This window comes from Marmota marmota, unplaced genomic scaffold (assembly GCF_001458135.2).
Source record: "Marmota marmota marmota unplaced genomic scaffold, marMar, whole genome shotgun sequence".
NCBI classification, from domain to species: domain Eukaryota; kingdom Metazoa; phylum Chordata; class Mammalia; order Rodentia; family Sciuridae; genus Marmota; species Marmota marmota.
The window spans coordinates 10,362,645-10,434,733 of record NW_025999977.1 but is presented as its reverse complement, the minus strand read 5'-3'; the positions used below and the strand labels follow the sequence as shown (position 1 = coordinate 10,434,733).

At 37.4% G+C, this 72,089-nt stretch overlaps 3 protein-coding genes across 10 annotated transcripts in view; 1 reads left to right on the top strand and 2 right to left on the bottom strand.

Moving 5' to 3' along the window:
• Positions 1 to 23,324: 23,324 nt before the first annotated feature.
• Positions 23,325 to 36,789, bottom strand: Fam161a (FAM161 centrosomal protein A). Of its 4 annotated transcripts, none has more exons than XM_048804255.1 (6): positions 36,509 to 36,789; positions 33,451 to 34,581; positions 32,928 to 33,095; positions 30,948 to 31,047; positions 24,586 to 24,740; positions 23,325 to 23,906 (listed from the first exon to the last, which is right to left on the bottom strand). In XM_048804255.1, exons 1-6 carry the CDS (start codon positions 36,772 to 36,774, stop codon positions 23,762 to 23,764), a joined length of 1,965 nt encoding a protein of 654 aa, XP_048660212.1. In that variant the 5' UTR covers positions 36,775 to 36,789; the 3' UTR covers positions 23,325 to 23,761. The 4 variants fall into 4 exon arrangements, 2 of the variants coding, with proteins under 2 accessions (XP_048660212.1, XP_048660213.1); XR_007348058.1 differs by having other exon boundaries at positions 23,813 to 23,906; positions 30,931 to 31,047; positions 36,509 to 36,775; XM_048804256.1 differs by lacking the exon at positions 32,928 to 33,095.
• An 11,917-nt stretch (positions 36,790 to 48,706) lies between these two features.
• Cct4 (chaperonin containing TCP1 subunit 4) lies at positions 48,707 to 65,650 on the bottom strand. The gene is made up of 14 exons (XM_015479627.2): positions 65,378 to 65,650; positions 61,569 to 61,621; positions 60,541 to 60,630; positions 58,971 to 59,079; positions 57,983 to 58,125; positions 56,864 to 56,985; positions 56,417 to 56,549; positions 54,416 to 54,555; positions 52,141 to 52,237; positions 51,948 to 52,058; positions 51,710 to 51,840; positions 51,007 to 51,241; positions 49,306 to 49,419; positions 48,707 to 48,922 (listed from the first exon to the last, which is right to left on the bottom strand). Exons 1-14 carry the CDS (start codon positions 65,502 to 65,504, stop codon positions 48,908 to 48,910), a joined length of 1,620 nt encoding a protein of 539 aa, XP_015335113.1. The 5' UTR covers positions 65,505 to 65,650; the 3' UTR covers positions 48,707 to 48,907.
• Positions 65,651 to 71,359: 5,709 nt separating this feature from the next.
• The window catches only part of Commd1 (copper metabolism domain containing 1), a 162,641-nt gene continuing 161,911 nt past the window's right edge, over positions 71,360 to 72,089 (top strand). For 2 of the 5 annotated variants that reach the window (XM_048804251.1, XM_048804253.1), the window contains exon 1: positions 71,360 to 71,566. In XM_048804251.1, coding sequence (XP_048660208.1) covers positions 71,390 to 71,566 — 177 coding nt within the window. In that variant the 5' untranslated portion in view covers positions 71,360 to 71,389. The remainder of the gene's footprint in view (positions 71,567 to 72,089) is intronic. The other 3 variants (XM_048804252.1, XM_048804254.1, XM_015479626.2) reach the window with 2 other exon arrangements.

Genomic DNA, 72,089 nt, shown 5'->3' with positions numbered 1-72,089 from the left:
ACATACAAACAAAGATATTGTGTCCAACTACAACAACAAAAATAAATAAAAAAATAAAAGATTAAAGATGCATATTCTTAAAAAAAAAAAAGACATTTCACTGAGAAACAGACTATGGCTTTCTTTACCTTCTTGCAATCAGAATACTGTCTCATTCTATATATTGTTGGTCTCCAGAGAAATTACAGTGGTTGAGACCATGGAAGACAGAAGGAGCACTCACTATCTGGAAAGACCTTGAAGCCTGTTATGTTTGTTGGGCAATGGCTCTCAGGCAAATTCATGGCATCAAAGATAAAGGACTGGGAATGTGGTTGTGGCTCAGTAGTAGAGTACTTGCCTAGTATGTGTGAGGCACTGGTTTGAACCTTGGCACCACATAAAAATGAATAAATAAAATAAAAGTATAAAAAAGTGTTGTATCTGTTTAAAAAAAATAGATATGAACTGACTTTGTTGTAAGACTTACAATCCATAAGTCTGCAAGAAAAGGCCTCTGTTGGACATGTCACAAATGAACATTCCAGCTCAAGGGCATCCCCTCCCCTTTTGTTAGAGAACAAAGGCCTCAAGGTGGAATGTTGAACATCCTTGTCAGCTGGGTCCACACACTGACTTGGTATCAGGTTGTCTGGTTTTAGATGATAGCTGTCAGGAGTTATCTGAAAAAGCCAGCTGCCTGTGTGTGGACTCCTTGCATGTCCATGGGAAGTTGCAGCCCCCGCTTTGCTGGGATGGAGGAAGCCACCTGTGCCATGGGAAGCCATATTTGAGAGAAATAAGAAGGCCCTTGGTTACAGCTGGTTGATTTTCCTGGCAGCTCAGAGTTATCTCCTAGGACCGTATGCATACTATCCTTTTTGTTTCACCACTAGCCCTTGTCAGAGGCATCACCTTCTAATATATGCCATTAAATTGAGGATTCTATTTTTTGAACATTTTAAGATTCCCTAATTCTGTCATAATAGTTTGCAATTCCTACGGTCTTGTGTAGGCCTTACATCTTACGCCAGTTTAAACAAAATTTAAATATTTTAAGGTTGGCATTTAATTAATAATGCTCAATATTCGTGCCCTTCTGATCTTGGATCTGAATAGCTCTCTGACGTTTTGGTAAACACTCATCGCCACCTGCTGGAGGAGAAAAGAAAAATACCGCTGAACGCTTGCATGGTATCAAACCTGTTACGCCTTCTGCACACCGGCATTGATGCCACACGGAAATGATGCCATTCCCTCAAAGGCGGCGCCCGTACTGCCCAAGGTGAAGGCGGAGGAATGGTGTGTTGTGTGGATGGGGGGAGAAGAGATTCTCGATCTTTCCATGTCTATGACGCGTTGTGTGACCAGCTTCTCTCCCTTTACGCGGGGGCGGGGGACGAGGGACCTGGGAACTGGGTGAGGTGGAGTCACAGCACGCGAATCCTCCAGGTGACTAGCCCGAGGAGAGAGCTTCTGCTTCTGCTGCTTGCTTCTGCTTCTATACCTACGCCCTTGGGATCAGCAGCTTTGACATGTTTTCATACTGTGTGGAAGGCTAGATTTGCTTATTTAGGATAATGTCATATAACCTTAGGAATAAAAATTAGAGACAGCTATTTTCAAGCCTGTTCTTGGAAGCATAAAATTAGGCTTCTAGGCAGGCAATTTGAAAACTCGTTCATCACTGACCATTAACATTTGTCATGGCTCCAGAAAAGCATATCAGTATATTGTTTGTTTCAAGAATATTACTTGGGGAAATTTATTTTTCAAATTTATCAATTTCTTTTCTGTTCCCCCACCACCTCAGCTCTAGTTCAGATAAGCATGGTTCCCCTTCCCCCATCCTGACAGGTCTCTACTTCAGTCTTGCTGCTACTAAAATGATCATTATAAAAAGTATGTTATTGCTCTGCTTGAAAAATCCTTCAATGGCCTTTTGGAGTCCATATTTCCATAAGTATATGGGGCCACACAGGAGCTGACCCAATACTCTTCTTTTAACTCTTTCTGTCAATATATATATATATATTTTTTGGATATTGGGGATTGAACTCAGGGGAACTGACCACTGGCCACTGAACCACATCCCCAGCCCTATTTTGTATTTTATTTAGAGACAAGGTCTCTCTGAGTTGCTTAGACCTCGCTTTTGCTGAGGCTGGCTTTAAACTTGTGATTCTCCTGACTTAGCCTCCTGAGCTTCTGGGATTACAGGTGTGTGCCACCAGACCCGGTCCCTGTCATTTCTTACAGTAAATATGTTTGTTCTGTTATAGGGCTTCCATTTCTCTCCCTTCTGGGCCATCATACACATGCACCCTGTGGTCTCTGTTGGAGCAACTAGCTGAGTTTTACTCATTCTTCAGGCTTTAACATCCTTTCAGAAGAGTTCCCTGACCTCCCTCAGGCTGGTGAGGCTCTGCTCCACCTTTACAACACCCTACCAGCCCCATCAGGGCATCAGCCACATTATCCCTGCGAACCTCCATCCCCTTCACACGACAGACTCATTCAGGGTGGGAGCTGGGGCTTGTTCCCTTTTGCACCCTCAATGCCTAGCATGCCTAGAACATATCAGTAATTCTTCAAAGAATAAAGTAGCATATTTGAAGCACTTTTAATTGCCAAAAAAATATGTATGCAGCCGATTTTATGGACTAAATAGGACTCATAGTCTTTCTTCAACTTAGGTTTTCTGGGGCTGGGGATGTAGTTGGGTGGTAGGTGTGTCCCTGGTTCTACTCTCAGCACTGCAAAAACAACAAAAATACCACTAGGTGTTTTGTTTTGTTTCCTTCCTTCTTGTGGTACTAGGAATCAAACCCAGGGTCTTGCACACATCCAGCAAATGAACTGCCACTGAGCTACATATCCAGTCCCAATCTAGGTTTTCTAAACCTCATTTAGAAAAGGAGAAATTCGCAATTTACTTTCACAATTTGATTTTTTAAATTATTAATGTCAGAAATAAAATTAAAATGTTCCCCCAAGTCTATTATAAATGAAATAAAATTCATAAGAATTATTCAACTCTTTTTTTTAGACCTGACTTTCTCAATAGAAATATATTACTTAAGAATGAGATTTTTTAAATTTTGGTGTAGTTGGACACACAATATCTTTATTTTTTAATCATCTTAAGGATTTTTTTTTCAATACCTTTATTTTATTTATTCTTATGTGGTGCTGAGGATCGGACCCAGGGCCTTTCACGTGCTAGGTGAGCGCTCTACCACTGAGCCACAACCCCAGCCCAAGAATAAGATTTTTTTTTTAACAAGACTAGAATACAACTATAAAAAAATAAGTGTAACTTTACACTGATTAAATGTGGTCATATTTAAATAATCCATAACATTCTTTCCCACTAAAGAAGTTGTCAAAATACTTTATTTGAATAAAGTTGTAGAATGCTTTTTTGTCTTTTTAAGGAAGCAAAAAGCAGAATAAGTTTAAAACTCTGGGCCTTCAAACCAAGTTTAAGAAGAGATTAATAGTACCAAAAATGACCTTATTGTTAATAATGTATTTGTCCCTTTATCTTAGGAGCTCTCAAACATGTCAAAGTCTGCCAGGAGTCCCTGTGTCCCCATGAAGCCACATGCCTATGGCGTTCATTGGCATTTGGCAAAGACCCTGGTCACAGCTTGATTTTGTGATTTGGTGATAATGACTAAGTGTTGAATGCTAATACTTTTATATTCTGTCTGCAAATCATGATAGAATCTAGTGGTATAAGATATAAAACAATTTATTCTCTAGTACAACTTTGCCACCTCCACTCCTCATTAACTTAATTTTGTAGGAGTTTCTTGATGGAAGACAATCTAACATTTTTATGAATGAGTCATAAATACTATTTCACTGATTCTTTGGAAAACATAATTCTTTTTGTTATATAACAAAATAGTCATTGCCTGAAATAGACAGAGTATTTGCATCCCCCCCATCAAGTCAAATGTTGAAATCTTAACCTTCAAGGTGATTGTATGAGGAAGCAGGGACTTTGGAAGGTCATTAGGACATGAGGGTGAGCCTTCATGAATGGTATTAGTGTCCTTGTAAAAGGGGCCCCCAAAACCTCACCCTCTTCTGCCATGTGGGGATACAGTAAGAAAATGACTATGTATAAACCAGAAAGTGGGCCCTCAGACACCAAATCTGCAGGCACTTTGAAATCTTATTCTCTCCAATCTTCAGAAATTGTGAGAAATAAATTTGTTGTTTAAGTCATCTAGTCTATGGTACTTTGGTTATAACAGTCCAAACAGACTAAAATATCACCTTAGTTTTCCAGAAGTAAACATGTTTTCTGAGGATGGGAAAGGAAAAAAGCAGAAAGCAAAAGATGCTTCTGTTAGTCTTCTAAAGGGAACTTTCCTTTGGTTACAGAACATCAGTGGTGTAAGCTGAATGATACCCCCAAAGATAATCAGCTCCAATCCCTTCAACTTGTAAATTTTACTGTATGTGGAAAAAGGGTCTTTGAAGATGTGGCTTTTTTCTGATTTCTCTTCAGATAGGAAAAATTTCCTGGATCATCCAGGTGACTTCTAAATACCATCACATATATCTTAGTAAGAGAGCAACAGGAAGATTTGAAACAGGCATAGGAGTGATTGATGCTGCCACAAGCCAAGGAATGCTGGCAGCCACCAGAAGCTGGGAGCAAAGAAGGTTCTTCCCTAGAGTCTTCAGAGGGAGCACAGTTCTGCCAACACCTTGATTTGGGGCTTATGGCCTCCAGAACTGTTAGAGAATAATTTCCTCTTATTTTAAGTCATCTAGTTTGTGGTAATTTGTTAATTAGCCCTAGGAAATTAATGTAACTATAGTCTCATTAACATTACAATGAGCTTATGGGGTATAATGTTTTAATGGATTTTGGTTATAAGGCTGAAAATTTATTCAATAAATATTTGTCAACACCTACTATGTGCCACCAGAATAGAAGCTCCATTGGGCAGAGACTTTTGTTTTGTTCCCTTCTTCTGTAAACCTAGTGCTTAAAACAGTTTTGAATGATATGTGTTAGCCATTGTTCTAAGTCCTAGGACACCAGAGTGATCAAACCAGAGGAAATCTCTTCACTTGTGGAACTTATTTTCTACCAGGCGATAGACAACAAATAAGCAAATTAATGTATAATTCCTAGTAATGATAAATGCTACCTAGGAAAAACAGAATAAGTAGGTAGAGATGGGAAATTTAAAGTGATGTCATTTTAGAAAAAAGGGTTTAGGGAAAGGCTTCTCTCAGGAAATAACATTTGAACATAGATCTGATTGAGGTGGAAGAGAGGATCTGGTGACTATCTGGGAAAGGAGTATCCCAGACAGAGGAAAAGGCATGTCAAAGACCATGAGGTGGGAAAGTGTGTGGAGTATTGGATGAAGAAGAGGAACAGCAAAAAAAGCCAGTGTGGCTTTGGGGTGGAATATGTGGTGGTGGAATTATGGAAATTAGAGGGTTGGGCAGGAGCTAAATCACAAGGGACCTTTTTGGTTAGGACTTGGCCAAAATAGGGGGAAGAGTTATGTCTAGTTCTCTATACAGAATTTAGAAGGAATTGCTAATTTTCTGAACTCTAGTTAAAAGATAAAGGGAAGTTTCACACATCTACCTCTCTTCTCACCCCTTTCTTCTGGACTCTAATTTTTGAGTGTGTTATTTGGTTCTATGGATGGAATGTGTTTTAGGTTGTCTTTTTGTAGGAGTGGAGGTTGACTTAGAAATCTGTTGTTGGCATTGCCTTTAGCTGAGCAGTTGGTTGCTCATCATGATACATTTAAGGTTCATGAAAGGTTGCTCAATTGGCAGTGTGGCCACTTGGTTTAGAGACTGTTAAGTAGACAGGAACTAGACAATGCTTGCCCTGTGAGATTTGTTTCCAGAATTCACTGGTAATTAGAAGATATGGGTACTTGCAAATGAAAATTACCTCCTTTATGTAAAGAATACTATGATGCATAAGATTGTCCTCTGTGACTAGGCCATTTATGACATAGTATTATTTTCATTACTCAGTGCACTTTTCAGAGGTCAAATAAGATGATTATTTGACCTATACAGGCTATTAATAGAAGTCCTGGCAAGGATTAACATCTATTTCTAAGGATCAGAGATTTCTGCTGCACTGGATAAATGCATTCCTTTTTTTAAAAAATTGAATTTTGCAAAGTCATGCTAAAAATCAACTTAGGTCTGGAGCAAACTGATGAAATTTTATGCAATGTTGTAAGCAGAGCACTAACACAAATAATAATTCTGATAAAAATATTAGCACTTAAAAGCTGGGCACTGTGGTGCACATCTGTAATCTAATACCAAATACTTGGGAAACTGAGGCAGGCAGATTGCAAGTTCAAGAACAGCCTGGGCAACTTGGCAAGACCCTGTACTAAAATTTAAAATGAAAAGTAGGAATGAAGCTCATTGATAGAGTTGCCCCAGGTTCGGTCGCCAGTACTGCAAAAACAAACAAACAAAAACCCCATTCATACATTGCTTCAAAACATTAATGTGCTGCTGAGCATCGTGGTGCACATCTGTAATCCCAGTGGCTGGGGAAGCTGAGACAGGAGGATCACAAGTTCAAAGACAGCCTCAGCAACTTAGCAAAGACGAAAAAATAAAAAGGGGTGGGGATGTGGTTCAGTGTTAAGCATCTCTGGGTTCAATTCCTGATACTAAAAAATGTATGAATAATAATAGTAATAATAAGTGAAAATAGCATACAAACCAATGCAATTTCCATGTTATGCTTCCTCATTCTCTTACTAATCAATTGCATGTGAGCTATTGTTACAGAAATGTGTCATAGAAGAATGAACTGTGTCCAGTATGTTAGGAAAGGAGCTTTCCTTGCTGTGACCAAAATATCTGACAAGAACAACTTCGAGAAGAAAAAATTTATTTGGCTCACCATTTCAGAGGATTCAATCCATGGTCAGCTGGCTCCAAGGCACAAATATCATGGCAGAAGGTTGTGGCGATGGGGTGGGAGGGGAAAAGGCCAGAGAATAGATAAACCCTTCTAGAGCATGCCCAGTGATCTGCTTCTTCCAACTAAGTTCTTTCTCCCACTAGTTTATTCAGCTATCAATGGATTAATCCAATTGTTGGATTAATGAGATCAGGGCCCTAAACATCACCTAAAAGCCCCACCTCTAAATCTTTCTGCATTGGGGATCATGCTTTTCAATGCAAGAAATTTAGGGGAGACATTCCAGATCCAAACCATAACAGTCCTGTACCTCAATTTTCTTAACAGAGCTTTAAGAAATACATAAAAATGGAAATATCAAATATATCAGTTAGCATTGTATCTGGATGCATGTAAACAGAAACCCAACTACACAATGTCTTTATCAAATACAGATTTTTTTTGTTCACATGGTAAGGATTCAAAGGTGGGTAATCCAGGCAGGCTGCTGAAGCTGTTCAAAGGAGCCAGGTTCCTCTGAACTCTCTCTCTTATCCTTAGGTTGTTGCTCTCATCTTCAGGGTGGCAAGATGGCTCCTCCACTGTCTAGCATTATGTTCATTAGTCAGACAGGAAAAAGAAAGGGACAATGGACATGTTCCCGAAAGCTTCAGCAAGCCACTGTTTATAGAATTGAGAATTGGCCAGAATAATGTTATAGGGTGCACTCAACCACAAGAGAGGCTGGGAATCTTTTTTTTGTTTTGTTTTTTAAATAAAGGGTCTCTCTGTGTTGCCCAGGCTAGCTTCAAACTTCCTGGGCTCAAGAACTCTACCTGATTCAGTCTCGACCTGCCCAACTTTAAGATTTTAACTGGACACACTGTGCCCTGGACAAAATTGGATTCTGTGAATAAAGACAATGGGGAAATTGGCTATTGGACAACAACTTGCAATGTCTGCTACACCAGCATAATATGATGCATGTTATAAATCCAATATTTATTGAACTCTGGAATTTCTTAGGAAGATTTAGGACAGAAGTTCACAAGGAACTAAAGTTCAGTCCAATTTCTCTCCCCCACTGTGAAGTCCCATCAGAGTAGTCCCTATATGACAGTTCTGAATAAAGTCTTCCCTAATTTCATTAAAAAGAAGGAGGAGGAGGAGGAGGAGGGGAAGAAGAAATTCTCCTATGTATGAAAATTTCAAAGAAATTTGAAAATTCTCCTCAAAAATTCCTGGAATAAATTCCATAGATTTTCTTAAATAATGTTAATGGACTTAGAATAATGCTAACAAAAGAACTCCCAGAATAATATAATACAACTTCAAGTTTAAAAACAAAACAATGAACAAACAAAAATCTATAATTTGCATTTACCTACAACTCTTTGTGAAATATATCAAACTAGATCAAAACACATAAGGTGCTGGATCTGGAGGTGCATGCCTATAATTCCAGTGGCTGGAGAGACTAAGGCAATAGGATACTAGTTCTAGGCCAGCCTGGGAAACGTAGCAAGACTCTCTTTCAAAATAAAGTAATAATAGAAAAGTACATAAATAAAATTTAACTTTTCAACCCAAATAAAACTGATGACCTGGGTAAAATTGATTAATTCCTGAAAGCTTAATTTAAAAGGAACTGTTAATTATAGCATGTTCCCTTGAAACCAAAGCTCTGTATTTAATATCAGGAAGGCTAGATTTGAATGTTATTCTTCCAGTTATTATGTGACTTTAGGAGACATAGCATTTACCCAGGATCTACTCCCACCTTCTTCCTTCCCTGTAGCTCCCCAGGTATCCACCTTGCCTATTATAACTTCAGCACTTTTGGTGAAGCTGACTCCACCCCATGCCATGGGTGTTCCCCTGGCCCTTCCCAGTGATTTGGTCAGGAACGGGCATTAGCCATTTTATGCAAGGATTCTAACTCAACACTAATGTTGAAAACATTACATAACTGACCTGCACCTTTGTTTTCATGTATAAAACTCCACTGTAAAATGCCTTTTTATTTTGCAAAGGGATTATATTCAGAAGATGGTATTATATCCAAAGGAAAGAAAAAGTTCGGTAGCTGGGACATTTCCTATAAACCATCAGATCATTGTTGTATTTGCAAATTATGGAAACTATTTTCTTTTAAAAACTATTTTAAGATCTGAGGCTGTAGCTCAGTGGCAGAGCGCTTGCCTAGCATGTGTGCAGCACTGGGTTTGATCCTTAGCACCATATATAAACAAACAAAATAAAGGCATGCTGTTCATCTACAACTACAGAAAAATTACACACAAAAATATATTTCAAATGTGTGCATTAGAAAGAGTGTCAGTTACTTTGTACTATTGCACTGTGAATTTATGCATTCATTCATTGGGACTGTGCATCATTGTGCAGCAGGTGCCAGTGGAACAGCAATTGTCACATTTGTCACAGACCCTGCCCTCATGGAGCTAAAGCCTTAGGCTGCCAGTGAAGCTGTGGCGTCCCCAAAACACTTTGGGCATTTATGGACTCATCTCAGAAGCACTTTCTGAGTAACGCAAGAACTCCAGAATCATTATTTTACTGCTAAGATTTTTTTCCTTCTAAATTGATACCTCTAGTTGATTATGCATCTTCTTTGCTAGATTTGTTATCACATTCTTTTCAGTTTTTAAAAATTAACCTGTTCTCAAATAAGCAGTATTTGGCACTATTGAGTTCAAAGGAATATACCCCAGAGTCAGAAGTCAATTTCAATCAGAAGGATGGTGTTAAATCCTTCCTCAGTGGCTCACAACATTTGGAACCACTTTTCTGAGGGAGCCAGCAGTATCTTAATCAATGCAGATTAAAACTCAATTTAAAAACTCACATTATTTGTTTAGCCCCAGCTTAAAAATCTAGCATTACTTTACAATGAACAGTCTTCAGATGTAGCAGAGGTTGCAGTTGCCCCCTATTATAGTGTCACTGTCATTGTGAAATTTTCATTTTAAACACCAAGAGAAGGGGAAAATTAATAGTAGCTTAAAATCAGATGAAGGATTTATGGTTTTGAAGTTTTAATACTAATTTTCAGGTTTTGATTGTCATGCAGATTAACATTTCTTATTTAGAAGTAAATGTAGAGAAAGGATTTTAGAGTAATTGATATTAAAAAGTTTAATCATATGGGTGCTCTCATTTTTTTCACATGAAAGCAATTGTTGCTTTCCACGCCTTTTTATTTGAAGAATTGAATCTTACATTTGTTGGATGAAATTACTGTCTAAATTATCTAAGATGATTTTTCACATTCTTTTGTGGAAATCAAATTTTGCAAGGTTGTAGAATTAATTTAGATGTGACAGCGGTGTGTTCTTTCTTCCAGGAGAGCTTGCTAATTGAAGTTGAAGCATTCCATGTCCTCCTGAAAACACTCAAACTAATGAGGTAACAAAGGCCCAGAGGACAAAAATTAAGCAAATCAAAGTCTACTCTTGAAAATGAAACTCTTGAAATCTCAACTTCAGAAAATAAGCAAGCAACTAAGAACAGAGCAGGGAGGAAGAGCAGGAAGAAAAGATTAACATTAAACAGATACATGAGGTGGGATGGAAAGGGAGAGAAAAGGGAAATTGCATGGTAATGGAGGGAGACCCTCATTGTTATACAAAATTACATATAAGAGGTTGTGAGGGGAATGGGAAAATAAACAAGGAGAAATATGAATTACAGTGGATGGGGTGGAGAGAGAAGATGGGAGGGGAGGGAGGGGGGATGGTAGAGGATAGGAAAGGTAGCAGAATACAACAGTTACTAATAGGGCATTATGTAAAAATGTGGATGTGTAACCGATGTGATTCTGCAATCTGTATTTGGGGTAAAATTGGGAGTTCATAACCAACTTGAATCTAATGTATGAAATATGATATGTCAAGAGCTTTATAATGTTTTGAACAACCAATAAAAAAAATAAAATAAAATAAAAAAAATAAAAAGGTAAAATAAAAAAAAATTAAAAAAAAAAAAAAGAAAAGTCAAAAGCTTAAAAAAGAAAAAAATTGCCAAATAAAAGGTGGTTATGAAAGGAAAGTTTTTTTGTTGTTGTTTTAGTTATTGGTATTGCATAAGCTGCACCCTAGTTTTAAAGCTATGAAATATGCCTGTTCTTTGTCTCTTCTCTCACTGCTTGAAAATGTAAAAAAGTAAGAATTCACCTTACCTTTATCTTACATGTGCAGAATTGAAAACTCATGCTGTGCAAAGCAGACGCTTGCATGTGCCCATGAAAGGGCCAATTGCCTCTGGGATCCAGTTCTTTTTGCCATGCAAAATGTGGGCCCAGTGCTGCTACACTTTGGGGTATTCTGAAGAACAATGTTTTGATTTGGATTTCCCCAAAGGCTGACCCTGAGATAAGACTTGGGTGCAGTTATTTATTTGGGAAGTTATCCTAGGGATCTTGGTGGAAGAGTAAGGACTGTGATAGGACTACCTGCCATCTGCCAATGCCTGAGAGCAGGGGAAAGAGGAAATTGTCTTATCTTTTCAAAAGAAATATTTTTAGGTTCCAGTGATTAACAGTAAACATATTTAAAGCTTCTTAGTAATTGTTTACAGACAATGGGGAATGTTTTCAAGTCATGAGCTGAACCAAAATTTTTAAGGTCACCTCTTATTCTTTTAGGCACAGAATGTACTATTCAGGAAATGATAGCATTATTGTTTTGGAATGCATGACAAGAATAAGTTCAGGAAGTCTTGGAGGGGAAAAGATAAAAAAATTCTTACTCATGGGGGAAGGGAGGGGACCAAACCTCTGGGTAAAATAAAATGAGGCACCATCTAGAGTGGAATGGGAGTAGATGATACTAATCAAAAGCTAATTGCAAACAACACAGTAATGTTGATTTCCTTTTAAATATGACTTTAGGGTGGAGGGAAGAATAGAAGTTCATTGGATTAGACAAAGGGGAATGAAGGGAAGGGAGGGGGATGTGAACAAGATGTTCATATATGAATACACCACCAGTGAAACTCCACATCATGTTCAACTAGAAGAATGGAATCCTAATTAGAATAAGTTATACTCTTTTTATGTATGTCAAAAATACACTCTACTGCCATGTATACCTAAAACTAACCAAAAAAAATATGCCTTTTAAAAAGGCCTAACCCTCCTAGATCATTGGGAAGGTCCATGGTAATTCCAGCATCTGGATCTAAACTGTATAAAATTATGAAAACTTCATAGGGCTGCATGGACTAATTACAATTGTTACTGTGCTAAATCTCAGGGCTATTTCTTTCCTAGCTTCCTTCTCAATTCCTTTAGTTTACAGATCTTCCCAAAGATAAATGATTTATATACCTCTGCCTTTGAATTATAAAATAATTTAAAATGAATGAGAAAATAATGATTATCAAAATGAAACAACCCACAGGAAAAATAACCTCATGTCTCTTCCCATGGAAAGTATATGGAGTACTCTTCTGTCACATATATTAGTTTTGGGAAACACTCATCCACTGTCATCCTAGGACCTTTCTAGCTGCTCCTTCTCAGTGTCCCTTCCTGGCCCCCTCTATTTCCTTGACTTCTCAACACTGATGTGGCTCAGGGCCCAGTCTTTTGACTTCTTATTTTACTATGCAGTCTCCTTATACGTTTTAATCTAGATCCATTGCTTTAAATACTTATATACATTTCAGTAACTCCCCAACTGAGTATCTCTAGCCCAGACCCCCATTCTGAATTCCATACTCATATGCAGATATTGAACTGCCAATTTTATCTCCATTTGGATTTCTCCAATAAACATTTCAAACTTAGCATGTCCATACCAGAGTTTTCATTCCCATTCACCTCCAAAGGAGAACAATGGCCATTTGGAAGCACAGGATGGGGGAGATAGATTCTTTGCATAGATGTCCTCAACATTCTTCCCTTCCTGTATGCCTACTCCTTTGCAATGTGACTTTGACCTCCATTTCATCAAGAAGGGGGATTTAGCCTAGTGAGGTGGCATATGCCTATAATCCCAGCAACTGTAGAGGCTGAAGCAAGAGGATGGTAAATTCACTTTTTGCCCTCCCATAGCTCTTTATCTCACTCAGAATAAAATGCAAAATCCTTACTATGGTCTGGAAGACTCCATTGAATCTGGCCCCTGTTATTTTTCAGACTTCCTATTTTATTATGTTCCCAACCTCTCACTGCTCTAGCCTCACTTGTAGTTCTTTAAAAACCCAGGCTCACTCCTGCCTCAGGGCCATTGTACTTGCTATTCCTCTGTGATGCTTTTCCCCAGTTATCCTCTTGTCTACAGCCCTAACTTCCTTTATGACTTGGCTTAAATGTCCCCTTATCAGGAAGGTCTTCCCTGACTCTAACTAGGCACACTCTTTCTATTCTTTGTCTCCTTATCCTGCTTCATTTTTCTTTGTCAGTTGGCCAACATATTATTTTTTATGGCTTATCTCCCCACCGCCACCCTGTCTCGAAATAAAAAAATAAAAGGGCTTGGGATGTGGTTCAGTGGTTAAGCGTCCCTGGGTTCAATCTTTAGTACCCCCGCCCCACCAAACCAAACCAAACCAAAAACATCTTAAAGAAAAATCCTGGCTATCATCTCAAGTCCCTGTGTAGCACCCACAGATCCATCACCACTCTGCTGAGTGAGTGATTAGCCCTGTTTGCCCAAATCAGTCACCATATGTGGGTGTATAGCTATGCCTTGAGCCTAGGAGTCCACAGGAGAACGCTGTGCCTCATCAGATAACCCAGGACAGGAAGGGACCACACTAGATCAATTCTCCTATCTGGGCCTGAATTCCCCTACATCTTCCATATAATCAAGGATTTTCCTTCTCTAAGGGTACAAATGGAATTAACAGATTATGGTTATAGATTATTACTCTATAATAAGTTGCCAGATCTACAGGAACTTTCTTAGTGAGTTTCCATATAATTACAATGTTAGGTGGAAAATCTTTGTCCAAAAACCATGCCAGAATGCTGATGTACCTGGAGAGCAGAAAGGAACCTGCCAGTTGCTTCGGCCTCAAGGGAGGGATGAGTCATGACTAATGTCCTCATGGCTGCTTGTCCTGTTCCAGCAGAGCACATATAGTACAAAGGCTCAGAAGCCTTGCCCTCCTGAAGAAAAGTGTTTGTTATTTACTGGCAAAATCCTTGTGTCCACCCTGAAAGATGTGTATCCATGAGGTTGAGGAGATAAATGAAAAATATCCCACAATAGGTGGTAGTATCTGAACATTATACATTTTGTGCAGAGAATATAGATCAACTGAATAACCCTTTGTTCTCCAGGTGGCATGCTGTCTTGAAAATTCCATCATATTACTTTTTTTTTTTTTAAAGAGAAAAAACCAAGTTAAGTTTAAATGAGGATGAGGCAAGTGTCTACAGATAACTGCTTACTGGGAACAAAACACAGAGAGCTCTGGGAAATTTTTTAAAGTTCTTCTCTGAGAGGGAGTAGACTATCAGGTTGGATGCCCAAAGCCAAGGATATATGTGAAAGTCTAGGCCTCCTTAAAATCTTTTCTCCATGTTACTCCAAATTACCTCTTCAACCTATCCCTATTTTCTGTCCCTTCTTTCCCACTAAACCTTTTTACCCAAGGAAACCAATCCTCCCAACAAAAATAATGGGCCACCTCATCCTGTCTTTCATGCGTCTTGCACATTAAGCATCCTCAGGCTTCTACTGAAATCAATGTATTTTCTTGAGCCTTTAAGCCAGTTACTGCTGGCTTTGCAGAGAGGCATGGTAAACTCAGGTCTTCCTTGCTTCCCTCATTCCTACCTTGGAGGAGGGGTAAGCTCTGATTAGGGGGTGGTAGTGAGACTTCCATTCCATGCTGGTTTTCTCCCAGAACCTAAGATCTACACAAAGAAGCCTTTTTCCTATTAATATCTTTTCTCACCTTATTACATCATCCTCCCCACTGCCTCGGTCATATTACAAAGCACTCTGACCTTGACCCAAGAGAAAAGGCATCTCTTTGTTCCTTGCCCAACTCCTCAAGTATCTCAACACTGTAGATAGTGGTGGACTGTTCTATTTACATTGTCTCTGTCCTGCCCTACTGGAAACTGAATGTATCACCAATTACGTACTTCTTTTTTTTTTTTTGCAGTACTGGGGATGGAACCCAGATATGCTGTACCACTGAGCTACATCCCCAGCCCTTTTAAAAAATTTTTTATTTTGAGACAGGATGTTGCTAAATTGCGCAGGCTGGGCTTACTTGGGTAACAGTTTCTTTCTGCAAGAAATGGAGTATCTTGCTCCTTTCCTGTCCCTAGAGGCTGAGGCAGGAGGATTGCAAGTGTAAGCCCAGCCCAGGCAATTTAGCAAGACCCTGTCTCAAAATAAAAAATAAAAAGTGTTGGGATGTAGGTCAGTGATAGAGTGCCCCTGAATTTGATCCCCAGTACAAAATGAAACAAAGCAGAAACCACTAGTTTTAATCTAGTGGTTTGCAATCCTCCTCCCTCAGCCTCCCCAAAACAAATGAACTTTGACCAAAACTTAATATATAGATTGTCACTGCCCACATATTTCAGTTTTCAGATACCCAAGAACAACACTGGGACAGGGCCCTTCATTTTCATTCATATGGAAGTTGGCCTTGTGTCTCAGGTAGCAGGCCTATTAGCTAGCTTCACAGATTATATTAGCAGCTTTCCTCACTGATCTTCACAAAATGAATAAGTGGCTTCTAAAGGAAATCCAGCAAATAAACCTTAGACTGAGGACAATACTACTATCACAGGCTGAAGGGAACTAAGAAAGTGGGAGAGCATTTCTCCTGTACCTGTTAAGAGCTCTTAATCAGTTATATGAAGTGATGAAAATAATGGTGATCTAATCAAGTCTTACTTTGTATTTAGTAAAAATGTAAATTATCAAGAAGACAATTGGAATAAGGATTGTTTGTTTGCAGTGCTGTGGGATTGAACCCAGAGTCTTACTTGCTATGCAAGTATTCTACCACTGAGTTAAATCCTCAGCCCTTTGTATTTTATTTTGATATAGGGTCTCACTAAGGTGCCCAGACTGGCCCTGAACTTGGTGATCCTCCTGCCTCAGCTTCTCAAGTTGCCAGGATTACAGGTGTGTGCCACTGCACCTGGATGAAATAAAGATTTTTATACTCCATATTAAAACCTCACCATGTATGAACATATGACCCTGAACATTGAGCCTCATGGAGTCTTTTTCAGCATGACAGATGTTCAAGCCCAGCATTGAGATATACTCAACTTAGAACTATCCTTCAAATTGTTTCATCACAAAGTACTAAACCAACATTTTCAAAACTAAAGCTGCATATGCCTATAATCCCAGTGGCTTGGGAGGCTGGGGGAGGAGGATTGCAATTTCAAAAACAGTCTCAGCAACTTAGCAAGACTGTCTCAAAATAAAAAAAAATTAAAAGGCTGTGATGTGTCTCAGTGGTTAGGCACTCCTGGGTTCAATCCCTGATACAATAAATAAATAAATAAATAAAAGAAGTATATGCAAGCACCTTCCTATCACGAAACAAATGCTTTTATGCGATTTTTATATTTCTAAAATTTCAGTTGAGATAATGTTACTATTTATATTTTATCCTTTTAGATATCTTTTATATGTTTTATAATGTACATGTTAGGAGAGTAGTAGAAAACAATATATAAAATAAACACTTCTAACATTTACCAAATATAATAATAGAAAATTAATCAAAATTAAATATTGTATGAAAATAAAAACATTGGAGGTTCATGATCAAATTTTTTTCTCATGGGGACATAATCATAAAAGATGGGATTCCACTGTTCAAGGTGAGAAATGACAGTGATTTGCACTAGAGTGAGGACAGTGGAAATAGAAAGCAGCAGCCTGATTGTAGATACATTACGAGGGATTTACAATAGAATTTGCTGATGACTTGGATACAGGAGGATAGAGAGAAGCAGGAACCAAGGATGACAACTCCTAGGTAACCAGGAAGATGGCAGTGCTACTTAAGGGGGAAACAAGAAAACCGAAAATTGGTTTGGGGCACATTGCAAGTGAGATGTCTTTGTCCTTAAAAGGTAAGGCCTTGAAGGGGTAGTCTGAGGTTGAGATATGCAAATGAGAATTTTCAACTGTAGATGCTATTAAGGAAAAGATAGAATCACCTATGGAGACAAAAGAAGGAGATCAAGGATAGAGCCCTAAGGAGCACTTAGAAGGTAGAGTAGAAGCCACAAGCAAAGGCAGCAGGAAAATAACCAGGAGAAGGAAAATATCATGAAAGGAGGATTGCTCTGATCATATGGTCCCTCCTGAAACTCTACTAAAATGTCAATAAAGCAATAAGTGTAAAGCCACAAGGACAAAGAACACAAGAGAAGAAACAAAGTGGATGAATCTAGAAAATGAATTTGAGAAAATGTAAATAGAAAAAAAAAAATCAATGGAGATTGAAACAGCAGCAATTGTAGTCAGTGTTTGGAATTCAAATGAGTGATTTTTAGAGTGAGCAGCTGAAGTGGAAAAGAAGAGATGCCTGGGGTTGAGGAAGTCAAAGGTCCAAAGTCTAAGAGGTCTAGAGAAGGACAAGTTGTCCAAAAAGAGGTGACATCTCTGAGAATGATGCAGATAGCAGGTATGTATGAAAACTATGGGATATACATATGGATACACACACACACACACACACGTGTGTGTATATATGTGTATGTGTTTATTTTATTTTTTCAGTTCTGGAGTTAAATCAAGACCTCATGCATACTAGGCAAGCACTCTACCACTGAGTTACACTTCTAGTTCTTTACATATCATACTTCTGAAAAAATATACATAAAGCTATTTAAAAATAGTTATACCCTTTTATATGTATATATATTTTTTACCATGAATATGCATTAAATGATGTTTTTAAAATGATTTAAAAAGTTTTTCATTAGTTTTTCCTAATTATTTTCTTATCAGGACTGTAACATCGTTCTTCAGTATACATATTGTATCTGCGGTATTTTTAAAATTTATTTATTTGTTCTAATTAGTTATGCATAACAGTAGAATGCACTTTGATTCATAGTACACAAATGGAACATAATTTTTTACTTCTCTGGTTGTGGAGTATTTTTTTAAGTTTCTAAATTCTTTTTTTTAAATATTTTTTTAGTTGTAGATGGACACACAATATCTATTTATTTTTATATGGTGGTGAGGATCAAACCCAGTGCCTCACACATGTAAAGCAGATATATTTATCTCTTTCTTCCACAGTTAGATACCATATATTTATATTACTACATCAGTTACTACATCAATACAGCTTTTTTATTGTTTGAGACAAGGCAGTGGCAAAGCACTTGCCTTGTATTCACAAAGCCTTGGGTTCAATCTCCAGTTAAAAAAAAAAATTACTGATGGTCATACATTGTAACACATTGAGTAAATGAATAATTCATGAATCATAGGATTACTTTACATATAAGAGGGAGCAGAAAACTTCTTTACAGAGACTGTCAGCTAATACAGAATGAATAATGAAACTTTAAAATGGCCATTTTGCAACTCCTAATATAACAACACTTTCAGGTAAGGACAATCAAGAAATATTAATGCTATTGAGTGATAAATTTGTTGGGGGGGCAGCATATTCATGCAGTGTCAAAGCATCATCCCCATCCCACATGATTACCTTACTATAAAAGATATAGGTGCTTTTATGATGCAAATGTTTCATGGATACTGCCTTTACCAAGTGATCAAATTTAATATCAACATAATGGCAAAAAACTGACATTCCATGCCTCCTCCTATAATACTTTTACAAAGTACATAAATTAGTTGTGTTATTCTTGCCCATGATTTTTAACCAGAATCAAATAATTACAGAAATCAAAATTGCACATCAAGCTACAATATGCCTGGCCTAGACTCTTACAAAGTAATAATGTAATGAAAGAAGAAAAAAGACAGCAGGTTCAGATAAAAGGAAATTAAAGAGACATTATAACTAAATAACTAAATTTGATATTTGATAACTGGATCCAGGACTGGGTAAAAATCAACTATAAAAGACATTATTTGGGACAAGGTAAATTTGAATATGAACTTTATATTAGAATTATTACATCAATATTATATTTCTTATTTGGAAGAGTGGCTCAGTAATAAAGCATATGCTTTGCATGTGCAAGACCCTGGATTTACTCCCCAGCACACAAAAAAGGTGTGTGTGTGTGTATGATTTCTTAGGTATTATAATGGTATTGTGGCTATAAAAGTCCTAGTTCTTAGGATATTACTACTGAAATGTTTAGGAGTAAATGTTCACCATAGCATGATGCATATTACTTTTTTTTTTTTTTTTGTATCAGGACTGAATCCAGTGATGCTTAACCACTGAGGACAACACCAGCCCTTTTTATATTTTATTTGAGACAGGATCTAAGTTGCTTAGGGCCTTGCTAAGTTACTGAGGCTGGCTCTGAACTTGTGATTCTCCTGCCTCAGCCTCCCTTCACTGGGATTACATGGGTGTGTTCATGTCTTTCAGTGATTACTTTCAAATGATTCAGGGAACAAAAGTGTGTTTAAAGATGGAGTGCAAATTTGCCAACATAACTGGTGAATCTAGGTGAAGGTACATGAATGTGCTTTCAAATTTTGCGTAGGTCTGAAATTTTTCAAAATCAAGAGTAAAAAAGAATTTTTACGTAGAGTGATTAAACTGCTATATTGTGATACCGAGACTTATTTCATATTATTTTTTCTAAAACATCACATATTTTTGGACCTCACAAGAACTAGCTAAATTGAGGATGTAAAATAGTACCTACAGACAACCACAAGAAAGGGAAAAGAAAAAACAAACAAACAACAACAGCAGCAAAACAAAACAAAACAAAAAAACCCCCTAGTACCTATAGTATATTCCCAGGTTGCTTGCTTTTGAATTTTATAAAAAAATACATAATGTTTGCTATTTGATTCAAGGTTATAAGCCTTTATAAATTTTTTTCTTCAGTGCTAGGGATTGAAGCCAGGGCATGCTAAGTAAGTGCTCTACCACTGAGCAATCACTCTATCTCCAACCCTGGAATTCTTTCTATTGCAGAGTACTTCTACTAAGGATTATAAATAAACTTTTAAACTGTGACCATTTTTTTTTTTTACTGAGTCAACATAGATTGTAGGTATTCTGACCGTGGAAATATACAGGGAAGCGTTCCTCTGGTGAACAAGCTGGGAGTGGGAGGTGGAGTGGGTAACAAGCACTCTGTTTCCCATGCCCAGCAGTTTCTCCTTGAAGCTAGTTAAGATAACTACACAGGTGCAGTATCTACTTTCTATCCTTGGAGAAAAGGGCTCTGTGTCTTAATTAGCCTGGACTTTGATCTCAGCTATCAAGCACTTAGGATTAAAGAAATACTAAATAATAATGTAGATGGTACTATGGAGCTATATAACTTTTGATATAAATAAATGCAGCTGCTTGGAGGGGCAGCCACTCTTTCTTTCCCTTTCCTGTCTCTGCATCTTGTCTCTGTGTCTCCTTCTACTTTCCTTACAATAGACTTAAAATAGACTGATTTTTGATTATAGAGTGGAGCAGTTGAATTTGCAGAGGACTCTTCATATTTTATCATGACTAGTGACATGATATTGCTGGGGTTATTTCATTTCAGCAACATGGAAAAAATACTCTACCTGCCTCGAATTATTGGTATGTGAAGCCCCAATAATATAATGTGAAATTCCTTAAAAAAATACAAAGCAATACAAACAAATAGAGACTATTATTTTGAATAAGAAAAGCTTCTCCTCCCATATGATTGCTGCTTGTAAACTCTCCTTTTCCTCTTTCCTTAAAAATCATCAGACTCTATGGCTCCAGAAGTGATAATAGTAGGCCTGAGCACCCTTCTGAGGCATCTCACTCACTGGACCAAGATCAGAAACTGGAGGGGATGGAGAGAAGAAAAGCTAAACAGGAGAGCAATGGGAGACACTAGCTCAGAGCCTCCTTGTGAGAAAGGCAGGCTGAGGCAGAATACAATTCCTTTTCACTGCACCTTCTAAAGGGAAAGACTTGAAAATCCTCTTCTCTCTGGCCAATGTGGTACCATATGGCCACTGACTAAAGGAAGTTTGGAAAATAGAGGATTTTTTGTTTTCTTTTCTTTCTTTTCTGGTCATGGTGCTACCACCAGCAAAAAAGAGACATAACAGAAAGGAAGAAAGGGAAAATAGTTAATGACCAAACAATGAAACAAGGGTCACATCCCTTTCTTGGAGAACACCTTATTTCAAGATCATGCCTGCAACCCAATGGTTATTTTCTAATTATAAGAAGAAGAAAGGAGGAGCTGGAGGGTGTAGCTCAGTAGTAAAATGCATGCTTAGTATTTATGAGGCCCTAGGTTTGAGCCCAAGCACCACCACAAAAAAGTTTCCTCAGGAATATTCTGTCCTGACACTACCATTTCAATACCATGTTTTACAAATTTTTTCATACAAGATTTCATCCAATCCTTCCTATACACCTAAGATAGGTGCTATCCCCATTTTTTTAAAAAAATATTATTTTAGTTATTAATGGATCTTTATTTATTTATATGCAGTGCCAAGAATTAAACCCAGTGCCTCACACATGCTTGGCAAGAGCTCTACCCCTGCATTATGACCCCAGCCCTGCTCTCCCTATTTTAAAAGAATGGCCATGAAGCTAAGTTTTTATGATTAAAACCCATACTTTCATTGAAAAATTAGAAGTAACATTTCAAATATTACAATATGGGGAGTTTCACAAGTTCTCAATACGTAAGGAACTTTTAAAACCCATGTGTACTCATTTTCAAGTAATTGTAAGTATAATTAAATATTGCATTTATCCATTCAAATCTTTATTAAGTGCCTACAACATGTATAATCCTATGCTAAAGATGAAGGGAATACAAAGTGAATTTTTAAAATAGTGCCAACTTGTGTCAGGCATGCTGGTGCACGCCTATAATCCCAGTGGTTTGGGAGGCTGACGCAGGAAGATTACGAGTTCAAAGCCAGCCTCAGCAAAAGCAAGGCACTAGGCAACTCAGTGAGACTCTGTCTCTAAATAAAATACAAAAAGGGCTGTGGATGTGACTCAGTAATCGAGTGCCCCTGAATTCAGCCCCCATACCAGAAAAAAAAAGTGGTGCCAACTCTTAAGTAGTTTACAATCTAATGACAGTGATAATAGTTTAACAAACTGTAGGAAAGGAATTAAAAGCAAACATTCACAGGGCTGGGTTTGTGACTCAGTGGTAGAGCGCTTGCCTGGCATATGTGAGGCCCTGGTTGGATCCTGAGAAGTGTGTATAAATAAATAAGTCAATTAAATAAAAGCTCATTGACAACTAAATATATACATTAAAATTTATATAAAAAGTAAACATTTGTCCCTGGTTGAAAAGGATCACCTTATTTACTAAAGCATAAATTGGGTTGGAAAACATTATTATTATGTGTACCTTTATTAGTTTATCCTTTTTAAGGGATACTGGTTGTTTTTAGAAAAGTAAATATTTTACCTTATAGCAATTTTATGATTGGTTTGAATTTTTAAAACAAAAATTTGCTTAAAGACTAAAAATGATTCATAAAATCAAATTAACATCATGCACAGATACAGGGAGTTTATAATAGTATATGAAGAGTTAAGCACAAATGAGTCTAGTATTAAAAAGTTAAATGTGAATTCTTCTTAAGTTATTATGCATGAGTTCAGTATATATATAACAAGGATTATATCTACGTCTAAGATTATAACTCACAGATTATTTCCATCTGTAATAATACATAGAGTATAAAATGATCAGTGTATAGGCTTTTCTAATATTTTACATATCAAAAATAATTTGGAGCCAGGCATGGTGGTGCACACCTGTAATCTCAGCGGCTTGGGAGGCTGAGGCAGGAAAATCGGGAGTTCAAAGCCTGCCTCAGCAATGGTGAGACCCTGTCTCTAAATAAAATATACAATAGGGCTGGGGATGTGGCTCAGTGGTTGAGTGTCCCTGAGTTCAATCCCCAGTACAAAAAAAAAGGGGAAGGGGGCGGGATTTATGAGTGTAGCTCAGTGGTGTGCTTAGCATGCACGAGATGCCCCTGGGTTCAATCCCTAGCACCAGGAAAAAAAAAAAAAAAAGACAAGGGATAAAAAGAAAAAGTGATGATGGTATAGATAATTTAACAGTAAATTATCAGTGCAGACATGAATGTAAATTTGCAACTATTTTATCTATATTTTATTGTAGATATTTTACCTATATTTTAAAAATGGTTAAAGAAATTTAAAACACCTAGCAAAACAAGTTTGAGGATCTATTTTGTTTGAGGATCTAAATGTATTGCAGATAAAAAGAATGGGCAAATAGTATAATTAATCAAAATCTTTATTGATTCATGCTTTCTAGAAAATTTTTTAATTAAATCATCAAGGGCCAATACTTTCCTTTGCTCTCAATACTAAGCCATTTTTCCCACCAAATATAATAATGTATATTTTTATAACTAATCAATTTGTAACAGCTGTGATTCTCAAACCTTTTTTTTTCCCCAAATACTTCTTAAAAATACAAGATCATAGTTGCAAACAGACCATAAGTAGCAATTTTAAAAATCTAAATAGGCAAAGCCTTACTCTAATTGACCAAATTATCACCACTCAGATGGATTCAGCCTTTTCAGGCTTTGTTCAACAGCCCTGCACTATCAAAGGTGTCCCACAGATGTTCTCAACATCACAAGTGCAGCTGCTGACATTCTGATGCCACAAACAATCACAAGGGCACAGAGGGTAGACCTTGCTGATTCAGTTTTGTTCTTCGACAGAGTTTTCTTCTGCACTTTCTTCATCATTTTCGTTTTCTTCCTTGCAAGAATCCTGGCTGCTGGTATCAATAAAATAATTTTCTTTTTCATTCTGTCTCTCTTCTATTTTTTCTTCTTCATTAAAGCTAGAGGAAGAAATTTATCAATCTTTCAAAGGAAAAATGAGTTGGTTTATAGGAATACAAACCCTTTGCAGTGTAGCCAGTCTTCCTCAAGTGTATGAGTTCCAATATATTATCAAGAGAATTCTAAACCAGGTGAGGTGGTGTATGCCTGTAATCCCAGAGGCTAGGGAGGCTGAGGCAGGAGGAGCACAAGTTCAAAGCCAGCCTCAGCAATTTGGTGATACCCTAAGCAACACAGTGAGACTCTGTCTCAAAATAACAAACAAAAAGGGCTGAGGATGTGGCTCAGTGGTTAAGCACCCCTGGGTTCAATCCCCAGTACCATAAAAAAAAAAAAAAAAAGAAAATTCTACGAAAGTGTCAACTTTAAAATTTTATAAATATTCCTTTGAGAACTAATTTATTTAAAAACTTGAGTGACTCTTTTAAAAATTCATTTGAAAGCATGCTATTATTTTCATTATTTATATCAGAAATCTAAGTTATTCTGTTTTAATAACAAAATACTTCATCACCATGTAATATTTTGATTGTATCAAACACTGTAAAATATCAGTATGTTTTACAACAGTTCACATGCATTCCCTTAGGTAAAAGATTTTTAAAACAGAGAAGTGTATGCTTTCCTGTAGTAAGAATTTTTCAAAGGTAAACTGTTCAGACATCTTACATATGTTACCTTTCTTTATCTTCAGTGGAACTTTTCATCTCTTGATTGTCGAACTTTTCAAATACTTTTCCACTTTGGCCTTTCTTTGAAACAAACTCATCAGATATTCCTAGTGCTTTTAGGGTGTTAGAATAATGCTTTTCTGCTGCCATTCTTGCATTTTTCTATAGGAAAAACAAATCTTTTTAGATGAGAACAGACTTTAAATTTCCACTAAAAATGTATGGGTTAGAAGCTCCAGTGAAAATTAAGTTCATCAATAACAGGTGATCGAAATATGTGTTTTATATGACCGGCAATTATACTTCTAGGTATATATCCAAAGAAACTCCTATACCTATGCCCCAAGAGGCATAAATGTACAAGAATGTTCAGGATGATACTGTCTGTAATAACCTGAAATTGTAAACAGCCCAATATCTGTTAATGCCTGGATAGATTGATAAGTTATGTCTAATCACAAAGCAATGAAAATGAATGAACTATACCTATCTTCCACAGCATGAATAGATCTCAAAATATAATACTGAGCAAAGGAAAGAAAACCCAAAAGAGAACATTTATTCATTTACCTAAAAGTTCAGAAACAGCAAAAGTAAACTATGTTGTTTGGAGATAGAAACATAGGTGGTAAAACTGTGCAAAAAAACAAGGAAATGTTCATCTTGAAAGTTAGAATGGGGCTGCCTCTAAGGGAGAGCTAGAAGGTTGTGTCTAGACGGAGCACACCAGTGGTTTCTGGAGAGCTGGAATGCTCTATTGGTTAACCTGGGGTGTAGTCACAAGACTGTCGATCTGTAATTATTCTTTACACTGAATTTGTTTCACATACTTTTATAACTGTATATAAAGAAACCTGGAAAAATCAGTAAGAATAAGTTTATGTGATAGTTATTAGAGGGCTCTTCTATTTTATATGCTAACTCTTTATAATCCATACCTAAATACATCAAAGAAAATAAAATCATCAGTACTGTTATCTCTACTCTGTGGAAGAAGCAAGGGATAGCAGTAAAAAGAACATGGATTTAAAACTGGGTTCAAATCTCTGGAATGTCCAAACTTGGAAATCTGTTGGAATTGTGATGTCTCCTGGTTGCTACAAGTTGAAAGTCATCACAGTTCTTGAGGTCACAGGCTTTATGGAGCTGCAAAGTGACAGTGTTCACATTAGTGCCTTAGCTTTGATCTACTTTTAGCTCTTATGAATGGATCTGAACTAGTATAGGACCCAGAATTGCTCTCTGGACCTCCACCTACAGCAAAGTGACTGGATAGGATAGGATAGGATAGCAGAAAGACTGTAGGTTCAACTTAGCAAGGTCCTATGCAAACTAATGAGACTTTGTCTCAAAAAAAATGAAGGGCTGGGAATGTGGCTCAGAGGTAGAAGCATTTGCTTAGCATGTGCAAGGCCCTAGGTTTGATCCCCAGTACCACTAAATGAATGAATGAATGAATGAATAAATAAATAAGGGAAATAGGGATGCAGCCCTTGGGTTCAATCCCCAGTAGGGGGGAAAAAAAAACCTAAAAAAATATTAACAGGGAAGAAGAAAAGAAAAAGACATGAAGAAAACCAAGACCTCACTCCAGCAGAGGTTAAATGGCTTAAGTTAACAAGGCTAGTGAGTGGCAGAGCTAAATCTCTTGACCTTTTTCTGAGTCTTTTCCACTCTATTACACTGCTTTCTCTTCATGGTAGTGGCTATACTGGTTTTGGCCCAAGCTGGATGTGGTGGTGCACGCCTGTAATCCTGGTGGCTCAGGAGGCTGAGGCAGAAGGATCACAGTTTAAAGCCAGCCTTAGCAACTAAGTGAGGTCCTAACTCAGAAAGATCCTGTTTCTAAATAAAATATAAAAAGGGCTGATGGGAGTAAACCCCCCTGGGTTTGATCCTTGGTACCAATAAATTGATTAATTAATTAAAAAAATAAAGGTGGCTCAAAGCCTGATGCCAGCAAGTCAGTTGTCAGATAGTTGCCTAACTCAGAGACTTCATGGAGTTCAGTATTCTACAAGTGAAAACAAATAGCAAAGACTAATTACAATGGATATAAGTATCACCAGTGCACTTTCTGATACTCTGGGAAACTAAAAAAGAAGGTTAACTTCAAATGAGGTTAAAATGCATCTGTGAATAACAACAGTTTTTTAAAAAGAAGTGAAAATGCATTTGGAGGCTTTGAATACCAACAAACCTTGGTGAACTAAAAGACAGGGCAAAGTGAGAAATGAGAACAATAAAGAAAGGGAGACAATAAAGAAACCCCAAACCTAACTCTGGACACATTAAGAACTGTATATTCTGATTTAACCAAACTAAATGTAATGACACTAACCAAAGTCAATGCTAGGAATACTTCATTGGAATTTGGTTTAAAATTCAACTTAATATCTACTCAACTAATAAATCCTATGATTTCCAAGAAACAGGACACATGGTTTGGTCTATAATGAATCATGGGCACATTCTGCTAGGGGATAACTCAACAGCAGGAAGACTATAATTCTTTCTTTTAAATGGGCAGTGCATAAAGCTGCAAGTGAATTTATTAAATAGCTGTTAATTAGCAGCAATAGTCACAGCAAAATAGACTGTAAGAAAGTAATAATTTGTGTTAACTAATTGAAAATCATGTTGATTCAGTATAGAATTAATTATCTTTTAATAATTTACTTCAAGATAAACAATGTTTAATTATTTTTAATTGGAACAAGTATTTCCCCCCAGCATCTCACCATGCAAAAGAACTGTAAAGACAATGAAATAAAAAGTACAGATAATAAAATAACTATTTTATTATCAAAAACTCTGCTAAGGTACATGCCTGTTATCCCTTAACTTGGGAAGCTGAGACAGGAGGATCTTGAATTCAAAGTCAGCCTCAGCAATTTAGTGAGGCCCTAAGCAACTCACTGAGACCCTGTCTCAAAATAAAAAATAAAATGCATTGAGGATGTAGCTCTGTGGTTCAGCTCCTCTGGGTTCAATCCTTGGTACAAACAAAACAAAACAAAGCCAGGCACAGTGGCACATGCCTGTAATCCCAGCAGCTCAGGAGGCTGAGGCAGGAAGATCGAGAGTTCAAAGCTAGCATCAGAAAAAGTGAGGTACTGGTCTGGGATTGTGGCTCAGTGGTAGAGTGCTTGCCTAGCATGCACGAGGCACTGGGTTTAATCCTCAGCACCACATAAATGTAAAATACAAATATTGTGTTCACCTAAAACTTAAGAATAAATATTAAAAAAAAAAAAGGAAAAAGTGAGGTACTAAGCAACTCAGTGATGATGTAGCTCAGTGGCCAAGTGTTCATGAGTTCAATCCCTGGTCCAAAAAACAACAACAAAAAAGGGCTGGGGTTGTGGCTCGGCGGTAGAGTCGCCTAGCACATGCGAGGCCTTGGGTTCGATCCTCAGCACCACATAAAAAAAAATAAATAAAATAAAGGTATTATGTTCAACTGCAACTAAAAAAAGTAAACATTAAAAAAACAAAACAAAACAAAACAAAACAAAAAAACCCAAAACTCTGCTGAAAAGGATTGCCTTTATTTCTTCCAGGAACCAAAATAATAATAACATGTGATGGTGAAAGTATGTCTATAATCAGTGTCCTAGTTCAAAGAGAAAAATATTTTTCTATCATCATAAGTTTAGTTTGTAGTAATTCTTTCATTTATTTAACAATTTCCAAATACTTATTTTGTAACAAGCACTTATGGGAAGTAAGGAGAGTATGGGGAGAGAAAAAGGTTTTGAGTGAAGGAACAAAATCTGTGAGGGCCAAAAGTGGGAAAAGAAATATTAGCTGCGCAACTAACCTGTGTTTTCAACATTTACAATTTTTTTTTGTTTAATTTTATATAACCATTTATTTTGCCACATTTTCTCTGGTGCATAGAAACAGTGGGAATTCACAACATGACAAAACTGTTTATAAATACTGAGACTCATCACCAATACATCAGAGTAGTGCCCTCAGCCCAGGGTAACCCCAGTGAGAAAAAATGTAAGGTAACAATGTCTGGCCAATTTGATAATAATTGTTCAGTTTGGGTTCAACACATGCTTACAAACATCTCCACTCTGCCAGAAAGTATTTTAGGTGCTAAGTGCTGGGAATACAAAGATTTGGCCAATACCCTTAAAATGAATTAGCTAGAAGGGAAGAGAGACCATCATGCAAATAGATATTTTCCAAACTGTGGCAAGTGCTATGACAGATGGGTGCACAGGCTAGTGAAAGAACACAAAGAAAAGGGCACTCAACCCAACCTGGGGCAATAATGCAAAAAGTGACTGCATGTTAAGACTTGAAGGAGTAGGAGTTAGGTAAAAATAGAGACTCTAAGGATGTTAAGAATACAGACTTCAAGTTTGGAAGTAGTAGCATAGTCTGAAATAGCCCAAAAATAAAGGGGGTACATGGAGAAAGAAGACAGGGATGGGAAGAACACAGCAGGAAATAGACTAAGGAGATAAAAAAGGATCACAGAGGATTCTGTATATCATGCTAAGAGTTGTGATTTCGTCTTCTGGGACAAAGCAGGACAGCTTAGAGTTAAGTGTTTAGAAGTAGGTCAACTTGGGTTCCAACCTCAGTTTTACTAACTATAAACTTAATGAGTTTACTTACCTTCTTTCAATGTAAGCTTCTTCATCTATAATATGGGAAGACTTACCTTATAGCATAGAATCAGTGAAAATGGATGACTGCCACTGTTATCAAAGGTTATTAACAGCCTACCCAGGGTTAACATTTTGGCAGGAAAATGGGAATGACAAGGAGAAGACATAATGAATGGCAAAAAAAAAAAAAGGCAAAGCAGAAAGACCAAAAAAAAAAAATAATAATAATAATAATTCCAAGAGATAGGGTTCTCACTATCTTGCCCAGGCTCAAATTCCTGGGCGCAAACCATACTCCTGCTTCAGCCTCCTGAGTAGCCAGGACTACAGGCATGCACCACTGTATCCAGTTCAATCAAGTCATTGTTATAATAATTCAGGTAGTTCACCTGGCATCTAACAGGGCAAATTACTTAGGAAAAAAATTTGACAGATCCCTTAGTGACCCTCAACCAAAAGGAGAAGTAGCTGTCAGTCACCTGAATTATACCCTCAACCAAAGGACAAAAATCAACAGGAAGATCTCATTGCAGAGGAAGATAAAGGTAAGATGTATACAGAAAATTTAAGCAGAGATTTCTGTCAAAGCAGTGAAAATAAAAATTTGCAGTTTAGAGCTGGAGATAAAACCTTTTGAATCAAAAAGTCAATTAACTGCTTTATATTACATAATATAGAACAGCTTAAAACTGATTTTTTTTTTAAGAGAGAGGGAGATAGAGAGAGAGAATTTTAATATTTATTTTTTAGTTATCGGCAGACGCAACATCTTTGTTTTGTATGTGGTGCTGAGGATCGAACCCAGGCCGCACGCATGCCAGGCAAGCGCGCTACCGCTTGAGCCACATCCCCAGCCCTTAAAACTGATTTTTTAACTGAGACAAAAAAAATATAATCCTTAAAACAAAAGGCATTATATAAAATTATATCCAGGATTACATAACTTTGAGAGACTGTACTGTGGAGTTTCACCCACAACACATGTCCATTGTCCTGAGTGAGTCACTGACAAGAACCAAGTATAGTCTTGTAACTATGCTCATCTGTCAGTGTGCTAATTATCTACTGTCCAATGTAACAGCTTGGAATTCACAGATCAACACCAGTAACCTCCAGTGATTTTGTCTATTGTTAAGCAATGTGACCCATACAAATGCTTCACTTAGAAGGACATAGGAGAAGATGACCTGAAACTGATAAACCTCTCTGAAAGAACAAATTATAAAACTGAAAATTTAGAAAAATCAGGATCCACTGTCCATTAGACCATTTTGTTTTTCCTATAAAAAGGAAGCCCTTTTAGTAATTATAGATAAGACTAAATTATACATTCATTTTTTAAAAATTGGCAGAAATAAATCTGATTCAGTTAGCCATTTTGTTTGATTTTTTAATTCTTCAAAGATGTCCAGTTATATCATGAAGCTTCAACTTAATATCTGACCACGTTGGTACTTAAAAAAGACTGGCCATTAAAAACAGGTTGTGAAACTAACAGTTTGAGAACTGGATTAGCAACAGGTTCTTTGTCAAGCTTATGTGCCTCATCAACAAAATTCAAAACTTAGAATTTAAGCAACATTATTTCTGTGGATGATTTGATGAAGCCATCATAAAAACAATAATGTGTCTCAAGAATCATAACATATATGAAAAACTGACTGTAAACTTGGGAGCTAAAGATATTAAAACAAAACAAAGAGGCTGACAATAGTTCTTACATTCCAATAAACACAACCTGAGCAACTCTTTCAAATAGTAGTGGCCTCTTTTTTAATTTTTCTTCTCTTTCTTCTATTTCTTGTCGGTATTCTCTCATTCTTTCCTTTTCACTCTTTCTAAAATCAAATAAAAGGAATGAAATTTTAAAAAGGTCATTTAAAAAAAACTTGCACATATAACATTTAGCTTAGAGGACAAAAGAAGCTATTAGAAGTTTACGTCAATTCCTTTTCTACACTGATAAATTCTCATGGAATGTAGAATAAAAATCCTAGGTTTTGAGAGTACATATTTTATCACCCTGGGAACAGTCTTGGTGCTTTGATTTCCAAAATCATCAAAACATAACATACTACTAAGGGGCTTCAAATTGGCCTGAACAGATGAATGAATGTCCTCTTATTTATAAGTGTACAAAACCAAAAAAATACCAAAATAGGTGTCTTCTCTCAAAATAGTTCTTCTGAAAATAAGACTTCATGCTTACTGTATCTCCTAAATGAGATCTCCTAAAGTTTAGTGGCAAAATTAATTAAATGGGAGCAAGTCAGGGGAGAAATGGGGTACATGGGAATATAACATACGGAAGAATAAGAACCAAAACACATACATTTACAGTAAGTATACTTACTCTTTGGACAAGATCCTATATAATGAATTAAACTATATAGTTTTTCTCTATGTAAGATATATTAAGGCAACCAAGATAATGAGATTCCATGGATTAAAGGAAATAATGACCTTTAAAATGATAATTATGCTTAATATATACAAGTTGGTGTTATGAAAAAGCTAGTTTACTCTCTATAGGTAAATAGCATATTTCTAAGTTGTTTTATTTTTTTTTTTGCTTAAGTTCAACAAATTAAACTCCCTGTATCAGAGGATTAATGTTGTATTATAAAGGAATATTCATCACCAAAAACAAATATATGCATTTTTGGCTCCTATAAAAATTAATAAATCATTATTACTTACCCAGATTTGGGAGGGATATTTTCCTACTTAAACATGAACATTTTTATGTACAACATCCAGAACACTGGCTTTCAAACTCTGTACTGCAGAATTCTATTGTTCTGTGAAGGGATTCTATTTTTTATATTGAAACTATCAAAATGAATATATACCACTAATTTAACACACATGTTAAAAATGCATAGCATAAAAGATGTCAATTTTCTACAATGTTTTTAATTTGTGCTATCAGATTTTGTGCATAACTGAGAACAAAACTACTTGACATCTGTTTACTAAGAAAGTATTCTGAGCTGGGGATGTAGCTCAGTGGTAGAAGCACATGCTTAGCATGAGCAGGGCCTTGGGTTCATTCTAATATATGGCAAGATATTAAGAAAAGAGTTTTATCTATGAGCATTAAGAATTTCTCAATATTGTACTATGCAATTAAAAATAATATACAGAAGGGTGGGGATATAGCTTAATGGTAGAACTTGTGGTTAGCATGCACAAGACCCTAGGTTTGATCCCTAGTATTTGTGCATACACGCACACACACAAAAAATAAATAATAAATATGTGTGTATATATATAATATATGCACATATAATATATGCATATAATAATATATGCATGTATTATATATGCATACATTATATATACACATATACATACACACATATACACACTCAAAAAAAAAAAAAAGGATAGTTAATAGCTATGATCTTATGCTGACATAAGATCATAGCTATTAACTAAGGCCACAACAGAAAATGTTTTTGTTCATCAACATAGCTTTATGGTTGTTCTTACCATGGAGTTGTGTATATTGGTTCTCACCACAAGGTATGTGTTTCTACGTGTCTAAGTGCACACTCATGTATGCATTTTGAGTATAAGTAACTAGTTATAATTTAAATTCATAACTTAAAATACTATTACCACTCTCAATCTGTATATATATTGATAGCCACTGATTAAGAAAAAAGAAAGTTTGGAAACCAATGTTCTGGAGTTCAGGATTCTTTCATAATACCTGAGATATTTTACTTTGGACTTAAAAACTTGAGCTAAACTTTGATGTGAGTCATAAGCCTTAGCCCGGGTTGTCAGGAGTTTCTGCAATTCTTTGATTCTTTGCTTCTGCTTAGTTAGGATCCGATTTCTCTCTTCTTCCAACATTTTCTTTTCCTCAAGTGATCTCCTGAGGGCAACAAACTAAGGCTTAATTCACTTTAAGCCAAGGAGAAAGCTGTTTAGAAAAAATTTAACAAGGGATATTTCAAAGGCTGAAAAAAAGACAACCTTTTGAGAAGGCTCTGATTTGTGAAACTGGAAATCCAATCAAGGCTGACTATAACCATTTCTATACCCAAAGATTCATAAAATTAAAAATACATTCTTAGAGCAACATCCTTAGTAAAACACCCTAAATTATGTAGTAAAATATCTTACAATAATTTCTTAATATTTGCAAATTCACCAACATAAAATCAACAGAGCTGCATACACTACTTTAGCAAACATGAGTCAGTCAATACCGAGTCCTAGTTATTTACCTTATGGCTTGTTCCCTTCCTCTGGAAGATACTGTGGGCGCTGGAGGGTTGCAGTTACAAGGCATGATCTTTGCACTTGTACTTCTTACTGGTGACTTGTGTCTTAGAGACTGATAAGGCCAATGTGTTTCTTTCAAATTTTCTTCATCTGCTCTAATGTCTGTCAAAAGGGGTTCTCTTTTAGCAGATGCACTTGAGGATGTATGAAGATCAGATGGTTTACTGCCAGTTAAGAGTTTTGAATCCTTGTGTCCTGGGAAGCCTGTTTTATATTTCTCAGGAAGGTCTTCAACATCATGAGTCGGGTACCTGGCTTTGTGTTTATACCTTGACTTTCCAGCCTGTCCAGGACCCTTAGAATGCCTGAAAGTTGGCATAGGGGATGAACTCTGTAAAAGTTCTTGGGATCTCGGCTGTATCTTCATGTTTCTATAATGCTCTTCTTCTTTTAACTTGTCACTGGTATTTGAATCATAAGTAGAACGAGGTATGGGTCTAGCTTTAAATGAATTTGATTTCTTTTTAGATCTAAAAAAGTCTTTCAGCTGCTTTTCCTGGGCTGCTTGCTTCTGTTCTTCTCTTGCAATAAACTTAAATGGCTTTTGTGAGTTCAGAAGAGCTTCTTTGTTTTTCTCCTTCCTAGACCTCCTTCGTTCTTCTTTTTGTTTGACCATATCATGATAAAGGGGGAGAAGGACACACACAGGAACTGGAGTGGCTCGGAATTTCTTCTTACACTCTAAATCTTCTTCTTGTTTTTTGAGCAGCTGATGTACTGTTTCAATATTTGGTTTAGATTTCATGGCCTCTTCTTTTTTCTTCTGTTCTCTAATCATCATCTGAAAAGGAGCAGGTATTGTAATCCTGGGCACCCATTCTTTTGGTTTCTTCTTTGTTTTTTCATTTGCCTGAAAGTCAGTATCTTCATACTGAATATAATCTTTAACACGAAAGTCTGTCCACATGTTGTTGATGAGATCCTTAGCATAGTTCATCATTGTGTATTTTTCTAGATTGGGCACATCCTCTTCAGAGGAAGAAGTATGCAAGGAGGAGGACCGGCCTAAGTCAGGCTCTGAAAGTGCTGTCATTAATGGAACATGTTGATAGGAGTTCTTTTCTGATATAAAGCTAAGTGAGAATAATAATTAGGGTATAGTTTCAATTTGGTATATGACCAAATATTAAAATAGAGGTATATATTTTCTAAGATCAGGGTATAATTAGCTATAAGAGAAAGGCTGGACAGGGCTTGTGAAAATTATCATTTATATTTAGAACACAACTGAGACATGCCTATAAATTATCTAGTTCACGCTCTCATTTTACAAGAAAGTAAAAAAGTCACCTTGTATCTAACTTCTATTAAATTCTCCATATGTTTTTCAAAGTCATCATATTAAAACATACCTCTGATCACATCACTCCCCCATTTGAAACTTTTCAATGATTTCTCATTGCTACAAAGTCTACATCATAAAGCCCTTCAGGACTGGATCCTGTTTACCTTTCCAGTCTGACCTGTTACCACTCCCTACCTCCAGTCACCATTCTTAAACCACATCCAATTGCATGAAGTTCCTCATGTACATCATGATTTCTTATGCCGCCATACCTTTGCACACATGCTTTCTACTGCCTAGAAGGCCATTCCCTACTTCCTGCATCTGCTGAATCTCTTACTTGTCCTTTAAGATTGAACTCAGGTATAACACTTTCTTTTGTGGAAAATTCTTGCTGCATCTCTCCAATACCCTGGTATGATCAACTGCTTCTTCCCTCATTAATGTAACACTCTGCTATATCATATTGTAATGCAATTTTGGTTCTTGGTTAGTCTTTGATCTCCTTGAGGTCATCCTGGTTTTGACTTCTCCTTGAGGCATAGTCTGGCACACAGGAAATATGCAATCAGCATTGATCAACTGGGTGAGTTCAGAGACTGGTCTTAAGTTTCAAAACAAGAGAATTCACAGGAGAAATGGGTCTTGAAATTACAGATGAGCTGGGTATGGTGGTGCTTGCTTATAATCCCAGCAACTCAGACACTGAGACAGGAGGGAGGACTGCAGGTTCAAAGCTAGCCTCAGCAACATAGCAAGGCCTTAGTAATTTAGCAAGATTCTGTCTCAAAATAAAAAATAAAAAGGGTTGGGGATGTGCTCAGTGGTTAAGCATCCCTGGATTCAATCCCTGATATTAAAAAAAAAAAAAAAAAAAAAAAAAGACGATTTTGAAAACATTAAAGATTCACATCTCCTACTCTTGAACTCTTTGTATTGTATCTTTTTTTTTTTTTAGTATTTTTTTTTAGTTGTAGGTGGACATAAAACCTTTATTTCATTTATTTATACGTGGAGTTCAGGATGGAACCCAGGGCCTCACATGTGCTAGGTGAGCACTCTACTGCTGAGCCACAACCCTAGCCGTTTGTATTGAATCTTTTAAGATCTTATGTTAATCTATATGTTACAAAGTTTTTTAAAATTAAATCTTAATGTTCATAATTTAAAATGGGACAGCCTAAATATTTTGAAACATGTCTACAGGTCTGTGGGTGATAAGTCCAAGAGAAAAAAAACAAATGACCACCAATTGTCTCTCAAAGCAAGAGATCACCTAGAAACTGATAAGTCATTAGAGATTTTGAATAAAACCCCACCCCAGGGATAGGGATGTGGCTCAGTGGTAGAGCACTTTGACTAGTAGAAGCAAGGCCCCGAGTTTGATCACCAGCACCACAAAAAAAATTAAAATTAAAATTAAATAAATAAATAATAAAATTCCTTCTCTACCATCATTGAGAGTACAAAAAGAACACATAATTTTTTTTAAAGCTGTAGACAGACACAATACTTTGTTTTTATGTGGTGCTGAGGATCAAACTGAGTGCCTCACATGTACTAGGCAAGCGTTCTACCACTGAACCACACACCAGGCCCAAGACTACAAAAGAATATTTGAGAGTAAATATTCTGAATTAAAAAACAATTTATTCCCCACTTTTAAGCATAAATTTTATTTTATAGTCCACAAATGACATTAGGCACATATTTACCTGGAAGAAATACTAGGAACATCTTCCTTGATGATCGGTGGCTGAACTTCCTTTAAATTTAATTTATCTTGATACATTTTCTCTAATTTTGCCATAGTTTCTATGTGGGCTGCCTTCAGCTCTTCTAGTTTCCTGAAATACTCTTCATTAGAGTAGTAAACATCAGAAAAGTGCACTATGTCCTCATAGTTCATATGTTCATCCAACCCAGAAAAGTTGGTGTTAAAATCAGCCTGGTAGGGAGGGAAAAACCTGTTATATGACATTTGGAATTAAAAGCAAATTAAGTTGATAATGATCCAAATGTTGCTTCCAATTAGATTATAAGTTACTTTTGGATATTTACATTTTCCCTTAATGATTTTTTTCCCCATATTTCCCCTAATCTCTCTCTCACACACACACACACACACACACACATATTTTTTTTAAGTTATTGATGGACCTTTATTTTATTTATTTGTATGTGGTGCTGAGAATTGAACCCAGGGCCTCACACATGCTAGGCAAGGGCTCTACCACCGAGCCACAAACAGCCTCCGGCAATTTAGAAAGGCCCTGAGCAACTGAGACCCTGTCTCAGACTTAAAAATAAAAAGAGGTAGAATGTGGCTCAGTGGTAAAAGTGCTCCTCGATTAAATCCCCAACACCAAAAACAAACAAACAGAGAAAACAAAACCAAACATGAGAGAAACTGAGACCAAACTACAAGAAAATAAGTTATTTAACCATTTTATAATGGATGGTTCTCTGGTCAACCAACAAAAGGTTTTTGACTCACTGCATTCACAGTATGAGGACAGGACCAAACCATCCTTTATAAAGCGTTTCTATAAGGAGCCTCCTGAGTTGTTTTAACTGAGATGAAAAGGAACACAGCCAAACCACCAGAACTAATGCTGCCCCTTGAGCTGTGCTCCTGCAGTGTAGCTCTATGGTGCGCCAGTGGGGAGAAGGCAGGGGAATGGAGGAGGCAATGGGGGTCAGTGGGGTCAGGGACAAAGTTCTCAGTGGTTTATCAAGGAGCCAGCTGGGACAAGACCTCACAAGAGAGGAAAGAGGACTTAGGAGTGGATGGAGGGCACTCTTAGAACACTGTTCCTGTGGACAGCAACAGCAGGAACTCCTATCGGTGACAGAATCTTTGGGACTGAGAACACAAGGAGAAATATGTGTTTGTATATATTCTACATACAAGTCAAGCCTCACTCCTTTCACATATTTTTTAGTTCTTTTAATTGAAGCAACTAAAGAGCTAAAATCTCATTTTTCCACAAATAAAAAAATTTTAATATGTTCCCAATCAAGAAAGAGTTGAAATTATTCATGATACTATGAATAAAGGTTGTCAACCGTGCTTTTAAATTTAACCTACTGCCTGGAACACTCAAATGAATAAAATATATTTGCTATAGAAAGTTACAGATTCAATCTGATAAGACTCTGGAAAATAAATCTGTTTAGGCTTTCCTGACAGAAAATTGAAAAAAATTAATGGATGTGGAGATTTTTGTTTTTGTTTTTATTTTTTTGTGAACTAAAAACAAGAGGCCAGTGTTGTACCACTTGGAGGTAACTTAGAAAAAACAAATAAAAGAAAACAAGTTTTCTTCAGTAGAACTGATATGCAGAAATTTGTTACCAACAGGTCCACGAATCAAAAAACTACTTAATATATGTCATACAAATCAATTAAGAGAATTCTCTAATATCTTTTGCTGTTTGTATGTGTGCCTTGTTATTCCAGCTGAATTTAGTTTGCAGCTGGAAGAATCAGCAGAATTACCTCAGGGCCTTTGCACTTATTCCCTCTCCTCACGATTTCATCCAAAAATCTGCAGAGCCCACTTGCTCATCCCTTGAGGTCTCCACTCAAATGCCATCTTCTCAACAAGTCTTGACTGACTGCCCTATTTGAAATGACAATTCTTCCCCCACTCACTGTCAGCCCTCCTCTGCTTTTTCCCAGAAGTATTCAACGACTGATATTCTACATAGCCTGCCCCTACCAGAAAACAAGCATTGCGAAGGTAAGAATCTGTCTGCTTTGTTTACTCTGGTGCTCCCAGTGTCTAGAAAAGTATCTGGTTAACAAGTGACCATAAATATTTGTTGAACAAGTGAATGCACAGTAACAAACAAAAAAGAAGTTTCCAACAAAGAAAAAAAATCCGTCCCTTCAAATGAGTGAATCATGCAAACATTCTGGCAGCTATGGAGAGCTGTCTTCATTCTACGAGTATTAAGGAAAAGATCTAAGTTCCAAAAACTATAATTAAAACAGAGAAATTATTCCAAAGAAACTATTTTTAGGCAAAAAAAGCATCCATGTGGTACCATTCATCCTTTGAGAATATCTCTTAAAAGAAGATCTTATTTCAATTGTTTACACAAAATGGGTCAAATTTACTTTGACCTCGAAGAATTATTTGAAAAAGAGAAGCTTTTGAAGAGACTGTGGCAGGTCTGATAATTCTACTTGGACTACATGTGACTTTGGCACAGTATGTGTTCCATTTTCAGTTTAATACTGTTAATACTAGCTAGAACTTTTCAGACAGTGATCTCAGTGTTTTACCTAAAACAGATTCTAATTTCATCTTTAATTGTCTCCACCCAGAAACATTTGGTATGTTAAATAACACAGGTCACAGACATTTTTCTTCCTTTCCCTTTAATTGTTCCGCTTTTTGTGGAATGTTGCAAATGCTGCCCCTGGATTAGAGGATAATCTTCCTGAGATTGGCTTGACCCACTTAGATAATGACCTTTTCCAGCACCTGTTCTTTCCTTAGTGTCAGCATGCATAAGGAACTATTTGTATTGCAGTCTATAAAGTTTCACTGGCAATTCTGAAATTTTTATTCAGAAATGTTTTTCATTGGAAAGGATTTGTAAGAAATGAGGCAGACCTACATGTATTAACATGGGTAAATCCCCAATAAATGAAAAAGAAAAAAAGCAAGTTTTAGAACTTTATATCTATCTGTATTTTATGTCTATATTTGTAATATGTACCATCTGTTAAAATATTATATACAAGACAGAAAAAAGTCCAGAAGAATAGAATACATAAAATTTCAAAACAGTGGTCTTCTCTACACTCTCTCCCTCCTACTCAGGAGAGTTGGTGGGTATCCAGAATTTCTTTTTGCGGGGGAGAAGTGTTATAAGGGACTAAGCCTCATATGTAATATTTGATTTTTTTTTTTTTTAAGAGATAGGGTCTCACAATGTTACCCAGGCTGGCCTTGAACTCCTGGGTTCAAGCAATCCTCCTGCCTTAGTTTCCACAGTGCTAGGACTATGAATGAGTGTGTACCACTGCACCCAACTAACAAGTGATATTTTAAAAGGAGAAAGTATTCATGTATTATTGTCATAACTGAAATGTAACTTAACAACAACAACAAAAAAGACAAGCCAGGCATGGTGGCAAATCCCTATAATTCCAGCAAATCAGGAAGCTGAGGCAGGAGGATCTCAAGTTTGAGGCCAGCCTGGGCAACTTATAAGATCCTGTCTCAAAACAAAAAAGGCTGAGGATGTAGCTCAGTGGTAAAGTGCTCCAGGGGTCAATCCCTAGTACTAAAAAAAAAAAAAAAAAGAATATTCCAAACAACGTCTCATGAACACTTCACCTGCCCAGCATCCCATATCTCTTCTAGAAGATGGCTCCCACTTCCCAGCAATTAAGTTCTGCTTATCTTTCCCTTTCCCCTATCCCTCAACTGCCCTCCTAACCATTTTATTTTAGGAATACAGAAACCATCAAAGGGAAGCTCCCTCATTGTCCCCATCTACAAAGCTTCCTTTTGGGACCCTTTTCTCATTCCTTCATATTTCAAGGATGAAATGCAGCAGGTGACACCTCCCTCATCATTAAAAACAATGACTACGAACCTTGCAGCCTCTTGTCATTCCTCCTACCACTGTGGTGGCTCCTTAATCTCTTGCCTATTTTTTCTGGCTGTTAAATGTTGAGGTTCTTAAGAGCTCTATACTAGAACCCTTCTCTACACTCTCTCCCTAAGTGATCTGTGATCCATTTTCATTGTTTTGGAAATGCTGAAAACTCCCAGATATAAATCTCCAGCCCAGAGCCCATAGGACTTCAGTTTCATAAACCCATCTTCTTCCTATACATTTCCATTTGGTAGTTCCAGAGGCATCCCAAATTTATCATATCAAAAACTGAAACCTTGATTCTACCCAGCCCCTCAAACATATTCCTTCCCCAGTTGTCCCAAATTCAACTAATGGCATTACATTTGATGCAGCTGTTCAAACTGAAAACTTGGGGATGAGCATTCTTGATTTCTGTTCCTTGACTTCACATGCAATCCAGCAGTATGTCTTTTCTAGAGAAATCTGTCCACTTCTTGCCATCACCACTGGATTCTAAGTCCAAGCCACTGTCCCTGGCACCCAATAGACTCCTGACCAGTCTCCTTGCTTCTGCTTTGCAGAAATGACTAACTCCTACCACAGAAAACCAAAGTAGAACTTAATCTTCAAAGGAGTTTTTCAAATGACAGTCCCATTGGCAGCTGTGGTATATATATTTGCTCTTCATTAACAGCTGAGAGACAATTATTATAGTTCTTTTACAGATAGGAACACTGAGGGCTAAGGAACAATGTTATAATATCACCTAGCAAGTGGCTACTCCATCATTTTGCCTCTTTTATTATCTACTGTCAATTGTGAATAATTGAAACTGGTTCTAGTAGGACTCTAATCCTGATTCATGCTCATGGTCTCAATCTGCCTCATTCTGGATAACCTTGAGGTGTCTGTCTGTTGGTGAAATATTGGCCATAAAAGATGTTGCCACAGGTTTTCTCATGAATAGTTTTAGTATAAAGATATTAGTATTTCAAGCTGGATGCAATGATGCAGGCTTGCAATCCCAGGGACTAGGAAAGCTGAGGCAGGAGAGTCTCAAGTTTGAGTCTCAAGTTGTTAGCCAGCAACTTAGCCAGAATCTGTCTCAAATTAAAAAATACAAGGGACTGGGTAATGTAGCTCAGTGGTAAAGCACCCCTGAGTTCAATCTCCAGTACCAAAAAAAAAAAAAAAAAAAAAAATNTAGACAGTGGGAGTCGGTTCTCTTATTCTCTCTCTCTCTCTCTCTCTCTCTCTCTCTCTCTCTCTCTCTCTCTCTCTCTCTCTTTCTTTTAGTTGCTTCTAAATTGCTTTAGTTGCGGAAGCTGTCCTAGAATTTGTGATCCTCCTGTCTCAGCCTCCTGAGTCGCTGGGATTACATGCTGTGCCACCGCGTTCAGCACGGTACTGAGTCTTTGCTGGTTTAGAAAGTTGACCGACTGAACCGAACATTCTTTCCCCTCTTTAGTGTCTAACCTCCTAAACGCAGACTTCTCACATTATATAAATGAAACAATTAGTTTTATGAAGAAAAGAGCGCATATTTATTAGCTGAAATAGTGTGATAGGAGACGGAAGAGGAGGAAGCAGGCGGTGCTATTGTGTGAAGAAAGCAGCAGGGTTTACAGGCTACTGCCTAACATAGCTCCCCCAGGAGCCAGAGAATGGGGAGGGTAGCGTATTCCCCGCTGATTGATTTGAGAACTAGCAGGAATCGGCCAATTATAAGGAGGTTACTAGTTGTCCCGCCTGCGTTTTTCTCGGCTTGACTAATGAAAGCCCAGAGTTGGTTGGTGCCGGGCGCTCTGACCAGTCACAGTGCAGGTAGTGTGAATCCGGTTCTTCAGTTTTGAGTTCAGTTTTGAGATTGAGACTGGCTGGATTGGAAGGCACAAGAGCCCAACCTTAACAACAGACATCCCCACCTGCACCTCTCTCCCACCAACTTTCCATTCGGGATTTGGGTTCCTTCATTCTGCAGCACATTCATTCTGTGATGGAGACCAAGCCCCCAAATAGCGGGCATGGTTAAGTCTTAGCCACCTGTTACCTAAACAGCTGTCGTTCTCTACCATAAAGTTGCCCTATTTCCCTCGTTATGTGGGGAGTCTACACTACAACCCATCTCTGAGTTCAGGGCTCTTTTCAGAAAGTTTCTTGTTTGTCTATTGAGATTGTGAGCCTCTGTAAAATCCTCTACTTCACCAGCTCCTTCAGACTGCTCTTTGTTTTGAAAGCAATTGCTTCTCACTCTGGAACGGATCCTTTTTTGATACTAAGCAGAAGCCAGAGGTGGAAGCTCTGAAGCCAGAGAGGTCGCCAAAGTGACAGGATATGCAGCTAGTTCTGTGGCTGCCTGTATCCCTGTAGGGATTTGATGTAAGCCCAACTCAAAACCAGCCAGACAGGTCCACATACTGAATCACTGCATTAATGGAAGATTAAAATAAAATAGTAAAATAATGGGAATGAGTGTGGAGGACATAGTTTGTGTGATGGAGGAGTAGTTCATCGGCAATTTTTAAAATTTTAAAATCTCATAACATAACCTCAAACTATTTAGAACAGAAATGAGCGGATCTACAAGGATTTTTTTTTTAAAATTGGTGCATTATAATTATATAAAACAGTGGCATTGATTGTGATATATTCATATAGGCACATAGCACTTCCTCTTTACCTTCCCTCCTCCAGTTACTTTTCTTTTTTTTTTTTTTTTTTTTTTTTTCAGTCCTGAGGATTGAACCTAGGGGCACCTAGCCACTAAGCCACATCCCTAGCCCTTTTTCAGTTATAGGTGGACACAGTACCTTTATTTTTTATATGGTGCTGAGGATCGATCCCAGCACTTCACACATGCTAGGCAAGTGCTCTACCACTGAGCTACAATCCCAACCCATCCGTATCCCTTTTTATTTTCTATTTTGAGACAGGGTCTGCTGAACTGCTGAAGCTGGCCTTTTGATCCTCTTGCCTCAGCCTCCAAGTTGCTGGAATTACAGGCGTGGGCCACAACACCTGGCTAATTATTTTTCATTATAAATGTCTACTTGCATTAAATGATCAGAGAAAGTTGATTGAATCCTCTGACTTTAATAAATGTATATTATCTAATTGTGCTATTCAAATCTTCTATCCCCTTCCATTTGAGACCATGTGCATACAAATGTATCAAAAAGGATTACACATAATTAGTTCATAGCTGCTCATTCACAATAGCAAATGTGGCAGCCACCCAGCTGAGATGGCTTAGAATTCCCTTAAAGATAGGATATACTATGCAGAATGCAGTCAACTGATACAGTGATGTGTTGGAGCCTGCTAGTACTGGCTTAAGAGACTTAACATTGACAACAATATAGATTTTGAATTGAAGACCAATTAGATACTTACTATCATGGTCCAGGCAGAAACGGGTCTAAACTCAAGACAGTAGATGCAGTGATGAATATGGGATGCTGAGTCTTACTGCTGAAAATGTTGGTAGGCCTGCAATATCAGTACCATCTGGGAGTTGTTCAGGCTTTCAGGTTCTACTTCAGACCTACTAAATCAGAATCTGTATTTTATAAGATTCCCAAGGTAATTCGTATGTAATTAAAGAATGATGGATTTATAAGATTTTTGTGACTACTGCAGTGAGTGAAGTGAAAGGAAGAATTTAGGATAAACTTTGCTTTTATCTAAAACAGTCTGAAAGTGCAATTTATCATGGAGTCTGTGAAAAGACTATTGCCTGTGGTTTTTTACCTAGGCAAGAGGATCACCTGAACTGAGAGGACAATCCAGTTAATCTTCACAATTACTCTGTGAGGATATTGTGTTGAGAGAGCATAACTTAGTTTGTTCAAAGAGAAGAGGAAAAAAAACACATCAAAATAAACATTCTTTGTTTTATTTATTTATTTTTTTGGTTTTAGGTGGACATAACATCTTATTTGTATGTGGTGCTGAGCATTGAACCCAGTGTCTCGCGCATGCCAGGCGAATGCGCTACTGCTTGAGCCACATTCCCAACCCCAAAATAAACATTCTTATAGATGATGTATATCCCTTTACTATGATTATTATATGCAGTCCTCAAGAAATTATTTTTGTAACATGGAACTTTTTTTTGTATGTGTGCTGGGGATCAAACCCAGGGCCTTGTGCATGCAAGGCAAGCACTCTACCAACTGGGTTATATCCCCAGCCCAATTTCTTATTTTTATTATTTTTTTATTTTTTAGTTGTAGATGAATACAATATTTATTTGGATCAATCCAGTGCCTCACATGCTAGGCAAGCACTGTGCCGCGCGACCAGCATGCTAGCTTCATACTAGAGGTCCTAAGCATAGAAGTTAACTAGTGAGATCAAAATAAACACACATAAACTCAATTTACCTTTTTCTTGACCAGGTCAGAGACGGCCCTCCCAGGCTCCTGCCTTGAGCCACCTGGTGGGGTAGCGAGGTTTACACAAGAGACTAGCAGGAGAGAGAGAGGGCACGCCAGAGAGTGGCCTTTTATTGGGGAATAAGAAATTCAGGGGAAAATTCCATCCAATGAAGGTCAAGGGGGACAGCATTCCAAGGTCAGGGTCAGTGATTGGTCTCAGGGTCAATGGTCAGTCACACCCCCACAAGGATGGGCTCTCCAGAACGCCTCACACCCAGTCAGGGAGGTGCCCAATCACATGCGAGAACAGCTTCCCACAAAGCACTCTACTGAGCTAGAACTCCAGCCCATGGAATACGTTCTCTTGAGCTGCTTACTGTCTCACTGGTTACCAGGGATTCTGCACCTCCATTTGCTGCCATGTAATTTCCATTGTTAACTGTTTTCCCCTAAAATTGAAAATACTTAAAAAAATTTTAACCTAAGATTTCATCAGGACATAATTACTGTACCTGTTAGCATTTTGATAATTATTACTCCGGAAGTATTATGTAACAATGTTTATTGTGCACTTATCAGTATTAACACTGCCATGCATACATACATCTTTGTGCCCTGATGCTATTATTTCCTCAGGACAAATATGAGCAAAAAGTATGCATAGTTTTTTCTTTTCTTTGTTTCCTCTTTTTCTCTTTGGTGCGGGATTCAAACTGAGCCTCATACATGCTAGTCAAGTGCTTTACCACTGAGCTACATCCTCAGCTGGATGTATGATTTTTTTTTTTTTTGAGAGACAATTTTAATATTTATTTTTTTTAGTTTTCGGCGGACACAACATCTTTGTTCGTATGTAGTGCTGAGGATCGAACCCGGGCTGCACGCATGCCAGGCGAGCACGCTACCGCTTGAGCCCCATCCCCAGCCCAGATGTATGATTTTTTTAAAGGCTTTTATTATTGCCAAACTTGCTTTGGAAAGTTTATACCAGTTTACACACCAACCAGAATTCACCGAAACACAGGTGCTATCAATTTTATTATCTTAAGCAATCTCATGTACTTTTATTTTTTTCATTAGCAGTGATATTGAACTTTTTCATGTAACAGTCTATATTTCTTTGGCAAATGGCTTATTGATGTCCTTTACCTATTTTTCTATGGTAATCTTTTCTCACCAACTTGAAACATTCCTTTATATAACAGGAACATTAATACCTTGACTATCATTAGTAAAAATCACCTCTCCTCTTAGCTCAGGAATTTTTTTCTCCTGTCCTGTTTAAGATATGACATTTGTTTCAGTTTCTAAAAGCTTTTTAAATTGCTTTCAACTAATTATGTCCTTAGTTAAAATTGCTTATCAAAGGTATGAGAGCTAAGTTTTAAGAAACAAACATACTTTAGAATACAGGATATTTGCATAAAGTATTACCCACAGATTAATAACTGCAAAGGGGAAAATATGCAAAGGAGAGATCTTTTGGCTACCACTTTATTGGGTGATCAAATTTAACATCATTAGAAATGGAATGATCTCACTTTTTTTTTTTGTATGTCACGGAGCAAAGGTTATTACAGTGTGAAAAACCAAAGGAAAGCCACTAAAACTGTCTCTACCTAGGAAAATAGTAAATCAGAATCAGGTCATTCCTGGAAGGATAATGGAGGCTAGTGTCACAGTCACGGACTTAAGGATGTGGTGGTGGTGATTCCCACTAACTTCCCTCTCAACCTGCCTTTCTGACCTTTGCAGAAGACAGGTGGATTTCAGAGAATAACAGTGGATTATTTTAAGCTTAATCAAGTGGTGACTCCAATTGTAGCTGCTGTACCAGATACGATTTAACTACTTGATCAAATTAACATATCTTCTGGTACCTGGTATGCGGCTACTTAACTGACAAAATGGATTTTTCTCCCTACTGGTCCATAAAGTCTATCAGAAGTAATTGCTTTCAACTGGTTAAGGGCAGCAATATACTGTTAACCAATTTCAGGATTTTATGTCATAATTTATTTTAAAGGATCTTATGTACAAAACATTTGCATGCTAATGGATGGGAGATGATTATGCAAGTCCAAGAGTCTTCTATATAGGTGAAATTTCTGAGTTCAGTACTGTACAGTGTGTTGATATCCTTTCTAAAGGTGAAGAAAAAGTTGTTACATCTGGTGCCTCATATAAAAGAAGGACATCTAATGAACCTCTTTGGACTTCGGAGGAAACATTTCTCATTTGGGTTTGTTATTCTAACCCATTTACTGACTCAAAATACTGATAGATTCAAATGGACTCTGGAGCAGGCAACTTTGCAACAGGCCCAGGCTACTGTGCAAGTTCTGATGCTTGGGGATATGACCCAGCAGATTCAATGAAGCCTGAAGTGGCAGTGGCAGATAAAGAGACGTTTTTTGGAGACTTTGGCAGGCCTCTGTTGAAATGCAGCACAGACCTTGAAGCAAAACTCTGCCACCTACTGTAGATGACTCTTTTGAGAAAAAGCTCTTGGCCTGCTACAGGATCTTAGAAAGAGGAAATGCTTAACCATGGGCAACCATTAACATGACCTGATTTGCCCCTAATGGACATGTAGACCCACTAAACCATGAATTGGACATGTAGAGCAGTATTCTATCGTCAAATAAAAATGGAATATACATGATTGGGCCTTAGCAGGCTCTGAGGGAATGTTACCATGGTCTACACTCCTGCTTACCAGCCTGCACTTAAGGCTTCAACCATTACCAACACTAAGATGACAGGGGAAGAGAATGCTCAAACCTGATTTATAGAAGGGTTCTGTGATATGCAGGCACCACCCCAAAATAGGCAGGTGCAGAACTACAATGCTTCTCTGGGACATCCCATAAGGGTAGTAGTGAAGGGAAATCCTTCTTGGATCAATGTACCTAGTTGTACACTTTGGAAGGAGAAATGATATGTAGGTTCACTGGTTGTAAGAAAAGGTTTGGCTAGATGGCTATGGACCTGTAAGGGACATGACTCATAACTGGTATTGGGATAATTGGTAAATAGTTTGGGGAAGAGGTAATGTGGACCTATCTGGGCAAAATATATGAAGGAATTTACATCTCATGTGAATGTTCACTAGATTGTTACCTCAGAAGAGAAGTGGAGAAGACAGACCCACTCCAGGGAGCCTGGAGTACACATAAAGTGGTCATGGTGGCAGGGATAAAGGTTATAGATGGGCTTAGCAGCGTGGATTTATACTCTCCGAAGATGTCCTAGATGTGATCACTGAAGAGCACCCAACCTGCTAGCAGCAGGAACCAACACTGAGTTCCCAAAATGGCACCACACTCCAGCTACCAGGTGGCATGTTGATTATCCTGGACTACTTCCCTCACAGAAAGAGCAGTGTTTTGTCCTTACAGGGACAGACACTAGATTGGATTTGTCATCCCTCCACGCAGTATTTCTGCCAGAACTACCATCTGTGTAAACAATGCTCATGCACTGCCCCAGCCCTATTTGTGATCAAGGTACTCCAACAAAAAGTATACTAGCTAAAATGTGTGGGGAACGGGCAGAAAGTGGCTAAAACATGGGGAAAGACTAGTTGGATCTTACACTGTTCATGATGAGACAATGATGCTTGGATGAGACAGTGGCAATCAATGTTTAACTGAGGTACACCCCCATTTCTGCATATACTTTTATTTATAGAAGGAATCCCAGAATGATCGGTGGTTATTCTTAGAGAAAGGTAAGAGATTGTAAAGGGAGATTTTCATGTTTTTTTATACATAAAAATAAATAAAATAAAGATACTGTGTTCACCTACAGCTAAAAAAAAAAAAAAAAAAAAAAAAAAAATCAGTGTAAAAGCAAACTTTTTTGGCGGGTTGGGGGGGGGAGGATGTTTTCCAGAAGTATCAGACTTGATACAACATCGGGAGGGAATTAACCTGTTTGAAACCAAATATTTAATTTTTTCATTAAAGTGTTTCAATACAATTTCAGGCAAATGCAAACTAGAACACAAAGCCCAGGAAGTCAGAGGAACAATCTTCCAGAAAACAAGGAACACCAAGGCCATCATCTTCCACTTTAATCCCAGTAATTGGTGGCCAAAATGGTGCCAGCCAGCCAATGTTATCCAGATTATCGAGTGTTTACCTGAAAAGAAAAAAAACTTAGGTTTCAAAACTTATGATATCTTAAAATTGAAAGATGTTTCAATTATTTCAATTATTCAACCCCCCCGCCCTTGGTACTTGATATTGAATCCATGGACACTTTAACATTGCGCCACATGTATCTCCAGTCCATTTTGTTTTTTATTTTGATACTGGGCTGTCCTTGAACTTGCTGTTACCCTTGAACTGGCCATCCTCCCACCTCAGCCTCCAGATTTACTAGGATCATGAGTGTACAACTGCACCAGGTTCTCTCTCATTTGTACAGGTGAAAAACACTATAAGCTTATAACCTTCATAATTAGCAAACATTTATCATTAAAACTAAACTTGTAGAGCAATTTACAACATATATATACTTACCACGTCATCAATTTTCAGAATGCTCCGGACAGTTTCAGTTGCTAGAGTCAGAGCACTGACTGAAACCAACAGGGGCTGTACAACCATTTCTTCCAAAATGTTAGAAATACCACCCTGCAAATCACCAGAAGTTGATTTTAAAGTGTTTGTAATTCTACACATTAGCAACCACCAACTTGTCACCAGTACGCTAAGACCTTTTCAAATCTATTTTTCTCTTGGTTCTAGGTAAGGCTAAAGTAAGATATTCTAAGCTCTTTCCTACATCTTTTTTTAATCCCGGGGATTTAACCCAGAGGCACTTTACCACTGTGCTACATCCCTAGCCCTTTGCATTCTGAAATGGGGTTTCACAAAATTGTTTAAGGTCTCATGATGTTGCTGAGGCTGGCCTGGAATTTACAAATCCTCCTTCCTCAGACCCCAAAGCCACTGAGATTACAGGCCTGTGCCACTGCACCCAGCCAACTCCCAGAACAACTTCTAGATATGGTTTCCTTAAAAAAATCCCAGCAAAATTAGGTAGATTATTATAGTAGTTAAAAAATTCTGAGATATTGGTCGTAGCTCAGAGGTAGAGCGCTCACCTAGCATGCGTGAGGCACTGGGTTCGATCCTCAGCACCACATAAAAATAAAATAGATATTGTATCCACCTATAACTAACCTTCAATGCTTAAATCAATGGTGAGTCTTAATTCTGAATCAGGCCAAATTGGTCTACTATTCCTTTACATCTCCTATTTCCTATCTTAAAGTCTCTACTACACCATACTAATACTTAAAAAATTTTTTTAGTTGTAGATGGATACAAGATCTTTATTTATTTGTTTTTATGTGGTGCTAAGGATCAAACCCACTGTCTCACACATGCCAGGTAAGAGCTCTATCACTGAACTACAATCCTACCCCACCACTCTAATCCCTTTTATCTCAGCCTAAAAAAAAAAAAGAACACCCCAAAAGAGTCCCAAAACTTTGCATTGGCTTACCCTCCTGCTTACAAAATTTTACTGGTTCTAAACCACTGGAAGAAAAATGCCTGTCTCAATACTCTAGGGTATTCTCATTCTAGCTTTTATCTTTCCAACTTTAGTATTTACTATATCACCAACATTGGCCTCTCCCCTGTATACCAGTACATCCCTCTCTGAAATTTCCTCATCCCCTAACCAAAGTTGTATAATCGTAACCAGGTCATACTGTCCTGTGGAGTTCTGTACTATTCAAAAAATAACGTCTTGGATTACTAGTTTCCCCCCATCACATATTGCCTCACTTAAGCATTAATTAAAAAGGGGAATATTATTGCTGTTTCATGTGTTTACATTACTAAACCAGCTGATGCTCAAGCACAGGAGAAATGATTAGTATTTATGTAGTATTAGTAATACATTTAGTCTTCACAATATACCTGACATTATTATCTCTATTTTACCAACTGAGGAAATTGAAGCACAGACTAAATATCTTGCTAAAAATAACATCAATAAGTGGCAGAGTTAATAAACAAATAATATTTCCCAATTAAGGCATCATTTTCATTCTCAAAGGCACCATTAACCCGCAGCAGATCTCATCTTTAAATAAATAAAAAAAAAAATACTACTTTTCACTACAAAGCCTTCCATTACAATCATAAGATTTTCAATGTTTTTATATTAACATATTCTGCAATAATTAAAAGGACTTTTGCTATTACCTTTCGAACATTAATGCCTGTAGTTTTTTCTCCTTGGGCATGCCGATTTCTTAGTTCTGTTACTGTAGAAATGGGATTCAGGCCAGCATTTTCAGCTAGTGTAGATGGAATGACCTCCATAGCATCTGCGAAAGCACGAACACAATAGGATTCCATGCCACTCAGTGTTCGTGAATATTCAGTCAATCGTAGGGCCAACTCTATTTCTGGAGCACCACCTCCTGCAATAAGCGCCCTGAAAATACAAAATATGTTTAGCTTATTTTAATCCAACAGAAAGCTATTTTTAATAATTTATGATTTATACTTTAAAAAAAGCCAAAATAGTTTTGTTTTGTTTTTTTGCGGGGGGAACATGGATTACTGAGGGGCACTTTACTACAGACTCATATCCCCAACTCTTTTTCTGAGACATAGTCCAAGTTGCCTAGGGCTATGCCAAGTTGCTGAAGCTATCCTTCTTGAACTGGGTGATCCTCCTGCCGTGTCTCAATCTTTGAGCTGAATAACTGGGATTACAGGTATGTCCCACTGTGCCCAGCAAAATGTTGTTTCTCTATTTTTATGTGGTTGCTGAGGATTGAACCCAGTGTCTCACATACACACTAGACAAGCGCTCTACCACTGAGCCACAACCCCAGCCCCAAATACAGAAGTTTTAATGTTCAAAATATTACTTAGTTAATGTTAACATTTACATTACCTCTTCTTCACTAAGCAGCGAATAACACACAGGGCATCATGAATGGAGCGCTCAGCTTCTTCAATCACCAGTTTATTGGAACCACGAACAACAATTGTAACAGTTTTTCCAGGGCTTGCACAGCCTGTAATCTTTAGTAAACAACTTTCAGATTAGGTATCTGAGGCCAAGATGAAAAATAAAACCTAAAACCAACCCAGGTGAACGAAAGCTAATTATCATAATAAACACTAGTTACCTTGAGCAGTTTGCCAGAACCATTTAAATTGACCTCTTCAGCTAATTCAGCAGAACCCAGCATGTCAGCAGTGAATTGGTCAATATGAGCAACTGGTTTGGTTCCAATTGTCTGAATCAAAGAATCAAATCCTCAAATTATCACATTTATTTGATCAATGAACACTCTACATAAACAGATGTTAATATTTTACCTTACAAATGAATTCAATGTCTTCTCTTTCAATATCCTTAATCACCATAATCTTCATCTTATTCAGAAAATGTAACGCAAGATCACTAAGAGCATCTCTAAAATACAAAATTAGTATTTAGTTAATACTAATTAAAATACATTTTGCTATTCAAGAGCTTTTTTTTTGGAGGGGTTGTGGGGAGGGTTACTTGGGATTGAAACTCAGGGGCACTCAACTAATGCCACATCCCCAGCCCTATTTTGTATTTTATTTAGAGACAGGGTTCTCACTGAGTTGCTCAGAGTCTCAATTTTGTGGGCTCTGAACTCAAGATCCTGCTGCCTCAGCCTCCGAAGCCGCTGGGATTACAGGTGTACACCATCAAGCCCAGCTCAATAGCTTTTGAGCTTTAAAATTATTTTATGTTGTTCAAATGGCCAATTTTTACATTAAGTTCAAAATTCTAAAATCAATTTCCAATTCTACTGAAAATTATTATAACTGTGAAACTTTTTAAAATGGACTTTCTCCCCAAACCATAAACCACGAGAGAATTAGATCATTTTTGTTAATAAGTGCATTTTTGTAATTCAAATTTTAATGATACTTCATGAATTTAGAAATGTGATTCAGACTCTAAAAATTTACACTTTCCCACAAATTATCTGTAAGGATCCTTTTAACAACCCTATGATACTGAAAAGGTAGATATTACTATCTGTTTCAATTATCTCTGTTGAACTTGCAGACTAAGTTTTAGGTGCAATTTATTCAAGGTCACTAGCTATTATATAACTTGGAACTGTCTTCCAATTGCCCATCAAGGACTCTACAAAAATATCCATAGTACTTTCTGATATAACAAACCAATGGAGGAAAACAGGAATGTGCCTACCTGTCAGAAAGAAAATATCAAAGGAGGAAAAAAAGGGATCAGTTCACACTTTGGAGAATTCCTTTGATCTATTTACTATCTAAACATTCCCAGGAAAATAAAATTTAAAAAATTTTTGATAATATTTATTTATTTTTTAAACAATATTGTTAAATTGCTCAGGCTGGCCCTGGACTTTTTTTTTTTAATCTTTCTTTTTTTGGTGTAGATGGACATGATACCTTTAATTTATTTACTTTTATGTGGTGCTGAGGTTTGAACCCAGTGCCTCATACTTGATAGGCAAGTGCTCTACCACTGAGCTACAACCCCAGCCCTGGCCTTGAACTTTTAATCCTCTTGCCTCAACCTTCTGAGTAGCTGGGATTACAGGTGAGCCCAACTGCATGCAAATTAGCTTTTAAAAAACAAGTCATTTCATTCACTTGCTATTAAAGACCTTGGTGGTACACACCTGTAATCTTAGCAACTTGGGAGGCAGGTTTAGACCGGAGGATTGAAAGTTTAAAGCCAGCCTGAGAAACTTAGTAACATCCTAAGTAACTGACTTAGACCCTGTCTCAAAATTAAAAAAAAAAAAAAAAAAAGTTAAAATAAATAAATATATAAATAGATAAAATAGATAGATAGCACTGGGTATGTAGTAGCTCACTGGTAAAGTATCCCTGGGGTCAATCTCCAACACCAAACAAAAGCATGGTCTAGCAAGATTATATACCCCATATTATACTAAAGGGAAAAGAAAACACCTTTTTAAAAAAATTACAGAATTGAGTAAATTTCTTTCTTTTTTTTTTTTCAGTTCTCAATGGACCTTTATTTATATGTGATGCTAAGAATCAAACTCAGTGCCTCGCACATGCTGGGCAAGCAGTCTACCATTGAGCTACAACTCCAGCTCAAGAAACCACTTATTAATATTTTTTTAATATTTATTTTTTTAGTTGTAGCTAGACACAATACCTTTATTTCACTTATTTATTTTTATGTGGTGCTAAGGATCGAACCCAGTGCCTCATGCATGCAAGGCAAGCACTCAACCATTGAGCTACAACCCAGCCCACCACTTTTTATTATTAATAAAAATATAATAATGCTCTAAAATGTAGAGTCAGATTCACTCTAGGTTTCTTGTGACTTACTCAGCTCACCATTTCTTAAAAAATACAAAACCAAAAACAAACAAAAAACTCTAGTGGGGAAATCACAGTATTTTGTGTAGTTATAATGCACTAGTAAAAAAAAAAAAAAAAAAATAAGGGGGGAAAAAGTAAAGAAATGCTAGTTAGGGCTGGTTCAATGGTAAAACATTTGCCTGGCCTGCAAGATACTCTGGGAATCAGCTAGTAGTTATCCAAAACCAATTATAATTAAGAGATGAACAAAACACAGTCCCACCTTAGGATAGACTTCTGTATCAGAAGGACATTACATCCTGTTTTTTTAATTTGCTTCACTAAATTTAAAATATAGGCTCTCTCTTCTCGCAGTACTCGGTCCATCTGGGCATAGTCGGAAACTACTATTTGATTATCCATCTGTTTAAAAAAAGAACTTATTAATAGTATGTACAGTTAAAGAGATTTCAAGTCAGAAGAATTTTAAGTAAAATTATATATAAAGTCAATGAAAAAGCACACAAAACAATACAGACATACATAGAAAAGTCTGGAAAAATACACATATACACACACTTCACAGTCTTTTACTCAACTATATCCACTATTGTCTTATAAGAAAATTTTAAAGCTCAGCGCCTACTTGTAATCCTATGAACTCCAGAGGTCTGGTAGGAAAATTATAAGTTTGAGGCAGCCTCAATAATACAGTAAGGCCCCAAGCAACTTAGTGAAATCCTGTCTCAAAATAAAAAACAGAATATATAACTCAGTGGCAAAGTACTCCTGAGTTCAATCCCTAATACCAAAAAAATAAAACAACAAAAAAACCCAAAACATTTTTGATAATCATGTAAGGAATGGCAATCTTTTTCACATAAATATTCTTTCTCTCTCTCTACACACATACACACTCACCTATAAACAGCTTCAGTTGCATCTTTTTTACTCTATGGCTTTTCAAAAAGTGTGCAGGGCACAGCAGTGCACATCTATAATCTGAGCCACTTGGGAGGCTTCGGCAGGAGGATCACAAGTTCAAAACCAGCTTTAGCAACTTAGTGAAGCCCTAAGCAACTCAGCGAGACCCTGTTGTCTCAAAATCAGTAATAAAGGGCTGGGGATATGGCTCAGTGTTTTAAGTGCCCCTGGGTTCAATGCGCACTACCATAAATGAGTAAGTAATGATATGCCGAGAAGTAGCAAGGACAAATCCCTTTATGTTACCACATTAAACTACATTAATTTTTGTATGGGTGAAACTTTAAAGAGACAAAATACAAAACAGGAAACCAGTATGGTAGCATAAGGAATTATGAGAGCAAATCTTGAGATGTTAACCACCTCTTTGAGAGAATGGCACTCATACTAATAGATATTGGACTATCTTAAGTAAAAAGCAATTTCTTCATAATGTATATAAGCAAACTGATTTAAGATTCCATTTATATAAGAAACATTGGTAGCAACTGCACAGATGAAGTTCCTGTTCTTAAAAAGCTAGAAAGAATCTGAAAATTCCACAAACGCTTGTAACTTATCTATTTGATACATATTTCCAATCATAATTTATGTTCTAATGTGAAGTATATCACAGAATTTCAATGATTATTCAATTAAGGCTACAGACTTGTCACCAGTGATAACAACACTATTTTTGTCTCAGTTTATGGATCCATTTGAGATTTATAGGTCTTTATTTTGTTGGTGTTAAGGATCAAACCAGAGCCTTGCATAGGATATGCAATACTTCACCACTGAGCTACCCAGGCCAAGATTTTTTTTTTTAAATCACTAGTATCAACATTCCCCCCACCCTTTTCTAAAGGTGATGAGGAATGATTGAGACCAGTGAGCTATATCCTCAGCCCTTCCTAAAAATTTATTTTGGTACGGGGTGGGGTGGGGGTGGGGTAATTAAACCCAGAGGAACTTAACCACTGAGCCATATCCCCAGCCCTTTTAAATATTTAGAGACAAAGCCTTGTTCAATTGTTGAGGCTGGCTTTGAACTCTCAATCTGAGCCATTGGGATTATAGGCATATACCACTGTGCCCAGCCTTTTCTAATTTTTGAGACTCACTAATTTTTGAGCTCACTAAGTTGCCTAGGCTGGTCTCAAATACAACTCTCCTGCTTTAGCATCTTGAGCAGCTGGGATTACAACATGTATCACTACATCCAGTAGCATTTTCTATCTTTATTTTAATGAATAAACACCTCAGTTAGTAAAAAGTCAAACTATAAAAAGGAAACCAGTTTCATTTGGAATCTACTTACATCAGTTTTGGGAGCAGATAAGCAAAATTGAATAAGCCCAATTTTGGCTTTTTCGACTCTATTTATGCCCGAATTTGCCACTTTTTGGGTGAGAACTAGTCCTTCCACCAATTCACAGTCATCAATTGTTCCACTAAAAGGGGAAAAAAAAAATATTAGAAATGGTGGAAATCTGAAAGTTTAACCAGTCTTGAATAGATTAAAAATCATCAATCCAATCATTAGCCTCACATTAGTATCCCATTCCCAGAATACTCTGATCTTCTATTGTCTTACCATAATAAGGGAATATAAATAACAGTTTGAGATTCCTATAGGAACATATGTTCTCAAGAAAACAAAACCAGAAAGAAAGCAAGCTTTGTGACTTTCATCTAGGTATTTTTCATTTAACTAGATTTATTTTTGACAATATGAAAGTTATGAGAGACTTATAGAGATGCTTACCCCAGCTTCTTAACTATTTTAATATCTCTTAGGTCTACACTAGTAGCCGTGGCTGGATCAATCACTTTCATCACTGCATTTACACTCATTGGAGAAAGCAGACTTGAATACTGAGAGACAACCTAAAATTATTGAAAAACAAACAAAAACCAGTTAGCTTGAATTCTTATCTCCTTTTTTGGGTGGGATGGGGAAAGAAAACCACATGATTGGACACTGTATATAAAATTGCCTTGTTCAGCCAGGGGCACAGACTAAAAATACCCATTTGTTTTTCTTTTTTTAAATTAATATAGTATTTGGGACTGTCCAGATTACCAAAAGTTTTATAGGACACCCAAAAGAGCATTCTACTAATTTTATATGGAGGTTTCCTACCTAAAATAAACGTGATCAAGTTATGCATGTAATACTGAGGGGCTGGCAAAATGGCTAATGGTTAACATTTATTGGTCACTCATTATATACAGGAAATGGCTATAGCACTTTATATATTATTTGTTTTGTTTTTGGTGCTGGGGATCTAATCCAGAGACTTGTGCATGCAAGGCAAGCACTCTACCAACTGAGCTATATCCCCAGCCCTCACTTCACATATTATTAACCTCATTCACTCACTCTCTTCTTTTTTCCAGGGCCAAAGACTGAACTCAGGGCCCTGTGTATGCTAGGCAAGCACTCTGCCACTGAACTAACAACTGGACTAAAACAGAGGCCAAGTCATATGCCCAAAGTCACACAACTTAGTTGTGAAGCCAGCAATGAACATGAACGGTGTAGATTCTATAACTAGTGCTTGTAACCATTATGCCATATTAGTTCTGGGGAGTATTCAACATCACTTAGTGTCACTAATACTATCTAGCTTTCCACTTAACATTTAAAGAAAATGAATATGTGGATTTAATACCGAAATTTTTATATTATAAATGTTCCCCAAAATGTAAAAGTTCATCACTGCTTTAAAGCTGTAACTAAAAACCAAAAATGGACTTGATACATATTACTCTCTTTTGTTAGCCCTATCGATAATTTAAATTCATAATTTAATCCAATTCAGTTTTACAATTTAGTTACCTAGTCTCTCAAGACTTAACCATTCCCTCGTGCTTGTCTCACCTTTGAATTCAATGAAGTGGTTGCACTATTCAACAAAGTTTCTCTGTCACTCAGTTCCACAGGTCGAGACATGTCAGTCAAAACTTCAATACCCTTTTCCAAAGCTTTCTGGAATGACTCGGAAATGATGGTTGGATGAATCCCTGACATTTATGAAAGTCTAGTTATTTAATTGTAACAGATAATCTATGTCATGACTTAAAAATTTTCTACTCATTAGAATATCACTCACCAATACTTTTTCTTTCTTGTGGTGCTGGGGAATGAACCCAGGACCTCACATGTTAGGCAAGTGCTACAGCTCTGAGCTATATATATCCCCAGTCCACAAATATTCTTTTTTTAAAAAAAATTTTTTTTAAGATCAACAGAATGCCTTTATTTTATTCGTTTATTTTTATGTGGGTGCTGAGGATCAAACCCAGTACCTCCTGCATGGTAGGCAAGCATTCGCTCTGCCACTAAGCTACAGCCCCAGCCTCCACAAATATTCTTAATACAAACTAATTTATGCTTCTGTTAGAAACATCAAGGTTTATATAAATTTAACTGCTAACCTTGGCTAATAATTTACTTCTACTTAATCTGAAACAAATTCATGTAGATACTGAAGGTTGAGACCAAGTTTTATATTTTTCAAAACATCACACATCTACATAATAAATAAGAGTAACAGGAAAATCACTACTATGATTAAGCACTATTTACCAAAGAACCCTCATTTTCCCTCCCAAATCATATCTCACAATCTAAGATTAATAAAAATAATAGCACCTCTTCATTTCTGAAAAGTAAAACTCTACTGAGTACTATATGGAAAAAAGAAATGTGGCAAAAACCAGAAGCAAAACAGCAAAATCTAAAATTTCTTGGTAAAAAGAGTAACTATTTCAAATCAGTATTATATTACTTAAGATAACTTGGCTTCCTCTAAATTTTTAAAAACTTTTCTGCTTTTTTATTCAGTAACAAATTACCTCCTACCTACCTTTCTGAAGAAGCTTGGTACAGGAATCTAAGAGAGAGCCAGCAATGATGACCACTGATGTGGTGCCATCTCCTGCTTCTATATCTTGAGCTTTAGACAGCTCCACAAGCTAAGTGAAAAGAACATGGCAAATGACTCAGTAAAAAATGAGAACCCAATAACATCAAATTCTCACATCAATCACAAACTGAAATTAAAGATTCAACATAATTCTTGCCTGACTTGGATTTCATTTTAAAATGAAAGCTGTACAGTTGTAGTACAAGACATTCTTCTCATAAAATTTTACACAAGGCCATATTATGATTTCTGATTCAGACTGTGGTGTAAAGAGAAGTTCTCAAAAAATTCTCTGAAAAGTTGTCATCAGGCTGGAGATATCGCTCAGTTGGTACAGTGCTTGCCTTGCATGCACAAGGCCCTAGGCTCAATCCCCAGCATCTCTCTCTCTCTCTCTCGCACACACACACACACACACGTTGTCAAAAAGCATCAATGGCTGGGCACAGTGGTACATGCCTGTAAGTCTAGCATTTTGGGGGGTCTGTGGCAGGAGGATCACAAGTTCAAATCCAGCCTCTGCAACTTAGTGAGACCTTGTCTCAAAAAACAAAGTGAAAACAAACAAAAAACCCCAAAGCATTGATGTTGCCAGACACAGTGGCATACATAATCATAGCAACTTGAGAAGCTGAGGGGATGCACATCAACAGTAAAGTATTCCAGCACCAAAAAGTATGAAAATTGTATCATAGGTACCCCACAGTCTTGTAAGTTATGAAATGAGGCATTCCAGATAAGGATGAAATATCAGTTTAAAGTCCTTTACCAAGCTTACCAGAACCTACCTCATATGAGCACAATCTGATTATTTTTAAAAGTCATCTTTATAAAATTAAAGGGTCTTTTGTTTTGAGATGAGTATCTCACTATGTTGCCACAACTAGACTCAAGGAATTTTTCGGGTTCAGCATGAGTGCCTGGACTACAGGCAGACAAACTATGCCTACCACAACATTTTAATAGATATGGCCTTTTTTTTACCCCCCCACCAATATGACTTCTCACTTGACATGTGAATCACAATTTTGACCCTTTGTTAAATCAGTATTTTAAATAAATGTCTGTGTAAATTTTGACAGAATTTATTTTATACACGATTAAAATTATTCTGTTGTCTGTTTGGCTGGAATTTTGTGGAGTCCTGGGTTTAATCCCTAGCACTACAAAAACAAATTGTTTTGTTATCTTTCAGCTAATGCTCATTATACTAATAATCTACACTAAAAAAAAGTATAATTTATGTTTTTATCTTCTCCTCCTCAACTGTACAGCACATTCTTATGGACAAGAACAAGGTAACTCATGTTTTACCAGCATCACCCTGAAGAGATACATAATATTCTTAAAATCGTACCTAGTTAACATAAAGAAAAAAATTTACCATGTTTAAATGCTATAATGTGACCAAATAAACAAATTTAACTCTTTACCAAATAAGCAAATTAAACTTTATCAAATATCAAACAATATACTAAAATACACAAATTGCACCTATAATTATACTCACCATTCTGGCTGCTGGATGCAACACTTGCATCTGTTTCAAAATGGTGGCCCCATCATTTGTAATGGTCACATCACCTTTTCCATCTTGAATCTGGAAGTTTTTTTTTAAAAAGCTATATTTCAATGTGACACCATAAAAGTTCTATTAAATTTAATACTTCAGAGAAACTCATTTATGTCTATACAGAGTTTAATTTCAAATTCTTTCCTTACATTGATAAAAAAAATCTAAGAACAGCCTAACTTTACAAAAGAATAATTGGCTTTGTTCAGAGTACTTTAAAAGTAAAGAAATATACATACACAAGAGGACAAAAAAGACACTATAAAGAATCGCTATAGGAGCTGGAGTTGTAGCTCACTGGTACAGCACTTGACTAGCATGTGCGAGGCACTGTGTCCATCTACAACTAAAAATTTTTAAAAAATCACTATCATTTCTGGTTTCATACTAATGATTAGAGAAACACCCTTTCTACCAGAACTCCAAAAAGATAGCACCATGTAATGTGGTTAACACAAGTAGCTTATTTCATAGTATCTTTAAAAAGGGCAAAAGGATTGGTAGGAGACATATAAATTTAGAATCCAGAGGAAATAATAATCTTTATTTCATCCAGAGAATATAATATATTGTTTTCTTTTTTGGGGGGGTTATTAACTAGCACCGAACCTAAGTGTGTACCATTCAAGTTACTGAAATGTATTTATTTTATACTGTAACTCAACAACATACAAGTTGAAATCCCACGGACCCTTACCAGGGCATCATCTACAGGAACACTGAACTCAAGTCCTGACTCCTGGACATACTTTTCATTTAACTACAAAACAAAGAACTACTTTGTGTATGGACTCTCGTTTAAAAAGCATCCAACAAAATATGAATTAAGTTGTGTTCACTTCAAAGTAATCTCTCCTTCCTCTGAACTCACAAGGTACTTTTTAAACAGCACATCTTAATCCTTTGTATTAAGTAGTAAAAATAATGGTACTTAATTAAAAGTATTGAATGATTTAGCTTTTTACCATTTTATCCATTCCTTTTGGTCCAAGGCTTGTTCTAATAGCATCAGCAACCGCTATAAAGGAAGAAGAAAAAAAATTAACCCTTCAAAAAGCAGTGTTCCTCCTTTCAAATTATCATTTTTGTCCTTATTAGGGTATGGTATACAACAATTTACTGTGTACATTGGAGAAAATTCATGTCTGGGCTGGGGTTGTGGCTCAGTGATTGAGGGCTTGTCCAGCACTTATGAGGCACTGGGTTCGATCCCAGAACCACATTAAAAAAAAAAGAAAAAGAACAAATTAAAAAAAGGTATTGTGTCCATCTACAACTACATATATAAATGTATAAAGAAAATTCACATCTAATAGTAACATAGGAAAACAATTATTACTTTTTTTATTACTAAGTTTATGATGCTTCACATTTGTGTTATAGTCATTATGTATAGTATTTATGTTCTGCTTCTGGCAGAATACATTCTAGGGATTCCTTTAAGCATCAAAATGGTACAATCTAGTTATAAGCTGATTGGGGACTGTATTATTTCCTGTTCCTTTAAAAAGGACAAGCCAAGGGCTGGGGATGTGGCTTAAACGGTAGCGCGCTTGCCTGGTATGCGTGCGGCCGGGGGTTCGATCCTCAGCACCACATACACACAAAGATGTTGTGTCCGCCGAAAATTAAACAATAAAAATAAATAAAAATTAAAAAAAAAAAAAAAAGGACAAGCCAACAAAAGACTAGACTTTCTTACTATCTAATTCATTTGTTTACTTTTTCTCCCCTCCCAAGAATATAATCTCTGAGATCAAAAACTTTAGTTTTAGCAGGGCGCCGTGGTGTACAACTGTAATCCCAGTGGCTCAGGAAACTGAGGCAGGAGGATGGCAGGAGTTCAAAGCCATTCTTATCAACGGTGAGGCGCTAAGCAACTCAGTGGGACCCTGTCTCTAAATAAAATAAAAAAGGGCTGAGGATGTGCCCGAGAGGTTAAGCACCTGGGTTCAATCTCAGGTACCAAAAACCAGAAACAAAAAAACAAACAAAAACCCCAAACTTGAGTTTTGTTCAGCAATATGAACATGGTATATATTCATGGCTAACAAAAGAAATTAACATTAACACTGTCAACAAAGCAAACCTCAATGGTATAACTCCTGAAAATGCTGTAGAACACTACACACCAACAAAATGAAAACAAAAGCATGTTATGAAACATCTCTAGATATGTCTTATTATTCCAAAGTCATGCTCCTACTAATTATCAATGAGAAAGTTTCTATTAATTCACTTACAATTTTTCTAAGAGAAACTAAAATTGAGAAATAGTATTCTCTCCCCTTTTCTTTGACAAGTCCAGGACAAATGAGTGGTTCTTCCCCTTCTTTCTGCATACCACTGCACCTCACACACACAGATTGTCTCTATTCCTTTTATTCTCCACAATTAGCAAATGGATTACCCATACAGTATGAACAGTAACACATCACCTTATTTTATTGGTGGCATTGGGGACTGGACCCAGGGATACTTTATCCTTGAATTACATCCTAAGCCCTTTAGATTTTTTATGTTGAGAAAGGATTTCATTAAGTTGCAGAGGCTAGCCTTGAACTTGTGATTCCCTCCTGCTTCATTCTCCTGAGTTGCTGGGATTATGACCTAGCAATAATAATCTTTAAAAATTTAGCAGAACATACATTGTATAATTTTAAAACTGTATTTTACTAATTTTGTAAAACTTTGGTGAATACTACAATTTCAGGTGATATACTAGACCTGTATACCACAATTTTACAAAAGGGACTTAGAATGCTTTGTTATCTATCAATGTGAATACTCTGGAAAATTATCTGTTTTCATATAAACATAGTACTCTAGACTTCTTATATCTCTGAAAGTATTGGAAGTTTAATAAAAATGATGTGGCATAAGCAAGCACAAGACTCTTAAATGACTCATGTTGAATAGTACTACAACTATTAGTACTTTTATGTATGTGCTGTTTTCCTCAATAAATGGTATCCTCATGTTTTTTTGTGGTGGCCCCCAGAATTAAAGTAAAAATAAACCTGGTAGAAGTTTTTCTCAGTTGCATTTTGTCAAAAGGATTTTGTCTGACTCAGATAAACTTATTATGTCCCTTTGCTCTATGAGATCTCCTGACTTAAGATCCACAGATTCTTAGATACTAGGTGCCTTATGTTTGAAATGTTAAGAGTATTTTTCGCATTTTGTATCTTGTTTATTGAAAATTAACGATAACATATAATCCCAATGGCCCCAGTTTCTTTCAACATCTTGACCCTTATCTATGTAAACTTAAATTATGGCTCCATAGACAATACATGAAATCAACAATCTCAATTTCTTTTTTTTTTTTTAATTTTTATTTTTTAGTTTTTGGCGGACACAACATCTTTGTTTGTATGTGGTGCTGAGGATCGAACCCGGGCCGCACGCAGCCAGGCGAGCGCCCTACCGCTTGAGCCACATCCCCAGCCCCTCAACAATTTCAATTTCCAGGAGTATTATTTCTTGAACTTCCAAATGAATCTAAGCATCTGCTCAATCTGACCTCTTCAACTCATTAGCCCCAAACAGGAATATTTTTTTCTTTGACCATTCAGCATCTATATTTTAGCAACACCACATTCCCAATCACTTGGGCTAATGACAGCAAATAGTTTCAAGGTGTGACATATATCATTCACATATGTGAATGATATATACACACCACATACCTACATGTGTAATCTATATTATTTATGTGCACACACATATATTATATCATATACACATTCTCATTTAATCCTAACAGTAACTCTACAAATTAGTCATTACCTCATTCCACTAAAGAATGATCTGTAGCTGCCAAAGAAAAAACACTTTCCAGGACACTAGATCTTTCAAGATCTGGCGCCAGCCTACCTTTCCAATCTCATTGCTTCTTTGTGCATCTTATTCTCCAAACCAAATAACTCACTATACTCAATGCACAACCAGACGGGATCTCTAAGCCTTTGTTCTCACGTTTCCTTCCACACTTTACTGTTTCAACTTGATTTCTATTAATCCTCATAACTCTAAAAAAGCAAACATGTTCCTCTTCAATTTTATGGGTAAGGAAATCTCGGTTCGGAGATTAGAAATCACATAGTCACAAAAATAGAGAATGAAACTAGGGTCTTTTGATCTCCACTACTTGCCATACTATTCTTTAGAGCTAAGAAAGTGTTTCTCGACTAGAGAGATGACACAGACGTAGCTTTCCATAATCACTCTCCAAAAGATGGGTCAGTTCCCTACACCATACAATACAATGTGTCCCGCCCCAGTTTAACCGCGAAAATTACCCAATCAGACCCAATAATTGTGCCGAAGAAAACTTATTTAAACACGTTGTTGTAAGAATAAGAACTCTCAAAAATTACTGTGCAAGCAACGGTCAGTGGGCTCAATAAGCAAATAAGGATTAACTTTTAAGCATCAGATCCCAAAGAGCCGCTGCAGGCAGTCTTCAGCAGTTTGAACTGAACTGCTTTCGGCTCCAGCGTGATTAACACAAAACCCAGGTGGAAAACAACGGGCGACTAAAATCCAGAATGGATTCCGACCACTCCTTAGGCAGGGTCAGAAATTACTGGCTTAAAAAAAAACGCACACACTCAGAGAAAGAATCCCTTCATAGTGCTTCCACAGGGAAAGGGCCACCCTGAAATAACAGGAAGTGGGCCATACCCACCCAAGTTCAGGGTGAGAGAGCAGAACTTGACCCCACACTGCTGCGAGGATCAGGCTTGGGGTTGGAACGCGGGGGTGATACCTTTGGCCGCGGAAATGTTGCTGAAGCGGATCTGGGCCGGCTTGTCGCGGTCCTGATAGGCGCCTTTTCCTCGGCCGCCAGAAGCCCCAGCGGGCGCCCCGCTTCGGGGTGCTATATTCTCTGGCATGGCAAACCTGGCTAAGTCTGCCGGAGTTCAGAAAGGACGGATGGACGCGGATTCAGGTCGGCCGGACTAACGGTACGCGCCCAATGCCTTCACGAACCTTCCAGAAAACGGCGCCGGCGCCGGGAGGGGGCGGAGGTGGAGAAGGGGCCTGTCTAGTGGCGCGTCGCCGGCCTGACGTAAGAGGCTGGCCGCCGCGCGCCGGTTGAGGTGGTTGCGCGCCGGGATCCGGCACTAGGAGAGTGGAATCCCAGGGCGCTGGGGGCTGCAGGCGCGGTGGGGCGCATTCCCCGCGATGCCACAATGACAGCGCGCCATTTTTATAGGCGAGTGTTGTGGGCACCACATCTCCTACTCCACCCTCCTCGACTCTGAGGTCCCCTCCCCTAAGCGGCTGGACCTATAGTAGCGGTCTTGCGCGCTTCAGTCTTGCTTCGGAATTGCTAGTTCAGTTTCCCTTTGTTCAGCCCTACGCCTGACTCCTATTTTATTATCCATTATGATCCATTTTATTCAGTTTGAAAGCGGGTTGAAGGAGACAACTTGCGATGGGTGAATGCTTTCCTTTGTTTTAAGTGTTAAGGTTAAGCAGGCGCGGTGGTGCACGCCTGTAATCCCAGCCGCTCGGGAGGCGGAGGCCGGCGGATCGCGAGTTCAAAGCCAGCCTCAGTAACTTGGCGAGGCGCTAAGCAACTCACTGAGACCCTGTCTCTAAGTAAAATACAAAATAGGGCTTGGGATGTGGCTCAGTGGTAGAGTGCCCCTGAGTTCAAGCCCTGGTACCCTCCTTCCCCCCCAAAGTGTTAAGGTTAGTTATTTCGTACTCGTTGTTATTGGGTGATAGTTAGAAGCTTAAGTATATTCTGGTTAAATGCCAGAGAACTTTTTAAAATTTGTGACCACCTGTCAAATAAAGACTGCCTGTCAGTACAACCCACTCGTCTTCTGTTGGTTTCTCCTACATAACATAGCCACTGACTCTTAGGGAGCTTACTTACCTGCTAGGCAAAATGCTAACGTTTTACATATTTTATCTCATTTAATCCTCGACAATAATCCTGTGAAATAGGTGTCATTATCTTTACTTGGTGGAGTAATGAAGTTCAAGATAGACGAGTAAGTTGATGGAAGCAGTATTCCAATACAGAGCAAAGACTCTGTCATATCTAACCTGCTGAGTTCTCATTACCATTGTATTTGAATTGGGTGATTTTTGTAGGAGGTTCATTCAGTATTTGTTCCCAAGTTATTAAGCCCCCATAAAGTGACAGATGCCTACTATAGGTCCAAGTATGATTGTTCCAAGGACGTGATCCTGTGATCTTGAGGTGTTTGTACACCCATCCAGGCTATTAGCTGTAGGAGATGAACTTCCTAGGTCCCTGTGATCTGTAAGCCTTTGGGATCAACTTATCTTCAAAGAAACAATTTACTTCCATGTAGCACATAAACATTCTATGATTATTTGTTTAAACAACTTACATAATATGATAGAAATAAGTGTGTGATAATGGAGATAGCATTAATTTGAGGGTCTGAAAGTTTGGGTTTGAGTTCCAGCTCTGATGTTTATTACTGTTGAGATATTGAGCAACTCATTCTGAGTCTTATTTTCCTCTTCTATAAAATAGGAAGGTTGAATTATATAATCTATAGAGGCTTATTAAACTCTAGTCCCATTAATGTAAGAAGTAGACCTGTCAGCCTCAGAAGATAGAAAATTTGAAAGCTGATGTTATTGGTTTCTTGGGACAGTCTCCATGGGTATGACAGTTGCTTTGATTATCGGAAATCTTTCAAGTTATAAGCATTTTTTTCTCTTTTTCCATTGGTTTTATTGTTATTCCTGGGATTAAACAATAAACAAATGCTTAAATTTTGCTTGTGTTAATGTGTTTATGTACAGGATTCTCCATTAGAACAGCATTTCAACAAAATTAAAAGCTTTTATAGGATACTTTATATAAACAAAACATTGTTGCTATTGTAGGATAGACATTTTTAAAAAATACTCTTATGATTGGGGATGTAACTCAGTTGAAGAGTGCTCACCCAGCATGCCATAGGTTCAATAGGTTCATGCCATAGGCCATAGGTTCAATCCCCAGCATTGCAAAAAACAATAACGACAAACTCTCCTAACAGATCCATGCAGATATAGGAGAATGTAGGAATATTGTCAATAAACAATAGCTTTATAGAATTTCTTTAATGTTTTGTAAAATAGGTTTTACAAAACAACACTTGACCAACCATCCAAAATGAGGGTTCTCTCTTGAATGGGTAATCTATCATGTCCTAGACCTCTCTGGTAATTGGAATGAGCCAGGAACTGGTACAGAAAAAAATTTTTTTTGGACAGATTTTTAAAAATATTCTCATTACAACAGTATTTCATGTACATTGTAGACATTTAGAAAAATCAGGTAAGCAAAAAGAAGAAAATAAAAACCATTCTGTTACTGAGAGATACATACTAACTATAAAGCTAGGTGTGGTGCACACCTGTAATCCCAGAAACTCTGCAGACTGAGGCAGGAGGATTGGGAGTTCAAGGATAGCCTCGGCAACTTAGTGAGACCCTGTCTCAAAATTTAAATTTTTTTCCCCTAGGGATGTAGCTCAGTGGTAAAATGCCCCTGAGTTCAATCACCAGTACTGCAAAAAATGAAATTAATTCTAGGGGAAGAAATATATCAGATATTTTTTAATATAAAGACTCTCTTGCCTTTGGGCTGAAGTTGTGGCTCAGTGGTAGAGTGTATGCCTAGCACATGCAAGGCCCTAGGTTTGATCTTCAGCACCACATAAAAATAAATAAAATAAAGGTATTGTGTCCAACTACAACTAAAAAATAAAAGGAAAAAAAGAGACTATCTTGCCTTCAAATTACTATCTTGAAAACCCAGATAAACTTTAATTAAAGCAGTCTAGTGATTCTTTTTAAAAAAATATTTTAATGTGTAGATGGACAAGATATCTTTATTTTTTATGTGGTGCTAAAAATCAAACTGAGTGTCTCATATGTGCCAGGCAAGCATTCTACAACTGAGCCACAACCCCAGCCCTCTATTAGTGATTATTAATAGACTACCAACGCTTTGAAAGGGCATTTCAATTGTTATATTAATAGAAGAGTAGGGGTAGCACAGGCATGTGGCTATATTATATATCTTCTAGTCACCTAGTATAGTTGTGTCTAGAGGCCAGGGATATGAGGAGACATCCTGCCATGCAGGAGGACATCCATGTAAAAAACCTGTTTGTTATGATTTGAGCCTAAACTGAACTCCTTTTTACATAGAAACAATGTACTTTTAGATTGGTTTTAATATATACGGACATTCCAGTTTTCCAGGTTTGTAATTACTACATTAAGTGAGAGAAGCTTTAGTTTTTGGTAAACTTTACCAATCTCTGTTTCAGAATATCATTGTTAACAATAGCAACTGCTGTCTCTTTAGAGTCACCAGCACTGCACAACTTTATCAGTTTGCATCAGCAGAAATCACAAGTAGTTCTACATGAAGATGTAGGCCTTTGTGTTGTTAAGATTTCTACAAAGTAGGCATCTGTGTTGTTAAGATTTCTACAAAGTAGAACAGGACAGGACACAAATGGGAATATTGGAGTTTGGGATAAAAACACTCCTCCTCAACAGTATTTTTTTTTTAAGTTCTTTTTTCTAGTTGTAGATGGTCACAATATCTTTATTTACTTTTTTGTGGTGCTGAGGATCGAACCCAGGGCCTCATGCATGAGAGGTAAGCACTCTACCACTGAGCTACAAAGCAAGCCCAGCCCCAACAGTATTTAGGTTGATCTTTCAGATGTAATTAAAAAAAACCAAAAAAACCAAAAAACTATAGTCATTGCTAGTACACTTTTTTTTTTTTTTTTTGTTTTGTACTGGGGCTTGAATACTGAGCTAGTGTCTCCATTGAACCCAGGGGCTTAAACACTGAGCTAGTGTCTCCAGCCCACCCCTCTCCTGCCGCTTTTTTAAATATTCATTTTTTAGGTGGAGTTGGAGACAATGCCTTTATTTTATTTATTTATATGTGGTGCTGAGGATCAAACCCAGGGCCCCATACACACTAGGTGAGATCTTCACCGCTGATCCACAAACCAGCCCATCTCCAGCCCTTTTAAAGAAATATTTTATCTGGAGACAAAGTCTCACTGAGTTTCTTAAATCCTTCAAAAGTTGCTGAGGCTGGCTTTGGACTCAGGATCCTTCTGCCTTAGATGCTGAGCACTGGGATTACAGATGTGCGCCACCACGCCTGGCTGCTAGTACACTCTTATCAAATCATTAATGCAGTATCGATTATCTGTGAGAGGATTCTTTGATTTTTCACATAGAAAAAAATTTTCAATTAAGACACATTTACATCTTTTGTAAGTCACTGTTTCATATTTCTTTGAAAAAAATTTCAGGCACATATTATATGTCTTCTAGTCACCTAGTGTAGTTGTGTCTAGACACACATTGTAATTAATATAATATGAATTATTTCCTTTTTAAAATTCTAAATTATAACCAGGTCATTATATTAATTTTAAAAACTTTTTTTTGTAGTTGTAGATGGACAGCATGACTTTATCCTATTTATTTATTTTTTATGTGGTGCTGAGAATCGAACCTAATGCCTCACATGTGCTAGCTAGTCAAGTGCTCTGCCTCTGAGCTACAACTCCAGCTCCATTACATTAATTTTTAGAGAGTCAATTCACATATTTCCCAATATTTCTCATTCCTCTCTCCCCCAGTCTTTGATAACTATTACTGTCTCTATGGATTTGCCAATTTTGGACATTTACTACAAAGGGATTATCCAGTATTTGGGCTTTTTTTCATTTAGCCAGATACTGGATTTTTTTTTTTTTTTTCATAGGAAGGATTGAACCAGGGGTGCTTAAACACTGGGCCATATCCCCAGCCTTTTCTATTTTTTAAATTTTGAGACAGGGTCTTGTTGAGTTTCTTAAGGCCTCCTGCTAAATTGCTGGAGCTAGCTTTGAACTCACGATCCTCTTGCTTGAGTCACTGGGATTACAGTTGTGCCATGCACCTTGCTTGGATTCCTTCGTTTAGTGTTTTTAAGGTTCATTTATGTTAGCATGTATCAGTACTTTATCTTTTTTACGCCTGAGTAATAAATGGAATTTTTGTAATTTTATGAATAGGAAGTTAAATTGTGAATGCATTGCAGGATAGCAAAGAAAGCATTGGCAAAATATTTGTTTTCGAAGGCAACACTGGATCAGAGCCACTGTCTAGCTGGCCATATAAGATGCATGTCTATAAAAAGGCAATCAAGGGCTGGTGCTGTAGCTCGGTGGCAGAGCGCCTGCCTAGATTTGTGAGGCACTGGGTTCGATCCTTAACACCGCATATAAATAAACAAAAGCATTCTCTCCATACACAACTACAAAAAAAAAAATTTTTTTTAAAGGTAATCAACAACGAAAGCAAACCAATTATGTCATCAGGAGATAGTTTTATTGAACAATGTTCCATAGGTAAGGTTTAGGCCGCAATTAGAGCTGAGTGGTAGATTCCATTCAGTTAATCGGCTGGCAAGTCAAAAAGTTAAACTGGTTAACAAGGAATTTCCATCAAGCAATCATCCTTTGGATAGGTTTTGGAGTGCTGAAAGAAATCAGAGGGAGTAAAGAAGCCTACATGGAATTGAATGCGTACGCCGGTGGTGCCCTTCTGTGGGGATGGGTTTTACTGAGTAAAGCTGGAAGCTGCGGTCACCGACCACTGGTTGAAAGGCCTCAAGGTTCCCAGAGTGCCTTTGCCTGGGCAATTTAGACTCATCTCGGCCGCCGTTAGAGAGCGCCTCTCAGCTGTTTGGGGGGCGGGGCTTTTGCAGACCATGGCGGGCGAGCTTGAGGGATGCAAGTCTCTGAGCGGGCTGCTGAGCGGCCTGGCCCAGGACGCTTTCCACGGGCACCGGGGCATCACGGAGGAGCTGCTGAGGAGCCAGCTGTATCCGGATGTGTCGGCTGAGGAGTTCCGTCCCTTTTTGGCGAAGATGAGGGGGATTCTTAAGGTATTGCTTTTCCTGAAGCCTCTGCCACAGAGCCCAGCCCCTTCCTTTCAGCCCTCAGACTCGCCCCAAGCCCCAAGTCTGAAAAGACTTTGCTCTTCAGATTTCTATGTAGTGGGCTCCATTCACATTGCGCCGCTTCAGATCTGAGGAGCTCATTCTGCATCCCGTCTCTTTCCTAAGGGTGACCTCTTTCTGCTCAAGGCTGACTGTCACTCTCAGGGTACTGCTTTGATTTTTTTTTTTTTTAAAACCTTCAAGACTTCTTTTATGCCTCTTTTTGGGTGATAATCAATTTCGCGTTTCCTTGGCGTTTATGGGCTCTGGACTTTTAAAAATTAAGAGCGCTGGGTTGATCGCCAGCTTTCTTGGTTGTGGAAGTTTGAGAGCCTTAAAATGAGCCACTGTTTGCTGGCTTATTTAAGGGGTGGATTAGCCAGAATGAACACCTGTTAAGCAGTCAACTGTATGGTTAAGAGCATTTTTACCGATTGGAAGTCAAAATATGGATCAGCCTGCCCCATAA

Excerpts from the sequence above, each read along its gene's own strand:
- Cct4 (XM_015479627.2), bottom strand. The coding sequence starts at position 65,504 with ATGCCAGAGAATATAGCACCCCGAAGCGGGGCGCCCGCTGGGGCTTCT. Across the intron at positions 54,556-56,416 it reads TATCTGCTCCCAAAACTGAT|ATGGATAATCAAATAGTAGT; the intron begins GTAAGTAGATTC and ends TTTTTTAAACAG. Across the intron at positions 52,059-52,140 it reads ACATTGAATTCATTTGTAAG|ACAATTGGAACCAAACCAGT; the intron begins GTAAAATATTAA and ends TCTTTGATTCAG.
- Fam161a (XM_048804255.1), bottom strand. The coding sequence starts at position 36,774 with ATGTCATATAACAGGTTTTTCCCTCCCTACCAGGCTGATTTTAACACC. Across the intron at positions 34,582-36,508 it reads GTTCCTAGTATTTCTTCCAG|CTTTATATCAGAAAAGAACT; the intron begins GTAAATATGTGC and ends ATTCTCACTTAG. Across the intron at positions 23,907-24,585 it reads TCCACTGAAGATAAAGAAAG|CTTTAATGAAGAAGAAAAAA; the intron begins GTAACATATGTA and ends TTCTTCCTCTAG.